Source organism: Neofelis nebulosa, chromosome 10 (assembly GCF_028018385.1).
Source record: "Neofelis nebulosa isolate mNeoNeb1 chromosome 10, mNeoNeb1.pri, whole genome shotgun sequence".
NCBI lineage: Eukaryota > Metazoa > Chordata > Mammalia > Carnivora > Felidae > Neofelis > Neofelis nebulosa.
Genome location: NC_080791.1, coordinates 104,994,306 through 105,061,492, shown reverse-complemented (window position 1 = coordinate 105,061,492; position 67,187 = coordinate 104,994,306). Strand labels below are relative to the sequence as shown.

The window sequence follows — 67,187 nt, the reverse complement described above, 5'->3', positions numbered from 1 at the left end:
CTCCAAGCTTGACAGGGTGGGAGGTGGCGCCGGCCCCCAGAGAGGGAGATAGTGCTCTGTTCACGCAGGCTGAAGGGGAAGGGGGGGGACGGGGAGAGGGAGAGTCCCCGCCTTACGGTTCTTCGCATCCGCTCTCCCTCTCTTGGCAGTTGCTCACCCCATCCGGCCCAAGCCTCCCTCTGCCACCAGCATCCCAGCCATCCTGAAAGCCTTGCAGGATGAGTGGGTGAGTCCCTGGAAGGGAACCGGCAGCTCCCTACTTGAGGAGGGTGGACCACGGCACTAGGACTCGGGTGGGAAGGACGGAGCCTCGTGTTCTGTTTGGAGGAGCAGGACGATCATGGAGGGGGCGGCGGCCGGTTGTCGAAGTCGCACAGGTCCGGGGTCCAGGTTTAGCTCCCTTGCTCACTTGCCACGTGTCCTTGGGCACCTCGCTCAGATGTGAGTGCTGGGTTTCCTGACCGTGACAAGAACTTGGGCCGATCTCTCCGGGTTCGGGAAGAATTAGAATAAGTTTAGAGTGTCACCCTCGTGACGTCACAGACTTGTCTCATTTGTGGGTGTATCTGCAGCACCAGGAGCAGCACCTGGTACGTAGTAGGTGCTCTGCAAGATGAAGGAATGAATACGTCTTGAGTGACCGTCTCGCACGGCACCCGACACAATGAGGGCAGTCCTAAATGTCGGCAGTGGCATTATTACCCCGACACGGGGTGGGGGGCGGCCGCGTGGCACTGAGATTTGCCAGTAAATCAGTGGAGACGGGGGTGGGAGAGAGCCGGCTGCCACTCCTCTCGGCGCCCCGTGTTGGCATGGGGCAGGAGCTCCGGAGCGGCTGCCAGCGCGTGCACGGTCCCGGCCGTGGAAGGAGGAGGCCGTGTCCTCCTAACCTGGCCTCTCCTGCTGGGTGCTCCCTGACCCTCCCCACCCCTCACGGTGGCGTGTCCCTCCCCCCAGGATGCAGTCATGCTGCACAGCTTCACTCTGCGCCAGCAGCTGCAGACGACCCGCCAGGAGCTGTCCCACGCGCTCTACCAGCACGACGCCGCCTGCCGTGTCATTGCCCGTCTCACCAAGGAAGTTACTGCTGCCCGAGAAGGTGCAGCCTCCGCCCCGCCACTCCCCCCTCTGGGCCGGTCCTGCTTTGTAATCCCCCGTTTCTAACGTGTTCTTCTCTCCCAGCTCTGGCTACCCTGAAACCCCAGGCCGGTCTCATCGTGCCCCAGGCCGTGCCGAGCTCGCAGCCGAGTGTCGCGGTGAGTGTCCACCCCTCCCCGCCCGTCAGCAGCCCCTGGTGTGTGGGGTCTCACGTGGCTCTCCTGCAGGAGTCTTTGGCGTTCTGTGCCCTCCTCACCTCTACCTCTCGTCTTCAGGGTGCAGGCGAGCCGATGGATTTGGGTGAGCTGGTGGGAATGACCCCCGAGATTATCCAGAAGGTGAGTTGCTGGAGGTCACTTGGTGGGGATGCTGGTCAGCCCTCGGTCCCCTCCCGCCGTCCGCCTTGAGTGCGGTGTGACTAGAAACACCGCTCCGTGTGCGGTCACTCAGCAGAGTGGTGCTGAGCGCGGCCTCGGCCCGCACTGCCTGCGTTCGTGCTCTGAGGTCACCGCTGACAAGCCCAGGACCTTGGGCCGACTCAACCGACTCCATGTCCCGTTTCCCTTCCAGACCGAGAGTAAACGGTGTCTATTTTGTAGGCTTGTGGAATTTACAAGATTGTAGTTACTGGTAGTGCAGTTTGGAGCTCTTACTGTTATCGGGGTTCTTTGCAGGTCGTAGAATGCTTTGTTACACATTTTCGAGGGAGACAGGACAGATGGAGAACCTGAGGCTCGGATTCAAAGGCAGGCTCCCAAGAGGCCGAGCGGGCCCGATTCCAGGGCCAGCGCCTCTGTCGTACTCACGGCCTCTCCTTTTGTCGGAGCTGCTCGTTTGTGTCTTGTCCGAGCACTTTCCCTGCTCAGCTTGCAACCTCCTGGTGCACACGTGTGAACTCGGTCTGGGAGCCCTGCACTGCTGGCTCAGGTGCCCACTCAGCCATTTGTCCCCTCTGAGGCCTTGGGCAAGTGACCTCACTCCCCCGAGGCTCAGTGTCCTCCTGTGTGAAGTAAGGTCATTGCACCTCCTCATCAGGTTGGGGAAAGTAAGTGGAGGTAATGCACGTGAGCCTTTAGCACAGAACTCGGCAGATCGCAGGTGTGGGTGCCACTTGTGAAGGCCTAGATGTGACCAGCGTCTGGCGTGCCGCTGGCCTGGCAGAGTGCTTGGTCTCACGTTGCGCCTGTTCCCCTCTCTTCCCTAGCTCCAAGACAAGGCCACCGTGCTGACCACGGAGCGTAAGAAGGTGAGTCCTCCAGAGCCAGGAGAGGGCTGGCCGGTGGAGGCGGCTGACGCCTTAGGGGAAAGGGGGCTCGCCGAATCCTGCACTCACTACTGCTTTTGTGGGGGGCGCTTTTCCTTTTTCTCAGAGAGGGAAGACTGTGCCTGAGGAGCTGGTGAAGCCGGAGGAGCTGAGCAAATACCGGCAGGTGGCATCCCACGTGGTGAGTGGCCAGGTCCCCGCTAACTGGGAGGCGGGGTGTTGCAGCTGTTGCTGGGGTGGGCGGGCCAGCGTGGGGGGGCCGGGGGGCTGTAGAGCTGCCTGGGGGCCCCGGCCACTGCGTCCCAGGGCTTGTCTTCTTGCCCGGGGCTGGCTTTCCCAGTAGTGCGGCGAGGGACGTGCCGCCTCCAGGCAGAAGGCCAAGCACAGCGGATAAGGAACAGAAGTCACTCTTGTTCCCCTGGGCCCGGGGTGGAAGTGGGGGCGTTGCGTGGCTTCGTGGCTGGCCTCGGTTCGGCCGTGACTGGGTTTGGTGTCGCGCCCTCCGCTCAGGGCTTGCACAGTGCCAGCATTCCTGGGATCCTCGCCCTGGACCTCTGCCCTGCCGACACCAACAAGATCCTCACTGGTGAGAGCTGGTCTGGCCCCGCGGGCCGAGGCGGGGAGGGCGGCAGGGTAGGGGCACGCTCCTGTCCTCTGCATGGGCCTGGGGGCAAAAGTACCGTCTTCAGCCGAGGGGTGCGGGTGGGCATGACTCACTGTTGGATCTCGTTTGGGTCCTTTCCAGGAGGGGCGGATAAAAATGTTGTCGTCTTCGACAAGAGTTCTGAGCAAATCCTGGCCACCCTCAAAGGCCATACCAAGAAAGTCACCAGTGTGGTGTTCCACCCTTCCCAGGTAAAGGGTCCTGCCAGTCACCCTGGGTCCCTCATTCCTGTGCTCTGGTTTCGGTGGTTTAGGGTTGCAGACCCAGTCACCCAGCGCCGTGCCGTGTCCTTGTGAAGTGAAGTGGGCCCGAGGAGGAGCACTGAGCCTCCAGAGTGGGCCCTTCAAGGCCTTTGTTTACAGCCGTGGGTCGCCCTGTCCTCCGTGCAGAAGCCCCTAAAGCAGTGGCCTTCAGCCCAGGGAAAGGGAGGAAATGAGAGCTGGAATAAGCAGACTCATAGGCACGTGGCGTGTTAGGAAAAGGAAGAAAGTCCTGTAGTGTTTATAGTACAGACTATGGAAAACAAAGCTGAGCAAAATCTTAACATATCTGGGAAGGACAGGTGCGTCCACATTCCCATGGTCCTGCGGGGTCGGGGGGAACTTGACATCAACCGTTGAACATGGTGCGGGCTAAAATTGATGGAGTTGCTGGCTTAGATGGTACAGGCAGCCTTCAGACCAGATTAGTGACATTGTGGGATTTGAGTCTTTAGGTCTGGGACGGTTTGGGTCTAAGACTGTAGGATTGTGGCTGGGTCTGTGCTTCCCAATTAGCCTCTTCCCTGTCCCTTAAGGAAATTAGAAATAGGTGAATACTGTGGATTTTTCATAAAACTAAATGTTTTTAAAATGGGAGGCACTCCTTTCCTGCGGCCAGGTGTGGAGAAGTTGTTTCTCTTATGAAATCGTGTCAATGAAAGATAGTAGTTGTTTTTACCTTATGGTGTTTAATGTCCTAACCCAAATAATTGGTGCGTGTACACGGTAGAAGTTCTCTCTCTGCCCCAAATCTTTCTGAGGATTAACTTGCTCCTGAAATCCTGGAGTCTGTGATGCAGCAAAATAGGCCCTTGCAGACCCTCACAGACCCTCTGCTGTTCTGTTCAGAAGTACGCTGTTCCTGACAGTAGCCATTAGCTAGCTACATGTGTCTATTTGAACAGAGTGAAATAAACTAAAATTAAAAAAACTCAGTTCCTCAGTTGTACCGGTCAGCTTTCCCTCTTTGGTACTAGAAACAGGGCATGGGAGATTGCTCTCTGCTACAGTTAACCCTTCTTACCACTAGACAGTGAAGCCTTCTCTTCTAGGCCAATGCTGTTTGAGTTACCATTTTAAATGGCGTTTACCATTGGCTCTCACACATCACCAGTTGGATGGATGGTTCTGGGCAGGACAGGTCTGAAAGAGAAGCAGTTGTTGGGCTCATGGCCATCCCCACCCCCCTTTTGTAAGACTGTTGGGGTCGATCTCTTCTGCCTCTGATATTTTGCCTCTTGTTTTTCCTTTTAGGAGCTGGTGTTTTCTGCCTCCCCAGATGCTACTATCAGGATTTGGTCGGTCCCGAATGCCTCTTGTGTGCAGGTTGTTCGGGCCCATGAGAGCGCAGTGACGGGCCTCAGCCTCCATGCCACTGGGGACTATCTCCTGAGCTCCTCCGATGACCAGGTGCGGTCCCAGCCCAGACCCTGCAGAGCCCTGCTGGTCTCCAAGCTTGAAGATCCGGGGAGGAGGGAACACCTTCCTGTTGGGCACCCACTTTCTTACTGGCTCGCTGTCTCTATTTTTTCAGTACTGGGCCTTCTCTGACATCCAGACAGGGCGTGTGCTCACCAAGGTGACAGATGAGACCTCTGGCTGCTGTAAGTTGTCATAGAGGCACTGGGCTCTGTCTGTTCTTTTGCTGCTTATCATTTATTTATATGTTTTACTTAATCATTTGCTCCTTTGTTCTTAAGATTTATTTACCACCAGTGCCGGCCGGGTGCCAGGCGTTTTACCGGGCACGGTGAACAATGTGAAGAGAGGCCCCTTTTGCTGTGCTGGCCTCTCCCGTGGGCTCTGACCACAGCTTCCTGTCCCTCCTCCACAGCTCTCACCTGTGCACAGTTCCACCCTGATGGACTCATCTTCGGAACAGGCACCATGGACTCGCAGATTAAGATCTGGGACTTGAAGGTGGGACATGGCAGCCTCCATCTGAGGCCCAGGGTGTGAGCTCGTGACCTATGCGGTGTGATAAGTGCCAGTGGCACCCTGCCCTTGGGTGTCCCAAGGGCAGAGACACGGTGGCTGTGCGTGCATGTGTGTGTGTGTGTGTGTGTGTGCGTGCGCATGTGCACGCCTGTGTGTGATGTGATGGATGTGGCCCGGGGTCTTGGGCTGGGCCATCTACCTCTGCGATTCCTGTTAGTTGTCCTTCCCTAAAGGATGGTGGAGGATGGCTCAGAGGTAGGCATCTGGCGAACTCCCCATTTTCTCTGGGTCGTGACCAGTGGGTGACGTTGTACCACTCGTCCTCCGCCTGTAGGAGCGCACCAACGTGGCCAACTTCCCTGGCCACTCGGGCCCCATCACCAGCATTGCCTTCTCAGAGAATGGCTATTATCTGGCTACGGCGGCCGATGACTCCTCTGTCAAGCTCTGGGATCTGCGCAAACTTAAGAACTTTAAGACACTGCAGCTGGATAACAATTTTGAGGTGCGCCCCCTCCCTTCCCCAGCTCTGTCGGTTGCCTCTCCTCACTTGTTGATTCTTCAGTGAATCAGTCTAAACTGCTTCTGTGCATCCCTAATTGTCCCATAATTTCTGTTCTCGTGTGACGTCTCTCCTGGTTCTGGCAGGTGAAGTCACTGATCTTCGATCAGAGTGGTACCTACCTGGCCCTTGGGGGCACAGACGTCCAGATCTACATCTGCAAGCAGTGGACAGAGATCCTTCATTTCACAGGTAGGGTCTGACTCTGGGATCCTGAGGTCTCCGAGTGTCCTGGCCCAGAAGGAAGAGGGTAAATACCACGAGGTTAGGAATTTCCAGGGAGTAGGCCTGAGTTTGCCTAGGCAGCTTTTAATCCCTTCCTGAGGCGATAGAGTTTAGTGGCTAAGAAACTGCACTCAGGAGTCAGGATGCTGGGCTTTAAAGGCTAGCTCTACCCCTGCAAGCTGTGTGTCGTTGGACAAGTTACTTAGTCTCTCTGGGGAACGATAATAGGGCATACTCAGTGCGGTGTGTGAGGTTTAGCTGACACACATAGATATATATGTATGAAGTCATGTTTATGCACATAAACGTATAAACAGATGAAATAGCTGTGTACTTACACACGTATACATGTGCATAAATAATTAGAACCGTGTTTGGCACGGTTGTTTTGGATTTGCCATTGTTCAGCATTGTGTCTTTGTCTTCTGTGCGATTGGAGCAGTGACTAAGATCCAGGCTTTGCACTAATGGAATTTCCAGTCAGTCGAGGAGGGTAGATGTGGGATGAGTTCACAAATAATTACTTGATTGCAATTTGTTTCTGAAGTTCATTTATTTTGGAGGAGAGAGCGCTTGTGCGGGTGCGAGCGGGGGAGGGGCAGAGCGCGAGGAGAGGGGATCCTTAGCAGGCTCCACGCTTAGCACGGAGTCCGACACGGGGCTCGATCCCACCACTGTGAGATCATGACCTGATCCGAAGTCAGGAGTGGACACTTCAACCAACTGAGGCCACCCAGGCGCCCCTACTTACTTGCGATTGTAAATGTCAGAGAAGAAAAGCATAAAATGCTGAGACTGCGGATAGTAGGGCTACTAACCTCCTGATAGTTGCGTGGCCCTGGGTACGTGACGTCCTCTTTGAGAGCCGTAGCTTTTTCATTTTTTAAACTGGTCACGTTGGCACTGCTTTGCAGATGGTGCCAGCTGGTGACACAGAAATGGCTTGCGTGGTGACAGAGTGCCTGCTGCACACTTGGGTGCTGAGTGAATGGCAGCTGTTAGCTGTCTTTGTTGATGAAATTCTCATCCTCGTTAGCACGTTGTGGGCAAGACCCAAGATGCTTCTCCCACCCCTGTGTTCTCCTGAGCCCGGCTCGGTGTGTGTTCCAGGGGTCCAGGCCTAACTGGAACCCTTCGTTGGGCTCCGGTGTTTCGGAGTTGAGCGGGGTGCAGCAGTGGGCCAGAACCACAGCCTGAGCTGTAGTGGGGGCTCCAGGCGTTGTCCTAAGCCTTCAAGGAATTTGCTCTGATGCTCCTGAGCTACCCCAATCCAGCAAGGCACGTCACCCAGCCCATCCTGCCCTTGCTACAGCCCTGCCCTGTGCCGGGGGCCCAGGTTCCCTAAGTCGGAACCCCCTGAGCTAGAACAAGCCAACGGACGGTTCCGATTATAATATAAGCAAGGAGTTGGAACTAAATATATACTATAAATATATACGAGTCAGCTGAGCACTGAGGTTTTAAACCGAACTGAAAACTCAGCCCAATTTTTAAAAATAAGGTGGTGAGAAGTGGGAGAACAAGACCATGTCTGCTTGGTCTGTCCCGCCCTCTGCCGGCTCCCAGTCAGTTCTAGGACTTGAACTGCGCAGAATTGCAGTTGCCCCAAAAGCTCAGGCAAGGAGGAGTGACGTTCCTCTGTTCACTCACCCCACAACAAAAACCTGAGTTGTCGCTGTGTGCCAGGCGCCGAGTAAGGCCCTGGGGATGGATGTTATGCAGGCTGGACTAGCGCCCTGCTCTCGGCAGCGTGAGTCCACTGGGAAGTAGTGAGCACTGACCCAGGGAGGGCTGGACAGACTGGGAGTAGATCATCAGGATCCGCACTCAGACCCGAGGGGGAGAAGCCTTCTCACCTTTGCCTCTCGTCTCTCTCCTCAGAGCATAGCGGCCTGACCACAGGGGTGGCCTTTGGGCACCACGCCAAGTTCATCGCTTCAACGGGCATGGACAGGAGCCTCAAGTTCTACAGCCTGTAGGCCCTGGCCCTTCTGATCTGGGAGCTGGGCCTCATCTCAGTAGAGGGGTAGAATTAGGGTGGGGGGGTGGGGGGAGGCAGGGGAGAGACTAGCGGGGGAGGGGGGGGGTCTCTGGGGCGGGACATTCACATCATTTCACTCTGGTCCGGGTGGTGACCTGAGAGTCACGGCGGCGGGGACCACCCTCATCCATGCAACCTCCAGGCCTGACAGGAAGGATCATGGGAGGTAGAACTGTCACTCTCTGAAGGCTCGGGTCGGAGCCCAGGGCCTCTCCCCTCGTGGCGTTCATGGAGTGTTCCAGTTCCTGGGAGATGGGGAGAGGCTGAGCCAAGGGACGTGTGAAGGGATGGGCATGAGGGCTCTTGAAGGTTTTTGTAAGCAGTGATTTAGTTTCATTAAAAAAAGAAAACAATAAACCTAGCACCTTCCTGTGTGTGTGTCTGTAAAAGGAGCCTTAAGCAGGGACAGTCAGGGGGAGGAAGCACGTTTGCCAGAAGGATTCTTTCATGCCCCTGCAGGCCTTGACCTTGGGTTTCAGAGGATCTCCTGTCACTGGCACCGCCACATCTTTTCTTTGTGGGACTGGCTTCCACAGCAGCCCAGAAGGGAGGGAGAAACAGCCTTTTCTTGCTGGTGAGGAACTGTGAGCATCCAGGAAGGACTCCCTCCGCTGTGGGGGCTGCGAAACCTGTCCCAGGCTGGCTTAAATCAGACATTCCAAGCTCTGGCTTTTGAATGTTTGAAGTAGAGCTGATTCCAGGGGAGATCTCCAGAGCATAAATAAACATGGAAGATCAGATAGTGAAGGTTAAGGCTGCTGTAGGGGGTGAGAGTAGGATTCTTGCTACTGAAGGTTGGGTGGCCTCTCTCGCATGATAAAGAAGCTTACAGTCTTCTTGCTTAGGACCTAAAAGCGGGGGAAGGGTGCTGCTGGGAGGCCAGGTTTCCCAGGGGGAGTGAACAAGGCCCGGGGAGGGGCAGGAGGGAGGCCAGGGTGTGTGACCTGGGGTGGCCCAGAGAGGTCTTCTGGACCCTGGATGAGAGCCGTCCCGTGACCTGATGGGAGCCAGTAAGGGAATAGGAGGTGAGAAAGAGGGGGTCCGTGGCTGTAGATGAGGGTATGTTCTGGGGCCGGGGGCCTGGGTCGAAACACGGGGTCCATGTCGATGCCACCCAAGAACTCCATGTGTGTTTTGCCGGGCCCCTGTTCCCTGTTCGAGAAAGTTGGGGCATGCTGTTTTCTCCTTTGGAGGGTCCCGATGCTTCTTGGCCAGTAAAACCTTTGAAAACTGCAAGAAAAGAAACCCTTTAACTTTTTAACCCACCTTGCTCATCTGACTTGGACAGCGTGTGTGTGTGTGTGTGTGTGTGTGTGTGTGTGTGTGTGTGTGTGAGAGAGAGAGAGATTGTCCACGGAACCCCCCCCCCCCCTTTGGAGAATGCACCACAGCTGTAGTTTGCACATAGTGCAGCTGTGGGAATCTTCGAGCGCACAGCCTCTTGGGTTAGTTCTTACAGGAGACTCCCAGGAGGGGAGAGAGGAGGCGGCGCTCAGAACACCTAGAGGTTTTGCAATGTTAGCCAAAGTAACTCCAATCTTGGGTTTGAAGAGGGTGGGATTCTATCCCTTGTTAAGAAGCATCGAGCCCTTCTCCTGAGGCGGGACAGACCTCGAAAGGAGGAAGTGTAGAGCTGTGGTTTGCAGGTGTTAGAGCAGCGGTGTTGAAGGCGGGGACGGGTGGAAGGCAGGGGGCATCCTGGGCCTGAGCTTGACCATGGTGCTAGCCCAGCACTGCGCCATCTGTTGGTTTCTAGTCAGATATTAATATGTGGGGTTAGGTCGGCTTTGTTTCCAGGAAAACTTTCAGAGATGAAGACACAGCTTCTTGGAGGATCCCTGGGTTAGGAGGGGACACTGGCCGTGCTCCGATGGTATGAAGCATGTGTTATGTCCGTGCTCGGGGGGCAGTTCTCAGCAGGGTGGGGCTGGGAATACATCTCGAAGGATCTCTGAGGGACTGCAGTCCCCGCCCCCCCAGTCAGTTCCAGACCACTGCCCTAAAACCCGGCCTTAACCCCTGCTGTCCTGGCCTCGGGGAGCCTCGCGTTTGGGTTTTAAGTCCTGGGATGTTATTTCCTTCCTGCCAGCTTGTCTACTCGTATCAAGTGAGTGCTGGACGCCGTACTTACTTTGTCTCATTTTATTCTTTGAAGCAGCCTTGCCCTTAGCCGCCCGCCATCTGAGTAGCTGCCCTGCATCCCCCTGCGGCTTCAGGCCTCTTCCTTTGGGGTCCAGGGGACGAGGTGAGAGCGCCGAATCCCAGCCCTGCCCTCACTAGGGTGCGACCCTTGGGCATATTGCTAACTTCTCTCTGATCCGGTTTCTTCATAAGCTGGGGATATTGTACTTATTAGGATGTTGTAAGGCTTAAGTGAGTTAGGACGGATGAAAGATCGTCAGATGGGGGTGCACGGGATACATACTGCGTATGTGGTGTCTGGTGCTGCCGCTTCAACTGTGACCACTCCTGCTGCTGTCCCTCCTCCTGCTGCTGTCCCACCTCCTGCTGCTGTCCCTCCTCCTGCTGCTGTCCCTCCTGCTGCTCTCCCTCCTCCTGCTGCTCTCCCTCCTCCTGCTGCTGTCCCTCCTCCTGCTGCTCTCCCTCCTCCTGCTGCTGTCCCTCCTCCTGCTGCTCTCCCTCCTCCTGCTGCTCTCCCTCCTGCTGCTGTCCCTCCTCCTGCTGCTGTCCCTCCTCCTGCTGCTCTCCCTCCTCCTGCTGCTCTCCCTCCTCCTGCTGCTGTCCCTCCTCCTGCTGCTCTCCCTCCTGCTGCTCTCCCTCCTCCTGCTGCTCTCCCTCCTCCTGCTGCTCTCCCTCCTCCTGCTGCTGTCCCTCCTCCTGCTGCTCTCCCTCCTGCTCCTCTCCCTCCTCCTGCTGCTGTCCCTCCTGCTGCTGCTCTCCCTCCTCCTGCTGCTCTCCCTCCTCCTGCTGCTCTCCCTCCTCCTGCTCCTCTCCCTCCTCCTGCTGCTGTCCCTCCTGCTGCTGCTCTCCCTCCTCCTGCTGCTCTCCCTCCTCCTGCTGCTGTCCCTCCTCCTGCTGCTCTCCCTCCTGCTGCTGTCCCTCCTCCTGCTGCTGTCCCTCCTCCTGCTGCTCTCCCTCCTCCTGCTCCTCTCCCTCCTCCTGCTCCTCTCCCTCCTCCTGCTGCTGTCCCTCCTCCTGCTGCTGTCCCTCCTGCTGCTCTCCCTCCTCCTGCTGCTGTCCCTCCTCCTGCTGCTCTCCGTCCTGCTGCTGTCCCTCCTCTGGCTCTCTCCTCCTCCTGCTCCCCTCCTCCTCCTGCTCCCCTCCTCCTACAGCTTCTCCCCTCCTCCTCCTGCTCCCCTCCTCCTCCTACTCCCCTCCTCCTACAGCTTCTCCCCTCCCCCTCCTCCTGCTCCCCTCCCCCTCCTCCCCTCTCCCTCCTGCTCCGCTCCTCCTCCTCCCCTCCTCCTCCTCCGGCTACCTGTAGTGCTCCTACCCTCCTAGCCCTTCTACCACCCCCACTGCTCCTACCACCTGCGGCTACCATTTCTGCCTCCGCCGCCACTTTTGCTCCTGTCAGCACTCCTACCATTCCAGCTCCTGCCGCTGATACTCGTCCCACTTCTGCCGCCGCCAGTTCTATTGCCGTTGCTTCTCCTGCCTTTGCCTCTGCCACCCCTGCCCCCGCTCGTCGTCGTCCTCCTCCTAGTTTACTACTAGCTTCACGACCTCAGTGGTGCAGGTGCATTCACACGCAGACTTCTTTTCGGTAAACACAGTGCGGTGCCCTACGCGTATTTTCCCTTACAATCTTCCGAGTACCGTTTTCCATGGCTGACTTCATTGTCAGAGGAAGGTATTCAATACGTGGACGTGTGCATTTGCGATACGCTATGATGAAGACGCGTCTGCGTCAGCTTCGGTGTCACCATGAGGCTTCCGCTCGATAGGCTGTGAGTAGTTAAATCCCGGAAGTCAGACTTACACACGGATGTACAACTCTCCGGGGGCTGGTACCCTAACCTCTGCGTTGCTCAAGGGTCCCCCGTAACGCTTGTATTCCCATGTGGGGGCGCTGTCCCCACTGCCTGACCGCTTGCCCGGCACTGCGACTCCCACGCCACGGCTGGTACTGCCCCCGTTACTCCTCCGCCCTCCCGCCCTGCGTGCTCTTCTCCGGGGTCCCTCCCCAAAGATGGGCTCGCTCCAGGAAGCCCCGCAGGGGAGCGACCTCACCGGGCCACGGTGCCCGGCTCTAGCACAGCTCTGTGATCTCGCGGGTGTCCGTGCGTTTGTCTTTCTCAGCTAGATTTTCATTCCGAGGGCGGGGCCGTGTGCTCACCGCTGTCACGCCCCCTTTCCTGTATGTCACGTTGCTGCTCTGACAGGCGGACTCAACTCGGGGGGCTCAGTCCAGAGCCCAGGCTCTGACACTCCCAGGACACAGAAGCAGGGGGATGACAGACTTGGTTATTTCGGCCAAAATGGAATGGAGAGTTGTCCCCCACCCCCACCCCCCGCCCTCCTGCCGTTCTCTCTCCATTGTGGGCTCAGCCGCCTTGTAGGTGAACCTTCTGGCAATAGTTCTCAGCCGGGTGGGTTGGGTTCTGATGGATTCTAAGAGGGCTCACCTCTTCTGGACTCGTGTTGTCAGGCTCCTGAGTTTTGTGTTCAGGATCGAGTTGTTAGTCCAGGTGTCTGAAGGGAAATGGTTTGTGGTGTAATCGGCGCTCACTGCAGCCAGCATGAACTGGCCCCTCGGCAATCCACGCCTGGGCTCCTGCCTGGGGACCAAGTGTGTCCAAACCCCATGTTCCTCCGCCCTTGGAGGTTGCTTGGCCTTGGGGCGCTGGCCAGGGCGGCCACCTGGGGGCGCTGTGGTTACGTTAGTCTCTCCGGCAACACGGGCACCGGGACGGCTAGGCACCAGAGGACAACTGTGCCAGGCAGGTGCCATTACCCCCATTGTACAGACGGAAACAAGCTCTCGGGGTGCCTGGGCCTCAGGCCGCCCAGCGAGTCATGGAGCTGGGACTTGAAGCCATCCGGCTGCAGAGACCGAGCTGACTACCCCGTCATCTGTGAAGACAGGCACGGGGAGCTGACAGCCCGCTCCGGTTTTCTAGGAGTGCAGAGTCGTGGTTAAGTGTGGGCTCTGGGGTCCAGCCCGGTTTGGATCCCGGCTCATCAGGTTTCTGTGCCCGCGTCCGTGTCTCAGTTTCCGCATCTGAAAACCTGGCCAACGGGTGCCCGCTTCAGAGGGTGGCCGAGGGTTAATGGTGCGAACGCACGTGGAGAGCACACGTTGTTGGCTGCTGTTTTCCCTGCTTCTGTCTGCACTGGCATCCAGTGACACTCTCGGGGTCGCGGTGGCCCCTGACGTTTGACGGCTGTGTCACAAAGATTAAGGCTCTGGAGACACAGAGTGACTGGGGACATAGGCCAGTCGGGGAGGTGGTAGTGTGCGGATGACCACGGCCACGGGACAAGTTCTGAGAGGTGCAGACGTGGAGGAGGGGTTGTGGCCGTTCTGCAAGTCAGGTAGGTCTGAAGAGAGGTGACAGGCAGGTTTGGGACACAAAGCAGAGGAGCAGAGTGGGGGTGGCCGACAAAGGAGAGGACGCGGCTGCCCACCGCCTGGCTGAAGCGAGGAGGGGCGGGGGAGCGGGCCCACAGACGAGCCGGGAGGGGAGAGCAGTGTGGACAGCCAGGCGATGAGAATCCTGGAGAAATGCCCAGCAGACTGGAGTCTCAACCAGCAGCCTGAAGTCGAAGATCTCACCGGGAGGTTTGCAGCCGTGGGAACAGGCCTTTGACATTTTTGAAATTGCTTATGGTGAAACATTGGCTCAAAAGGGCCTCAAACATACCTTTTCAGTTTAAAGAATACTAAACACCCTTGTATCCAGAGCCCAGCTTAAGGACAGTAGTAGGGGCCCTCTGTTCTTCTGTGACTGCAGAAGAAACCACTCCCCTGAAACGGGTGGATCCTTCTTCCACTTTTCCCTTTAATTTTACCACGATATTGTGAGTATGGGGGGGGGGGGGGGGATGCTTAATTTTGAACTTCTTGGACCTGAAATCGTTCAGCTTGCTCTGACTTCATTTGCTTCACGTTGTTCTCGAGATTTACCCGCGTTGACGCGTGTGGTTATGGTTCATTCACTGTTGTGCAAACAAAGGCAGTGGCCAGACAGAACTCCCACCAGGCTTCTGGAACCACGCTCCTTGGAGAGGGGAGCAGCCCCGCAGGGCGGGTCCCACGTGGCCCGTCCCTCGCAGGGCAGTGCGCTGTGCGCGGGAGGTGCCCACGTGGGGCTGTGGTGCATTTGTGCTGCATGGTCACGAGGCTCAGCTCTGTCATGGTCACCAGGGGAGGGGACACGGGAGCCGTGATGCAGCAGAACCTTTGTTCCAGCCCTAACCTGCCAGCTCACCGTCTGGGGGGCTGCACCGACCCTGCCCCGATACAGTCGCGGATCTAGGGTCCACACTGTTCTTGCAGCTGCCCGTGGTGGCCAGCCCGCGTGGCGGGAGTTACCTGATGAGTGCCGCCTCCATCCTCAGGAAAGTGTCTCATCAGGGGGCTGGGGTCCAAGCTTTGTAATTGATCGGTGCCTTAGGCACTTGGCAATGGCCGGACTCCACGGAGCCTTGTAAGAGGACAGTTCCCTTTTCGGGGAGGCCAGCCTGTGAGTGATAAACCCGAACAGATAAACCCTCTCGTTCGCTGTGGGACTCAGTCATAGGTTCACACCCACAATGCATTGCTACGGCCTCCCGTTGACACCTGACATGTGTTGTTTCCAATTTGCCTATCACAAACAATGTTTCTGTGAACATTCTGTCGCAAGGGTCTTTCCTAGGCTATTAGTTAACCTAGGAGGGGACATGTATAGATGGCACCATAGGTAACGACGAGCCCTTTAGCCACACAGCGTTATCAGTCTGCACTCTCGTTAACCATGTGGAGGAGTGTTCGAGCCTTCATACCCTTCACCACCCCTTCGTGTTTTCCGATTTTAAAATTTTGCTAGTCTCGTGGGTATGTGATAGTACCTTGAAGTTTAATTTTCACATCCGTGATTACTGATGGGGTGGAGCCTCTTTTCATCCACGTCCAGGCCCACACACACACACACATACATTTCTGTGTTTGATCATTTTGTCAAGGTGTTACCTATCTTCCCAGTGTGTGCCTTATCTTTTCACTCTATAGTATCTCATGAGTTTGGAAGTTATTATGAGAATTCTTTGAGACTGGCTGAAACCACATTCTGCGCCCCCCCCCCCCCTGACAGGATTCGCATTTATTTGCTCTTGCCTGAAGCCCGGGGATCACTTCAAATTAAATTTAGCCATTGAGCTTTTTTTCAACTGAAACTTTGAGCATTCCCTAGACCCCTACCCTCGTCTAAGAACTTGGCCTGCACACCCTAGAGAAGACGGAATTGTCACTCTCGGGGGAGTGCTTTTTGTTGTCTGTGTCTGTCTATCCAGCACGGAGTTGAAAATAGGCAAGGCCCCTTGCTGCCCCTGTCTGTGCAAGGGGTTCATTTCTCCTTCAGTCTTGCATCGAGGATGAAGCCCTCTCCAGTCCCAGCTTCCATAGGAGGCCCAGCTCGAGATGCCCCACATTTGGCAGGCTCTGGGCTTGACCTGTGCTCCCCTGGACTTGTTAAAACAGAACATCAAGGTCTCCAGGGTTCTGCAGAAACCCCAGAATAGAAATTGGTTTTACTTCTTAGAGTTTTTGCTTTTATTTTTGGCCTATCTGCATGTTTTCCCCCGTCTCCTGTTTGCGATGATGTAAACAGGTTTTTAACAGATGTGCATATCATCTGACAGTTTAGTGGTTTCCTTCTGAAGGTTGATCGGGCATCTAGTCTTCCTGCTGCTGGGACAGAATGGCACTCTTCTAGGAAAAGCTCTTACAGAAATGCCTGGGCACGTGGCCACTCTTCAGGGAGTCAGAGGTTGAAGTCGAGGCGACAGGCTGTGAGGTGTCGTCCCCCTTTAAGGCAGAGCACGTGGCTTTGCTCTCTGCCAACGTGGAAGCATGAGGGAGCCCGGGGGCAGGCGAAGTAGGGGAGTCCGTGGGATCTTCACCCAGCTCCAACCTTAGCCCTTACCCCCTCCCTAAAAGGGCAGGAAGAGAGAACCCGAGAGGCCCCTGAGCCACTCTGCTTCCTGCCACAGGTCAGCACAAGTGGTTTGTTATCAACCCCATCAGGTCTGACCCAACTGTTGTCAAGGCTCGAGTTCCGGCTCCGGCTCAGAGGTGGTTTAGGGGAGGGAAGAAGTTCTACGTTGGGCAGAATTTGGACGGGGTTTTGAGATCCGGGAAAGCCAAAGCCGAGATTGCCCCTCTCCGGGGAAAGCAAGGGAACCTCGTGCCGCAGTGACCCTCACTGCTCACGTACATCCGCTCCTGTCAACGGAGCCCTTGGACACAGGAGTGTTGACAAACTCCGCGGACAAGTACTGATTGCCAAAGTTGTCAAAATCCCCACACCTGCATACACTTGACAGTGGGCGAGAAACACCTCAAGCGCCACGTTGGGACATCCAGAGAGCAAATGGATCCTTTCGTGATTACATAGGGTAATAAGGTTCTGGCCACATTCGAAGATACAAATAGGAGGGAAAAACGACAGCTGCATAATCCTCTCGAACAGCAAGATAGAAGGACTGCACCGAGGAAGGGAGCAGGGGCGGACTTGGTGGGAAAGAAGATGGAGACCCTGCCTGCCCCCTAACTTGGGGAAGCTCTCTGCAGACAGGGAGAGAAGTTCAGGAGGGCAGAGACACAAAGAGAAAGTTCATAAGACCCCGAGGCTATAAAGATGCTTGTCCTCTAATCAAAGAGGTACATTTTATTTAAAAAATTTAATATGTATTTGAGAGAGAGAGAGAGAGAGAGAGAGAGAGAGAGAGAGAGAGAGAGAGAAGGGGCAGAAGAGGAAGAGAATCTCAAGCAGGCTCCACGCCTAGTATGGACTTGATCTCATGCCCAGGAGATCATGACCCGAGCTGAAATCGAGAGTGGAACTCTTAACCGACTGAGCCACCCGGGTGCCCCCAAAGAGTTACATTTTAGGCCAGCAACGCTATCTGCCTTAGGCAGCGCGGGTGGCAAAGCTTTAGAACGATACTGATCTGGGGTAGCAAGGTGGAGTGGGGTGCGGGTGGGGGGGCAGACTACTGGCACCCCGTGTTCCCCCAGAGCCTGACAGAAGGCGCACAGCTTTTGATCCAGCGGTTCTGAGAACTTCTGAGAGAACTGTATACAAAGAATCACATGCTTAGATAACAAGGGTTCACATTCATAGATTTGAATTCTACCCAAAGGAGATCAAATGTATCAGTTTAACGGGGATATGGAAGAGACGGCGGCTATTAAAATAGGGAATAATTCAAGAGGTCTACCTTTGTGGTAAGAAAACACACACAACACCCTTAAAGTTACATAATGTGATTCCATGTGGTATCTACAGAATCGTGTTTAAGCACAGCATCGATGCAATTCATAGAACCCTTCTGTGCCATTTGAAATGCCTACATGAGCCTGGATGATGAAGGCCGTGGTAAGAAAGAAGAGTCAGTCCTGGATGGAAGAACCAGAACCTTGACCCCTTCAGACCAAGTCAGTCTGGCTCCTTCACCCAACACCAAAGCTACGAATCCTCATAATTTCACCCTGGCCCCCGAGTACAGGCCAGGAGGTTGGACAGCACTGGCCATCCCTGGTCACAGCGGGAACGCAGCCCCAGACAAGGGAAGTTCCGTGGCTAACTCCCACGGCAAGTGTCTAGAACACTCGGGCCTGAAGATCCATGCTGCCACCCCCAGCTAACCTTTTCCCCAGCCCCTCCTCCTCTGGGCTATGAACTGGTCTTCAGAGTTTAAGCAAAGCATGAAGCTTGGGGCAGAGAAGAAAAATTCTAGTAGTTTACGGCGTTCAGTAAATGTTGTCATGTGCTCCTTGAGGGATTCTTCTGTTAATTTACCTAACACCCCTGTGGGGATGGGGACCACCCCCATTTTCCAGAGGAGGAAACAGGCTCCCAAAAGTTCAGTAACTCAGTATTACAGCTAGTAAGAGACAGAACTGGGGTTGTAACAAAGCAGCTTGATTTTGGAGCCCCTCTATTTGACCAGTATCCCCAGACCGAGAAGGTGGAGTGGGCCAGAAAGGAGGAGCCCCTGCCTAGTGTCAAGGCCCCCGGCCTGACTTGTGTGGTTCCCTGTCACAGCTCATGCCCCACCAAGGCCTTTAGAAAAAAGATCGAAAGTCAAGTTTGGACCCACCTACCAGCTATTCTCTCCTGGCACCAGAGGCTGAACCCTACCCCACCCCCCCAACCCCTCCCAACTGCTACCCCTTCCCAGCCTAGATCTACAGGTCAGTCTGGAAAGGTGTTTGTGGCCAAGTCAGAAATGAAGGCCTAGGTCCTACAGGGGCACACGAAAGTCAGCAACACAACCAGCGCTCGTACGGAGCTGTGGGGGGGCCAGGCTCGCTGTGGCAGCCAGCATCAGGGCCAAGAGGCTGCTGTGGCAGCCCGGGAGTGGACTAGTCTGGCGGGGAAGGGCGGGGGGGCATGTGCTGAAGGAAGGGAGAGGGAGGCTGGCGGGCCCCAGCATCCTTTAGCGGGAAGCTGAGGCTCAGAGCAAGACTGAAGAGTTCCTTCAAGGCCCCAGGAGCTCTGGGTGCCCCTTCCCCACAGGGAGCTGAGCAGCGTGCTGTGAGAAAGAACTCCCACGTCTGGGCGACGGGGTCAGGCTTTCATGGGCCATTTCACCCTGGGGGCTCCCCATTCCTACCTACTGGGGCTCGGACTCTACTGTGATTGTACCCTCCTCTACCCTCGCTTATCTGGTTCTCTCTGGAATGCCGGCTCTCCTTGCTGAAAGACAAAGTCTCCCGAGTCAGCCTTGGGAGACGCCAGACTCTGCCCAGGGTGCGGCCCGTATTAAGTATTTGTCGAAGAGGCCATGGTTCTGACAGGACAGAACTGACACGAAGGAACAACGCTTCTGAGACCAAATCTTTCTAGTCGCCACGAATAGCTTTCCACACCCGCTGGGCAGGCTGGACACTGCTTTATTGAGCCCAGTCACCCTGTGTCACCCTCCTGGAGCTTCTAGGCTTGGCTTGGCTCAGGCCCGCGAAAACCCCGACCCCAAGGACCAGGGCCACAGCCACCAGCAGAAGGACCACCCAGAGGAGAGGCCTCTGGTTAGCATTCCTGGGGGAGCCTGCGTGAGAGAAGGGGTTTGAAGGCTTGCAGGGCTGAGCAAGGCGCCTCCGACCGTCTCCACCCACCAGACCTTTGTGATGACGCCCGGCAGAGCTGAGGCTGCCCTCCCCCCACCCCGGGTCAGGTGGACTGTCTTTGCGCAGTTCCCTGCCCCCAGTGCTGTCACACCCTTTCCCACCTGCACTGTGGCCGAGCATCCCCCGGCAGCAACATGCCTGCCGGTACCTGTGGGCCCCAGTGGAGGCTCCTGCCCGGAGGAATCCTCAAAGTCCACCGGCCCTGGAGAGCTCACGAGGTTCTGCGGCCTGGTGGCCTCGCCGTGCGGAGTGTAGGATCGCCGCTGTCCTGAGTGGGGGAGGGGTGGCATCACGGGCTGGTCTCTGGCCCAGAGGCCAGGAACAGGCCTGTGGCCAGAAGAACGAAGACCGCCCTTCCGCCCCACCCCGGACTCACTAGGGGGCCTAGAGCTGCACTCGGCCGAGCACGTCTCCAGCCCCGAGGGGGAGCAGGCAGAGGAGTGGCAGAAGAAGTAAACCTGGTGGGAAGAGAATACGGTCAAGAGCACGGGGCCAGCTTGGAGCCACGGGCAGGAAGCACCAGACCTAGGAAGCACCCAGAATCCAGGACCTAGGCGGAGTCCACACTGCCGCCAGCTGTCCGGCCGCCAGGCGGGCTGAGGTCTGGCTATGTAGACCAAAACCACAGCCTCGCCTGCTGAGGGTCAGCGCCAGAACCGTTGTTTCCTAATTTGGAAGCTGTGCCTCCCCTCCTTCCCGGTGGCCCAAGTCTGCAGCCGGGTTCCTTGCGGGCAGGGAGCTCGGCCTGGGAGTTGGCCCCAGCCCTCAGCTTCTCCAGTGTGGCCCCGACTGCTGAGTCCCCCGGCAGTGCTGGCCTCCGAGGAGGTGGGGCTCCGCCAGGCAGCCGGGGGACGGGCTATCCCCGCTTCCAGAAACAAAGCCAGGGGCAGCTCCCAGGAGGAGGAGAAGAAGCCGGAGGAGCAGAGCGGAGCTGAGCCAGCCCCCGGGGGCCCAGCCAGCAGATACGCCTTCATCCAGCAGGCGAGAGGCTCTTGGCTCCCGAGAGGCAGGTGGTAAAGAGGAGAATGAAGCCACCCTCACAGTGCTAACCGGCGACGTCTGTCTGCACCTGGGCTAATAACGTGCGGCTACTTCGAGATACAGAGTTGGCTGTATGTAGTCTTGCGAGGGCATCTTTCAGTAGAACAAGTTCCATGGAAGCCTAGGGCCTACGGGGTCACTTGTGCATTCTGCAGAAAACTTAAGTATGCCCTAAGTGGACCCATTTACCTCCCGGAGAAGTTGAGAGATTATAAACATTCCAAGCAGAATTGAAACGCATGCTTTCTAGAGTCAGAAGCAAAGTCACTCTAGAACACTGTGAACAGGGTGCAGATTTAGGGTTGGTGGCATCCATACTCCGGGTTTCCCTTCCTCCCTTTTGAGTGGTCTGGAGGTGGCCAGGACCTGGCTCACCACCCTCCACGAAGCCCCGTCTGGGGACCTCCGGGGACCCATAGCTTGCAGGGTGGAGGACTTCGGGGACCAGCTTATCCCACGGAACATTCGGGGAGCAGGAATTCCAAGGCACTTCTCACCTGTCCCCTGAGGGCCCTCTGGGAGCCAGGGTCCAGGAGGGCGAAGGTGGTGACAGTGAAGCGCTGATGGTGTGATGGGAAGGACAGCCCCGCCCCATCTGAGGCTACCATTCGGGTCCTGTAGCTGTCACCGTCGAAAGGACACCTGAGAAGGAAAGAGGCCAAGGAAGCCGCAGAGGGACCAGGGAGGGGGATGGAGGGAGCCCCCAGGGCAGCCCCAGCCCCCACTGCCGCTCACCCCTCTGACAGGATGGGCCACTGAGGCTGCTGGAAGGGGCTGGCACTGGGAGTGGCCCAGCACCGGTGCAGCAGCAGGACCAGACCGGGGTCTGTCCTGTCCAGGAGCCGGACCTCCACGGACACAGGCTCGCGGAGCAGCCTCACGATGGGGTAGTCCCCCTCCTCGTAGAAGGAGCGGAAAGTCTCATCTGCAGGGCGAGGGACTCGTGAGCCTTGGAGGGCTGTGCGTGGGGACGCGGGGCAGGAAGAGGAGGGCTCTGGGGACTGTACCCGTGGCGATCCGCAGCTGGAACCGCAGGGGGCCGGACTGGATCACGGGGGCCGGCGAGGGGGGTGGGAAGATAGATGCCCGGAGCGGCAGGAAGTCACTGGCGTTGACCGTACAGCGCACGTGAAGCCTGAAGTCCAAGTGCAAGAGCACGGGGTGGAGAGAAGACCCAGCGTCAGCATGGCCTGCTACTTAGTAAACCAGCCTCCAGCCACGTGGATGCAACAACCAGGGCGCGCGGCCCAGCAGGGTGGCCGGACCCCACCGAGCAAGCCGCTAGGGGGCCCTGCGCCCCCCGCCCCACTCACCTGCCCAGGACAGCACAAGCTGGTCACAGGTAGCGCCCCAGTGTCACCACTGTGCTTGCAGTGGTAGATGGTGGGCCCTGGGGACTCCCTCTGGCCTAAGTGACACCACACGCTCCCAGTGGGGGGCCCACGTCCGGCCCCCTGGTGTTCCGCTAGGGAAGCGGACCCCACCCCACCCCACCCCACCCTGCTTCACCTCCAGCTCCTAGGCTCTCTCCCTTTACTTCTGAGAGGGAGGCCCGCGCCCCGAGCTGCAGACCCTGTCTGACCACCTGCCTGTTCCCACCGGCTACAGCTGTTCCCCCTTACAGCCCCCTTCCTCTGGGAATCCCTGGAGCCCTGCTGGGTTCCGACTAGCTCCCACCACTTGTGAACCCAAGGGTCTACAGCACAGCCGATCTATCCCCACCCCCAACTACCCCCTGGCCTGTAGAGGCACTTAGAGTTTTAAAGCAAAAGACACTTGGACCCTCACACCAGCACCCTTCCCTGGCCCTCAGGGCGGGTGGGGTGGGGAGAAAGACACCTGGGCTTCCGCTCTGTGCCAAGCACAGGATTTTATGCACAGATGTATTGGCCCCATAAGTTCAAGGGCAGGTGTGACAAGCCCAGCTCCCTCGGGGTGCCCACCCTGGCCTCCCGGGCTCGTTCTGCCACGGGAGCCTGCAGGTCCCAGGGGCCCATTTCAACAAGAGGTAACCCTCGGCTCCTCCCTCCACCCCAGCACACCCTCCAAGAGGTCCCCCCCCCCACCCTGCCGCCCAGGTATCTTCTGCCTCATCTGTGGCTTTGTGACCTCGGAAATGGGGAGGTAGCAACAGCCACACTCATGGCCTCCCTTTTTTCCAGGGGCCTCGATGAGGATGCTTGCAGCTTAGCTCCTGAGCTTAGTTCTTGGAGGAAAAAAGGCAAGTGCTGCTGAGGACCCTGGGGCTGGTGGGGGAGGCTGGGATGAGCCCAGGGGCTCTCCTGAGATCACACAGCAGGGAACAGCATGGACAGGAGCCCAGGTGGCTCCGCAGCTCGTCCTAAGCTCACCCGTGCTCCCCTCACACCCAAGCCCACAGCCCAGCCTGTGCAAGAAAGGCTGCCCTCACCGGAAGGCGCCATCCCGTGTGATGGAGCCCTGTGGCCCCATTTGGACGTCGATGTCTGACACCAGCTGGTTCTCATAGAGGAGCTGGTTGCCAACCACCTGTGGGAGAGGAAGGACAGCTGGGTGAGGCCCTCCCAGGGGGGCGGTCCTGGGCACCAGGCCATGGCCCCACTCCTACCTGGACGGTGGTCCCACAGTGGGTCAGAGGGAATTGGAAGACCACGAAGGACCCCGTGTCCTGAGTCGGGGAGCACCTGGTGGGGGCATAGGCCACGTGGATATTGGCCAGCGTGATCCCATGTGCCAAGGCTGTTTCTTGGGACACCACCAGGACGAAATGGCCATTTCTGAAGCACTGGACAGTTGCTAGGACGAAGGCAGATCAAAGAGGCCAACCAGGACCTTGGAGTTAGTGTCTGTGCCGCAGACATGGGGGGTGGACTGGGAGACAGTACTTAGGTGTTGCCCTGAGAGTCGGGAGACCTGGCTTCTCTTACTCTCTGTACCTGTGTTGGCTTGAGCAAACCCTTTACAGACCCAGATTTTCTCGTGCATGGAAATAAACTACGAAAGTAGGGGCACTGTTGAATTTGTCATCTAAACTGGGATGCCCTAGGGGTGTCTGGCTCAGCTGGACGAACACGGGACTCTATCTTGGAGTCATGAGTTCGAGGCCCACGTTGGGTTGTGGCGATTACTTAAATAAACTTAAAAAAATAAATTGGAATGTTCTAGATCTAAGAGGTAGGGGTACATGAAAAGACAGATCTATTAGGGGGGCGCCTGGGTGGCTCAGTCGGTTAAGTGTGACTTTGGCTCAGGTCGTGATCTCATGGTTCGTGGGTTCGAGGCCCGCGTTGGGCTCTGTGCTGACAGCTCCGAGCCTGGAGCCTGCTTTGGATTCTGTGTCTCCCTCTCGCTCTGCCCCTCCCCTCCTTGCACTGTCTCTCAATAAATAAATGTTTAAAAAAAAAAAAAAAAAAAAAAAAAAAAAAAAAAAAGATCTGCTACTAGTTCCTTGGGACAACGGTTATCAGGCAAGCTGGGACCTGTGGTCCCCCCATCTAAAGGTCCCTTCTGTGGCCCATTCTCCATTCGGGAGCTCGGGCTCGGGCTCTCCTAGGGACTAGGTGTGAAGCAGTTGCAGTGTTGGGGGAGGGGCAGGGGAGGAAGCCCTCCCGTCCTCATGGCTTCTGGTTTCAGGTGTAGAAAGGCCTACCTGTGTTGCCATAGTAACAGGGAACCGCTCTGCTGTTGTCATAGCAGCAGCCAGCCTTCTGACAGGCTTCCTTCGAACCTCTTCTCACCACACAGGGGATGTGCCCAGAGGGCACCTGGCACTGCTCCCAGGTCAGAGGTGCACCTGGGGAGGGGACAGAGCGGTGAGGACACAAGAAAGGGCCACACTGGGCAGGAGACTTCCAAGGGAAACAGAGGCAGCTGGCTTCCTGGGCCCAGTCAAGGGCGATCAGGCAGTTCGCTGCTCCAGAAGGCCCAGACACAGTACACGCATGGAGAAGTCCTACGTACCTGGGTGAAGGGGCTCGTCAACCCCCCAGTGTTCCAAGATGTCCCACGGGGGCGGAGTCAGGGTGGGACGGGTGGCTCCAGGTCTAAGGGGCAGCAGGGCAGGGGTCGGATGGGTGAAGCTGTGCTCCCGGGTGGGGCGGAGGGGCCGGGTATGAGGGGTAGGCAGGGAGAAGCCTGTGCGTGAGGCCAGGTGGGACTCCGGAGTCCAGGTGTGGCCAGGTTTAGGACAGATCAGGGTGACCTCTCCTGCTGCGTCAACTCGACCGTCGTGCAGCACGGCTTCTACGAACACCCTCAGGTGGAAGCGCCCGTCCTGCCAGTGAGAAGGTGACCAGAGAGCAGCTAGGTGAGGCCACCGGGCCTCCCAGGCAGAGGAGGGCGTCAGCAGGGAGCTGGATTTGTGGGCTAGCTCCGGTCACCAGACCACAGGCAGGCGTGACCAGCACAGTGATCCCGAGCTCCCTCTCGGGCTTGTGTGAGGTCAAGCTGGCTCCCAGCCGTGGGGCCTGCCCCGGGCTCAGCAGCGATCCCTACCTTCTCCAGCACGTGGCAACCTCTGTAGTCAGCAGAGAAGACGGCGGGTCCCAGGGGCCTGGCGGTGACCCAGTGGTAGCAGACAGAGCAGTTGTGGACCTCAAATTGGTTCCCAAATTCATCTGAGGCAAGGGAGACAGGGATGGAAGTTTGGGAGGGCCAGCAGTGCTGAAGGGTGAAGCCAGGGGCTGCTGGTGACCGCTGAGAAAACCCCACTCGGGAGCGGGAGACCCCAGCTTTCAGCCTTAGCTTGGCGACTCGCTGCCGGTGTGTTCTTGGCCAGGCCCCTCCCCTCTGGTCTCAGTTTGCCCATCTGTAAGGGAATAGCTTCAGCTGGTCTTAGGATCCTTCCCGCTGTGGTTCCCCGTTAACAGTACTGGACGGCAAGCAGGAATGAAAACTTGGAGGAGAAAAGGTTAGTACAGTCCCAGGCAGCAGGCTGGGTATTTGTTTTATTTAAAAAAGTTTTTTTTAATGTTTCTTTATTCTTGAGAGAGATAGAATGTGAGTGGGGGCACAGAGAGAGAGAGAGAGAGAGGGAGACACAGAATCGGAAGCAGGCTCCAGGCTCTGAGCTGTCAGCACAGAGCCCGATGCCGGGCTCAAACCCACGAACCGTGAGATCATGACCTGAGCCGAAGTCAGTCGCTTTACCGACTGAGCCACCGGGGTGGCCCTGGGCTGGAGATTTTAGACCTGTTCTTGTAAAGTCGGGGATCCCTGTTCTGTGGCTGAGGCGCTGAGTGTGAGTCTTCTCAGCTGCACACAATGAGGGACAAAAGGATTTGGAACTGGGATCTTGTGACCCGTCTGCCAGGTTCACTGGCCGTTGCAGTCATGGTGGGGGGGGGGGGAAACACCTGCTGGGTGTCCACCCACCTTGCCCGCCCAGAGCACCAGGGCACCCCTCGGGGGCAGGCATGACCCCTGAACTCCTGTTCAGGGCACATGGCAAGGCTGGGGTCACCGTTCCCATCTTACAGTTAAGGAAACAGGGGTTCAGAGAGGTCAGGTCACTTGTTCAAGAACACAAAGTTGAGAAGCTGCGGATTCAAATCCCACCTCAAAACCCACTCCCGTTTTCTCCGTACCAGGCCACAACCACCGGGGCCCTGCCTCTCGGAGGGGCTTGGGGGCCAGCAGCCTGGGCATCAGCTGCCCGTGGTCACCGACGCAGAGCCTGGGCCCTAGTGAAACCAACACCCGCCTCTCAGCAAGATGGTCGTGAACACTCGCTGTGGGAAAAGAGGCCCTGGGTGACCAGGGAAACTGAGGCTGGCAACTCACCTTCCTCCCTCCTCCTCCCCCTCCCCAGTGTGGTGACAGAGTCGGGGCCGAGGGGCCTCTCCTCGTCCTGCTGCACGGGAGGTGGGGACCCGCGTTCAGCCACGCTCACCTACGACCTTGAAGCGGACAGTCTGGCCCGGCCGGGGGAACACCAGCAGCTGCATGCCCTTGATCCCACAGTCAGAGCTGTGCCGCAGGCCCCGGAGACCAGGCTCAGGGTGCGGCCGCTGCCCCAGCCCCAGAGCGGCCACCAGCAGCAGCAGCAGCAACGCCACGCAGCCATCCCAGACCATGGCCGAGGCTCTTGTCGTCAAATACACCACGACCACCATAACACTCCCCACTCACTCATGGCCCGGTGACGCCCAGGCCTTATATGGGGGAGGTGGTGACTGGAAACTTCTAGGGGCAAAGGGGGCCCACCTGGAGGAGCCTGGCCACCAGGGGCTCTGGTGAAATTCCCTCCCTGAAGGCCAAAGAAGGCACCCTCCCAGGCCTGGGCCCTGAAGGTGCTCTGAAAATTGCCCCTCACCCTGACTTCCGGCCTTCCACCTGGGGGTTGATGCTGTCTCCGCTGAGTGATCCTGGCTGGGAGGTGGGGAGGAGGGAATCTTCTGGTACGGTTGAGGCTGCAGGCAGGCGGAGGGGGTGGTTCCAAGTCCCTCATCATCCCTTCCCTGCCCAGTCTGGCTCTCCAGGGCCTCCTGTCTGCACTGGGGCCTCCGGGCCACCGAGAGCTGCGGGGGCCGTGGGGGCGGGCAGCAGGCTGGGTTAATTTACTAACCGGGCCCTCGGACGGCTGTGCAGGCCCCAGAGGCCGAGACACTGCCCCTGCCCTAAGAGTGCGCAGATGGATGGTGGGCGGACAGGTTGGCAAACAGACTAGCGGCCCCTCACGGGGCTGTCCTGAGGGTCAGGACATCAATGGGACCGTGGCTGTTACTAATGGAAAATAACAAGGACGGACAATAAATGTAACGGGGCCTCCTGGATGGGATCCTGGCGCAGAACAAGGACATTAGGTAGAGGCCAAGGAAACGGACTCAGGTTCGTATCAGTGGATCAACAGTGGTTCATCAACCAATAAACGTACTGCCCCAGTGTGAGACGGTAACTGTACGGGGCCCTGGGTGCTGGGAACCTGGGACCTCTGTGCTAAATCCTGGGCAGTTCAGAGAAGTCTGCTAACCACAAGCAGACTGGCTCACAGGTGGCAGGGCTCCCCACGTGCCAGGCTGTCCCAAAGCCTCATCACCAGCATCCTCATGTCGGGGGCGCGCCTCGCCCCGGCCCCACCAGCCTTAGCCAATGCCGCTGAGCGTGGGCCACGGCAGCTGGCCTGTGGTGGCTCGGTCCTTAAGAGTCAGGCTCCAACCCAGCCCCTGCTTCTTTCTAGCCGGGCCACGTCACTTTTCTCTGCTTCCTTTTCCGGCTTGTGAATTGGGGATGATAATCCAACCTCGCAGCGTGGACAGAAAGACGGACAGCGACGAAGAACGGGCGGGACAAGTTCTCTGTGCTTGGCGGTGACGAGAGCTTACGTGGGGGAAGCTTGGTGGGTCACCCGGGGTACAGAGCGGGTTAAGGGATGGGCCAGGCCGGGGTGGGGGTGGTCAGAAGTGTGGGGGGGGCACAGGGGATGGTGGCGGGGGTACTGTGTTGAGGCAGAGGGAATTGGGGGAGATAAAGGCATAGGGCTGCAAACGTGGACTTCAGGCTGGTCTGGGCCCCTGGAGGGGGCGGGGCTGGTGAGGGGGGTTTTTCCTGAAGGACCAGGGAAGGCTTTAAAGTTAGTTTGAAAGAATTTCAGACTTACTGAAAAGAATCTCCCTATACCCTTCACACAGATTCCTTGAATGTTAGCTGTTGTTAAAAACAAGACAAAAGGGGGTGCCTGGGTGGCTCAGTCAGTTAAGCATCTGACTTCGGTATAGGGCATGATCTCATGGTTTGTGAGTTCGAGTCCCACATCAGGTGAGCTCAAGCCCCGCTTCCGGTGAACACGAGCCCTCGCTCCCTTCTGCCTAGAAAAGTCTTTTTGGAGGGCTCCTCAGGGCGCCTTCCTGTTAGACTGGATTTGCCTGATTCATCAACGGTCGCAGAAAGCCAAGGGGACGTTTAAAACGTACTCAGTTGCACTTTATTTTTTAACGCTGTGTCTCTTCACGTTTGTTTTAGCTCTTCCTTTTAGCTCTTTCTGTTATGTACACAGACACCCACATCCACACTTTCTCCCTTCTCATCTGAGAGCTAGTTGCAGATGGTCCTCCTTTACCCCCAAACACTGCAGACGGTACTTCCTGAAACACAAGGAAAATGATCCAAACCAGATCAACACTGGCATAACACCAGTGTCTCACGTACAAACCTTATGCAGCTCCCCAACTGTCCTAATCGTGACTTTTATAGCAAAGGGCAAAGTTTGTTTTTCCTCGACTAGGATCCAATACAAGGCCAAGATGGTGCTTCTTTAGGCTTTTCCAACCTGGCACAGTCCGTGATTCTTTGTTCTTCATACCCTTGATGTTTTGAGGAGTACAGGCCAATTTCTTTACAGAATGGCCCTCCCTCGGCTTTGTCTGGCGTTTCCTCCTGCTTAGATTCAGGCTACGCATTTTTGGCGGTGTATTAGTTTGCTGGGTCTGCTGTAACAAAATACAGCCACGTAGGCGGCTTCAACAATAGAAATTTATTCTCTCACAGTTCTGGAGGTTGCAAGTCCAAGGCCAAGGTGTTGGCAGGTCTGGTTTCTCCTGCAGCCGTTCTCCTTGGCTTGCCGATGGCTGCCTCCTCGCCGTGTCCTCATGTGGTCTTCTCTTGGCTCTCTGTGGGTCCAGATTTCCTCTTCTTATAAGGACACCAGTCAGACTGGATTAGAGCCCACCCTCACAGGCTTATTTTAACCTAATCACCCCCTAAAGGCCCTGTCTCCAAATACAGCCACATTCCAAGGTGCTGGGGGGTTGGGCTTCCACATACGAACGGGGGGGGGGGGGGGAACAATTCAGCCCGTAACGGGCAGGAATAGCCTAGAAGTGACATTGTGTCCTTCTCAGGGCATTCTGTTAGGAGGCTCATCATGCTGGTTTGTCCTATTGCTGCTGATATAAATCCGAACACTTGGGTGGGATGTGGTCTGCCAGGTGCCTCTGTGGTCAAGTTACTATTTCTCTTTGAACATAGGAGACACCTTGAGACTGGGTATGTGATCACCTTGCTCCTTAGCCAACAGTCACCCACGGGTGCAGTGGTTTCCTGCCTCCATCATTCCTTCCACGTGTATCTGCTTTTCTGCCATAACAGAGCGGTATCCCTGCGAGGAAACAGGGCTCAAGTGGTGGAGAAACCCCACCCCCCCCAACCCCCGCCAGAGGAGCGGAGAACCTGGATTCTGTCCTGTGCTCACTGCTCAGGGGCAAAGGGACCTGCTCCCACCAGTAAAGTAGAAATGGGAATGATTGGGGCGCCTGGGTGGCTCAGTCGGTTGAGTGCCGACTTTGGCTCAGGTCACGATCTCGCGGTCCGTGAGTTCGAGCCCCGCATCGGGCCCCTGTGCTGACAGCTCAGAGCCCGGAGCCTGTTTTGGATTCTGTGTCTCCCTCTCTCTGACCCTCCCCCATTCATGCTCTGTCTCTCTCTGTCTCAAAAATGAATAAAAACGTTAAAAAAAAAATTAAAAAAAAAAAAAAAAAGAAATGGGAATGATTACGGTAGGGATGGAATCTGATATACAGAAAGGTCCCTGCACACGAAGGCAATGTGTCTCCCGAGGCCCTGGAAAGGCAGGAAAAGAGCAAGGGAACTTCCTCACGGCAAGGGCGGAAGGATGCCTTTGAGAAAAGTTGTGCCAAGCTGTCCTGGAGAGGGGGAGCCCTGAACCCTTGGTTAGGATTCCAATTCTTTTTTTTTTTTTTTTTTTTTTTTTTTTTTAATTTTTTTTTTTTCAACGTTTTTTTTATTTATTTTTGGGACAGAGAGAGACAGAGCATGAACGGGGGAGGGGCAGAGAGAGAGGGAGACACAGACTCGGAAACAGGCTCCAGGCTCCGAGCCATCAGCCCAGAGCCTGACGCGGGGCTCGAACTCACGGACCGCGAGATCGTGACCTGGCTGAAGTCGGACGCTTAACCGACTGCACCACCCAGGCGCCCCAAGCCACCACTGTTCTTACTGAGGAGGAAAGAGGGTCAGATCAGAGTGACCAGACTTGAGATTTTGGCTTCCCACTTGGCCTCTTTCTAAACCTCAGTTTGCTAATCTCTTCTTACCATTCTATTTTCTTCTTACCGTTTTACATTTCATTTTTTAAAACGGGGCTTCACTTACTTAATCTGTAAAATGGAATTAAGAATAAGATCCACCTAGGGGCGCCTGGGTGGCCCAGTCGGCTAAGCGTCCAACTCTCGGTTTCGGCTCAGGTCATGGTCTCACGGTTTGTGAGATCGAGCCCCGCGTTGGGTTCTGCACTGACCACTCAGAGCCTGGAGCCGGCTTGGGATTCTTTCTCCTTCTCTCTCTGCCCCTTCCCTGCTTGTGCTCTCTTTCTCTCTCTCAAAATAAAGAAATAAAAAAAAAGAAAAAGATAAAGATCAACCTCGCTGGGGTGCCGTGAGCCAGACGGGCTCACTGAGTTCTCCGTCCTGTCTCTCCTGCTCATGAAAGCCAGGGACAGAAGGAGGGTGCCACGGGAGGACGGGGCCTCTCCAGGCTGGCGGGACGATACATGTGAAGTGCCGAGCGGGGTGCCTGACACGTAGTGGGTACCCCATAAATGTTAGCTAGTGCTATCGGTAGTGGGTTGGGTGGTGACCCCTCAAAAAATAGGTCTGCGACGAAAGCCCTGGAAATGGGGAACACAGCCACAGCAGGTAATAACAATACCGACTTTGACGGTCTCTGGAGCACAGGGCTTGACTTTTCTTTCACAGAGACCTTGTGGTTCACCGCTTACGGTGCGGCCTTCAATTGCTTCCAGAATGAGGTTCTCAGCCACTATGTGAGTGGGAAAGGCAAATGCAATCTGCCTGGAGTCAGGAAGAGACTGAGATCAAAGCACACGGCACTGAAAATAACTAAATGGCAGCTGGTTTGTGCATCCCCGCCCCGTGGGGGCCGTGAGCTGAGCAGTTGGCTCGTTATTTCCTCTGATCCTCGAAGCAGGAGGGAGGGAGGTCACGGAAGGCCCTCGGCTAATACCAGACCCCAAGGGCCGTGATTCTCCTTTCCAGTGGGTCAGCAATCTCTGTGGTCCCCCTGAACCAGCAGCCCCGGCATCTCTTGGGGCACCTGATGGAAATGCAACCTGCTGGACCGGACGCTCTGGGGTAAGGCCCAGCGTCCTGGGTTCAACAAGCCCTCTGGGAGATGTACACTCAGCTGCACATTACTGGTCTCTGCTATTTATTTCAGGCCCTCGCCAAAGGCCTGGGTCACCCTCCTCCAGACCCTGCTCTCCGTGAGGGCCCTTGGCACTCTTTCTTTTTTAAAATTTTTTCTTTAATGTTTATTTTTGAGAGAGACAGAGAGAGAAAGAGAGAGAGAATGGGGGAGAGGCAGAGACAGAATCTGAAGCAGGTTCCGGGCTCTGAGCCATCAGCACAGAGCTGGACTCGGGGCTCGAACTTATGAATCGCAAGATCATGACCTGAGCTGAAGTTGGACGCTTAACTGACTGAGGCCCCCAGCCTGTGCTCTTGACACTTGGTCGCTGGAGGCTCCTGTCCTCTGCTTCCAGCCAGCGAGGCCCCGCCCCAGGCCCCCTCTGCTCCCGAGGCTTTCTCTCAGAGGGGCAGACACAGGCTGTTGGTTCCTGCAACCAGCCGGGAGGAGGCTCGTCGCACCCTAGCATCGTACACGTAGAGACTGCGGGTGGCACACGGGCTCTGGGAATATGTTCCCAGAGGTCTGTCTCCACCGTGGGAGTGCAGCCAAGGGGCCCCACGGGGACAAACGTCACTGCCTCCTTCTTTAGAAAATGCCTTAGGGCCCTGTTCATCTGGAGTACTTTTTTGTTTGTTTTAGCAGCTTTTAAGTTGTCCTCAGGGAGGAGGGTTGGGAGATGAGCCACTTGGAAACAAGGGTTGGGGGAAAGGTCTGAGGAATGCAGATTTCAGGTACGAAGCCCCTTAGCGGGGCTGCCCTGAGAGATTGTGCAAGATGTTCACTGCACAAGGGGGCAAGGGAGGGCAGAGATCCAGTGGGGAGGGAGGGGGATGAGGGGGGGGATTCTTTTTTAGCCCCCAAAGCAATTTGTGCACCGACTTTTGCACTTTGGGGAAGGGGCTGGGCAGGAGTCCTTTGTAAAAATTCTACTGCCGTGAAGTTACTTGCCCAAGTCACACAGCCAGGGAGTGGCAGTGTCGGATCCAAACACAAGCGGTCGGGCCCCAGAGTCCCTGAGCTTACCCACCACCCTCCACTGCATGACCTTAGAGGATGTTCATGGGTCAGCAGGGCAGGGGTGGGGTGGGTGCTCCTTTCCCCAAAGCAGAATGGAGGCACCTGCCTATTTTCTTGGGAGGGCTGTAGGCACTTGCCTCCATGACCAAGCCCCCTGTGACCTACAGGAAGGGACGCCTCCCAGCGCTCATATTTTGGATAATCAAGGCTCTTACCGATCTGCCACCTTGGGCTGCAGCGAGAAATATTATCCCCATCACACGGTCCTGGTATTTTATACATTCTTCACTCAGGATCACAGGCTCTCAGCAAGCTCGTGAAGCTCCGGGCCCTGAAATTAAGCCTGTGTCTAAGTAGAAGATTCCTGTACACTCAACCCCGTGGGAGGGGGTGCCTTGCCCTGATACGGGGGACACTGGGGTTTTAAACATGTTTTACTGAGTCCCTCCGACGTGCTGGGACGCTGGGTTTGAAGGAACGGTTCCTGACCCCGGGAAGCTTGGTCAGCAAGGACCTGGAGAGCAATTAAATGCAAATTTATAAAGCTCTGTCAGCTCACAGCCCACTTTAAATAAAAGCTGTATTGCCCTCGCCCTATAGCCTCTACCCATTTCCTCCCCGGAGGGGACAAGGACTGACTTCTAAGAGCACCTCCCGTGTGCGGGGCGCTCTGTGAACGGAGGCACCTCGCTGCCAAGCCTTCGAGGTAGACGCTGTCGCTCTGCTCACGGATGGCAAAACCCGGCCTGGCAAGCGGAAGTGGCTCACCTCCCAGCTGCGGCTGCAGGGCTGGCCCGGCCCCGCTCTGCCCACTGCCGCGCCCTGCCTTCCTGAGAATTCTGGGGTGAGGAGAGGGCAGCCAGGACGGTGGACATGTGCCCAAGATGTCCTCTTCCTCATGCCTCTCTCCCACACAGCGGTCGCTCGAAAATGCAGCCCCTGATGCACACTCCCATTCCCCCACGGGCACACGTACCGACCTGGGGTTTCTGCCAAATCTCCTGTGTAAAGGGAGGGGGTTGAGCACGGGCTGCCGGCAGTTACGTCCCTTTCCCATTGATGGAGATAAATGTTATTGGAATACCAGTGTGACAAGTCAGCCTCCGCTGTCCCCGCCTCCCCAGACCCCACCCCTAAACACACACACACACACACACACACACGCACACGCACACGCACACACATGCACGCACGCACACACACACTCCGGAGCTGATAGCTATTTCCTCCCTCAGCCCCACTCCCCTGCCTCTGCCTGCCGGTGACTCGGTGACTCGGTGACTCGTCTGGCTGCCACCAGAAGCTGTCTCTGGGGCTGGAATCCTGTGCTCCTTCTGTGCCCAGGTAAGGAAGCAATAATAGCCCAGGGGCTCGGCAGCCTTAGTGCCCTCTCTGGATCCACAAAGGCACAGTTTTAACAGTCAGGATGGCAGAGGGCTGGATTTCCCGAAGACTGGAGGGGACACACTGCTCAGAGAAGCAAAGGGCACAGGGGTAAGCACAAAAGCCTCTTTTTCCAGACTCACAGCAGTCTGGGTGGGAGGATGACAGGGGCAGTTTTAGGGTAACTGACTCTAAAAGCTCGCATTCCCTGCCCCTAACCCCCGCCCAAAGCAGGACCCTGGCTGCTGGGCTCCACAAGACTCCCGGGAGGCTGGGGGCCGACTCCATGCAGCCAGAAAGACTGATCCCGATGGGTCCCCAGGGTGTAGCAGGACTGTGCTCTCTGAGCATCCCCATGAGACCTGGCAAGAGGCTGCTGTGCTGAAGGGAATGTTCCAGTGCGGAGAGGGGATGGCATTCATCTGTCTGCAGGGTGGAGTCCCAGCTGTACCACTGCAGCTGAGGAATGGTGGGCAAGTTGCTATGCTTCTCTGGACCTCAGTGTTCTCTTCTGAAAAATGGGGTCTCACAGGGTCACCGCGAGTGTAATTGTTCTGCAAACTGTAAAGCTGGAGAAGCGTAAGCATTCTTGGGGAGCACGGGCCCAACTGCTGCCCCCCACCCCGACCTGCCTGTGATCCTGGGGCTCATCTGCTTGGAAAAGTCTAGTCTGATCTCTTGGGGCCTCGCCTTCCAGAGGCCCGTGCTACCTGGAGAAGACTGTGGGTTTTCTCATCCCGGCCAACAGTGTTACCCCTGGAAATGTGAGTAGTGAAGACCACCCCCCGCTTCCTTCTCTTCTTGCTTACGGCAGAGGTAGAGGAAAGGGAACACACTGAGCCTTAAACTGTTGCTTCCCCGCTTGTCTGTTATTTGGGTGGCTTGAGCCTCGGCTTCCACGCCTGTAAAATGGGATGGAGTGAAGGTCTAGTGCCTTTTTTCTAGCGTCCTGAGCAAGACAGTGCTTATGTAAAGGACCTACTGGAATCTCTGGCGCATAGTGGGGCCTCAGGACAATCTGAATTCCCAATCCCTGCCAGCCATCCTATGCCTCCTGCCGGCAGCCTCCCCCACGCCCCCCCCCACCCCCCTGCCCTCGTGGATCTCAACCAGCCTCACATCAGGAAGTCTTGGGGTTTTGATGAAGCTGTGGGTGTGCACATCTGGGGTGTCCGCACATCTGCCAGAGGCTGGCTTCCCCAGCGCTTACCTGAGTAGCTTCTCAATCACTACCTGCTGAATGAATGCGTGAGTCAGTAAAGGAATGGGTTTCCTGGGGCAGGAGGGTGGCCCGGCGCCCTTGGGCAGATGGCAGTCTTTCAGCCCCATTGGGCCTCCAGAGCCCCAGTCTGGTAGTTCTCATGCCTAGCTCTCTCCCTCCTCTTATCTTATTTCCTCTCCAACTATGAGAGGAGGGGCTGGCTCCACCGGTCAAAGTCAACATACCCCACACGCCACGGTTGTGGGAGCAAAGGGCTGCACAGAGGAGCTGCAGAGAGGCAAGATCTGGGGGTGCTGTGGATAGGGAGGGCGCATGTCTTAAAGGCACAGCCTCTTCCTTCCACTCCCATCCCCCAGGCCAGCTGACCCACCCCTGTCCTTCAGGTGGGGCCTTGTTTGTGCCCCAGTGGCCCCCGGGGGATTGGGAGTCCTGCATGGCCTGGCCTCGCGTGTGACCTTAGGGGACCTGCTAACAACAGTCACAATACTGACGCAGTGCTTCCTGTGTGCCAGGCTCCGCTCTAAACGTTTATGTATATTAGCTCATTGAACACTCCCAACAGCCCTATGAGCTAGGTCTTGTTATGACAGATGCCCGTGTCCCAGAGGAGAAAGCAGGCCCAGGAATGTTAAATGGCTCGCCCAAGGGCGTGCAGCTGGGATGTTATTCCCCCACCTGACTGCCTTGGCTCAATGTCACTGGTCCCCGGTGGCCTCATCTATACCATTCACGGGTCAGGTTCCAATCCCCTGGGGAGGGGGGTCCCCTGCTGCCCTCGCACTGCCTACCTCAGCACCCCCTCCTCTCCACCGCAGAGCCGGCCATGTCTGCCAACGTCACGCTGAAGCCGCTCTGCCCCATCCTGGAGCAGATGAGCCGCATCCAAAGCCACAGCAACTCCAGCATCCGCTACATGGACCACGTGTCGGTGCTGCTGCACGGGCTGGCCTCGCTGCTGGGCCTGGCGGAGAACGGACTCATCCTCTTCGTGGTGGGCTGCCGCATGCGCCAGACCGTGGTCACCACCTGGGTGCTGCACCTGGCGCTGTCCGACCTGCTGGCCACCGCCTCCCTGCCCTTCTTCACTTACTTCCTGGCCGTGGGCCACTCGTGGGAGCTGGGCACCACCTTCTGCAAGCTGCACTCCTCCGTCTTCTTCCTCAACATGTTCGCCAGCGGCTTCCTGCTCAGCGCCATCAGCCTGGACCGCTGCCTGCAGGTGGTGCGGCCCGTGTGGGCGCAGAACCACCGCACGGTGGCCGCGGCCCACAGGGTCTGCCTGGTGCTCTGGGCCCTGGCCGTCCTCAACACGGTGCCCTACTTCGTGTTCCGGGACACCATCCCGCGGCTGGACGGCCGTATCATGTGCTACTACAACGTGCTGCTCCTGAACCCGGGGCCCGACCGCGACGCCACGTGCAACTCGCGCCAGGCGGCCCTGGCCGTCAGCAAGTTCCTGCTGGCCTTCGTCGTGCCGCTGGCCATCATCACCTCCAGCCACGCGGTCGTGAGCGTGCAGCTGCGCCACCGCGGCCGCCGGCGGCCCAGCCGCTTCGTGCGCCTGGTGGCGGCCGTGGTGGCGGCCTTCGCGCTCTGCTGGGGGCCCTACCACGTGTTCAGCCTGCTGGAGGCGCGCGCGCACGCCGACGCGGAGCTGCGGCCGCTCGTGTGGCGCGGCCTGCCCTTCGTCACCAGCCTGGCCTTCATCAACAGCGTGGTCAACCCGCTGCTCTACGTGCTCACGTGCCCCGACGTGCTGCGCAAGCTGCGGCGCTCGCTGCGGAGCGTGCTGGAGAGCGTGCTGCTGGACGACAGCGAGCTGGGCGGCTTGGGGAGCAGCCGCCGCCGCCGCCGCGCCTCCGGCCCCCGCCCCGCCCCCGGGCCCCCGCGCCGGCTCGCCTGGCTGTGCGGCGGCCGCCTGGCGTCCGCGCAGAGGGCCCGGGCCCAGGACGAGAGCGGCCCCCTGAACCGGGCGCTGAGCACCACCTCGGGGTAGGAGGGCGGCCGGGGCTCGCCGGCCCGGGAGGCAAAGGAGGGCGGCGATGCCGAGCGAGAGCGTCCCGAGGGCGACGTCAGGCAGCGACCCAGGGATCTGCATTTTGCAGCGCCCGGCCTCCTCGGCCTTTCTCAGAATCCTAGGCAGGCGGCAGGCCGGGCGGGACGCCCAGGTTCTGCATTTCTAGCAAGCTCCCTGGAGACGAGGTCGGCGCAGGGGCAACACACAGCGAAAACCACAAGATTTCTCAGACTGGGCAGTGGACTCCCGAGGCACGCAGGACACACTCCCCCTGAAGCTCAACTTTGTCAGATGGTGGGAGGGGGAGGGAGGGGAGTGTTTTCACATGAAACCAGTGATGGGTTTTGGGGTAGAAAACAGAGGGGAAAGGTTTGGGAAGCACTGGCCTGGTCTAACCTCTTCATTTAGTCCCTCAGCCACCGTGTACTGAGCTAGACGCTTTATCTCACAATCCGGAGGGTAGGTTCCATGGTCAGACTGAGGCACGTGGAGGTTCATCCACGTGCCCCAAGTACAGGGTCTGCACACTGACCATGAACCATTACATGTTCCACTGCCCCAGGTAGAAAAGCAAGGCCTTTTCTATAAGGCTTTTCTTATGAAGTAGCAAAAGCGAGGGCTGTCGTGGTCAACCGGGGCTAACCCAAATGCAACGGGCATCTTTGCTGAAGGTCTTCTCATTGTTTAGTATTTCAACGTGTACGGCAGCCTCGGAGACCCCAGCACGGGGCATTTCCTTGCGAATCTGACACCTGTATAGGCCTGGTAGTCCATGGGATGCCCTGTGGGCAATGCTGGTAATCCCCAAATCTTTGCAACCCACCTCCCGACTAGCAGCCACTGGGCAGCTGTGCCTTCCAATTTGCAGATGTAAGGGGTAGCTCGTCCCTCCCTTGCAGCACACCCACTGTGCCATGTGCTTCCTCTGCCACCATGGACTGGAGGACAACGATCGCTGCGCTTAGGTCTGTCCCGAGGCCAGGCACAGAGTTGCTGCCAGTAACTGGTGGATGAAACGTCTGTGGGAGAGCAGAGAGAGAAACCCTCTTGGGCTCTCGGTCCAGTGCTGCCTGTGCCGCTCCTGGCTGGGGTCCTGGAGACTGGGCTGGCCAGCTTACCGTTTGCCACGGTGCTGGGCCTTGCCCGCAGTAAGTGCTCAGCAAACGGATAGTAGATGCACAGCTGGCTGAACAGACACCCCTCTTAACACCTCGCCACGCGCCCTGCCAGCCTCCCCTCACTTGTCGCCGCCTGACGCACAATGCCGTTTTCTTGTTTATTAGATTTTCTCCGTCAGAATGAAAGCTCCTTGTGAGCAGGGGCCTTTATATTCCCCGATACCTAGAATTGAGCCTGTATACAGCAGTGTTTCAATAAATATCTTTGATGCAGACTGCGTGGCGTGAATCCAATCTCTGGGGCTTCTGCAGCGTCCGGTACAGGCGAGAGGGAGCTGGGGGAACCTGGCTCCCTGCAACCTCCCTTAATCTTTCAGTGTGGAAAAGGAAGGGGAGCTGGGTTCAGGCTGCCGGGCGACAGGGTCAGTGGGCTGCAGAGGGACCCAGAGCAGCCACTGGGATGGTGTGAGAGGAACCGGTTCCCGACTGCAGCCTCCTGGCCTGGGTTGGACCCATGACCTTAAGACAGAAACACACATTTGGGGAATCGCCCTCCAGATGTTAGCTCCCCGAGGAACCAGAGAATTTACTCTTCTTGGTGGCAAGGCACTTGAAGGAGGGGGAAGGAGGCGGGGGGTGCTGAACCTCTTCCCTCCTCTAGTCTCTGCCGGGCCCCAGAGTCCTCAAAGGCTCAGAGCCTCTCTGGGGTGGGGTGGGGTGGAGTGGGGCTAGAGTTGCAGGGCCGAGACCCTGCAGAGGCACGTGACCAGCGGCCGGAGAAGTGCGGTGTCTGACACAGTGGTGGGCCACAGACGGCCTCTAAGTGTCCCGGACTCAGACCTTGGCTGCTGTCCGCTGGGGGGGCTGCTTCTGCAGCAGCGCCAGCGTGTCCCGCTTCTCGATGGAGCGAAGCTGCTTCTTCTTTGCCCGCTTGAGTTTGGCAGGGTTTCGGATCTGGGGGTGGGGTGAGGAGAAGGCGTCAGTGCGGTTGTAGTCTCTGCCCTGCGCCCCGGGAAGAGAGGCCTCCCCACAGGGGCCTGGGTCATACGCAGCAGGAGTGGAGGCTGCGAGGCAGGGCTGCCGAGGTCTCTCGAACACAGTGCCCAGCCTGGCCGTGGTTCAGGTCCCCCGAGCCAGACAACACTCACCACTTGGACGACCTCTGCCCTCCGCTCATTCTCTAGGCGGCGTTTCAGGTTCTCGGCCCGGCGCTGTTTCTTCTCCTGGAACACACAGAGGACGGGGATTTGGGTCTAGGAGCTGAGGCAGCCCCGGTCTCTTAGGCCCCAGAGTGAGAGCTGGCTGAGTTCCCAGGGAGGAGGAAAGGCCCTCTCACCCCGGCCCGACTGTCGCTGGTGGTGTGGCGGGGGGAGGGCCAGCGAAGAGGTATGCCCGTGGGACGAGAGGCCCACGACGGCGGGAAGTTCCTGACTGCAGCGGACAAGACAGGTGCCTGGTTATGCGGCTTAGATAGGAGGATGGTCGGGGGAGGGAAGACACCGGTGGTTCCCTACCTGGAAACTCGGGCATGTGCACCACGGCCCCTGGCACCAGCCCCTCATCAAATGCCAGGGAAGAGGGGTGGCCTGGCCCTCTCCCTCACTCCCACCTCCTCAGGGTCTCCCCTAAGGTTCGTCCAGGCGTGGGGCTGGGAAGGGTGGAGGCTATGGAGAAGAGGCTCCTGAGCTATCTGGCCCCGGCTCAAATCTCGACTCTGCTACTTCCAGATGGGTGACCTTGGCCAACTTGTTTAACCTCTCTGTGCCTCAACGCACCATCTTCAAAGTGAGGAGGGTTACATAGGATTGTCCTGAGGAATAAATGAATGAGTACATGCACCGGCCCTGGAATGGTACCCGGCCTCCTGGGAGCACTTCAAAGATGAAGCTAGTTGGAGTCTGTCTTGGGAATGGGGAGTCCAGTGCCTTCTGGCTGTGGTGACTGCTGTCCCTGGTGGGGCCCGAGGGGATGTCGGCCCCGAGGCCACTGTATGGTCAGGAGCCTCGCCTGGCCTCTCAGCAGAACAGGGGTGGCCTGGGCCCCCGGGGAGAAAGGAGAAGTGAGACTTGGGCTCCCATCAGGGGACCGGCTGGGCTGAGGGCTGGGCAGGGGCGTTCCTGAGGGGCGGTGACAAGAAGGCCTGTGTTGCTCAAGAGGGAGTCAGGGCCACACAGGAAGTGAGACAAGGACTTGGCACACGGCAGCCGCTTCAGTATCTGCAGGGCCTCGGCCACGGGATTAGCTGGGGCAGCTCGAAGCAGGCGACGGATGACGGAATGACTGGCTCAGCCCTTTCCCTCAGTGAGCAGACTTGGGGTGAGGTGCTTCACTCCTCCCGTGACCCTGGGATCACTAGGCAAGTGACATTCCTCCAGTAATGCCAGTCCTGGTGTGATGGTCCCTGACCCATATTCTCTGTGTGCCACCCTGGGGCTTCCCAGAGATCGGGAACCTCTGAGAGGGCATTTCTGGCCTGGGGAAGAACGTCCAGGAGACAGCCGGAGGAACGTGTGGGGTATCCACTTTGCTGACGCATGGTGGCTGCTTCTTGGAGAACGATGGGAACGATTCCGGGGATGAAGCTTTTCCACCTGAGCAAGGAACCTAAGCCCATCTCACCAAATGCTTCTCTCATCAGTGAGGGCCACTGGGGGGGCCTTGTCCCGGGCTCCTCCCCATCATCGAGTGTCGTATGGAGCGCTGGGCAAAGCTGGACGTTCCACTGGGCTTCCCCACCTGGGGTCCCAGACCCCACTTCTGCTTCTAAACTCGTGGCCTGCCTCCCTCTGGGCACAGGTGGGAGTCCCCCTCTCCCCCACCCAGGCCTATCACAGCAGTCACCGGACCAGGCCCCTGAGCTCCAGCCTCAGCCCGGCTGGCTGGCCCCTCACCTGCCGGCGTCTCTCCTTCTCCTCCTCCAGGTGCCGAGCAAAGTCCTTGGCCAGCTTCCTCTCTTGCCGGTCCTTCATCTTCCGCTGCCAGGATGTGCGCAGGGGCTTGTCCTGAACCATCTGAGAGAACCTGTGTGGGAGATGACGGGCACTCTTGTAGTCCGTGGGGGGCACCGATGCCCACTCTCTTCTCGGCTCTGGACCTTCTACCCCAGAACCCAGGGAGAATGACATCCCTACCTGCCTGCTTGCCAGGCAGTCACAGAAGCTTGGGGCAGGAATGGGCCCCACTCATGCCGGCTGCCATTTCTTAAGCCCTAGTTATGGGTCTCTGGGACAGGCACTTTGTCCTCTCCATTCAACAGAGGAGCAAACCAAGGCTCAAAGAGGTTGAATCATCGCCCAAGGTCACCTTGTACCTGAACGGCAGTCAAGACTGAAGGCTATCTGTGACCATAGTCCAGGCCACACAGCCTTTCTGCAAAGTTCTGCTGCTTCCACCAAGCAAAGTCAGCTTGGGTGCCAATGCTTCTGGAGATAGGGCTCCCTCCCTCCGGGGCCGGCCTGTTCTGTTTCAGAACAGCGCGGGTGGTGAGGGGCCTCTGTAACGAACTCTTCAGAATCTCTCTCCCCAGTAGGGGGAATGTAAAAGGGGCAGTAGCATTAGAAGGTATCGGGGACGTCCTGGTGTTCCTGAGTGTGAGAGTGACATTACAGTCACAGGACAAACGGGATGGTCTCTGTTAGACTGCATACTGCAAGGATGTACACATGGAATGATCCATCTAGGATGTGCTGGAAAATACTGCAGGAAGAAAAAGAAAGTTGAGCAGGTGATGAGACCATGGGGGTTCACTTAGCTATGCTCTCCCCTTTTCCATAGGTCTTTCTCCTAGAACTATCTAAAGTTTTCCTGGGTGTCCCGTGGGCCTTTTCTCCTTAGCAGATCCTCTCCTAGTGGCCTTTTTGCCTCCCCTACCCCTTTCTTGACTTCTGAAAGAGCTCTTTTTCATCCACTTCCATTATATGGGACCCCAAGTGGTCACAGGAGGTCGGCGGGCCCGCCCCAGCCTCTGAAGGCTGTGGTGCACACAGGGCAGAGCCCACTCCCCACCGTGGGGAAGGGTCAATCAATTCTGCTCTCCTGGGTCATCTCCCCGCCTTCTTGCTCCACAGGAGTCTGGTACGCACAGCCTGGACCTTGACCCCAGGCCTGTCCGCCTTCGGCCGAGTTCTGACTCGAGAACACCCCCCGCCCCTCCACACAGATACACACACACACAGACTGCTCCTTCGCCCTCTCCCCAAGGACCCGGTGCTGAAGACCTGGCTTCCTAAGCCCAAAAGGACGGGGCTGAGCACAAACTTCCTCCCTACCCCAGTTGCGAGAAACCCAAAGGGACAAGGAAGTGGGGACTTGGACGCACACAGAGCCCCGGGACACAATGCTGCATGTTTCTAGAGCAGCACAGCCCGGCAGAACTGTCTGTAATGCTGCAAATGCTCTGTATTGACGTTGTCCTGTAAGGTGGCCTCCAGTTACTCTGTCAGCTGAGCACGTGAAATGTGGTTGGTGTGACGGAGGAATCGGAATTTGGGGGTTCTTAAATTTTAATCCACTTAAATTTAAATCGCCACATGTGCCCGGCGGCGTAGCTACTGGGGCGGTGTGGTTCCAGAGCACTGGCTTTACCTGGAGGTTGAAGGCAGGCAGGCAGGCCGGCCTGGGTTTCAGGGCCTGAATCCACTGCCTACTACTTGAGTGACCTTGGGCGAGGTAGCCTGGGTTTCGGCGACTTCCCACGTTATACGGAGACGAGAATGGCTCCTGTTCCGAAGGGTGTGGGATGATCAATGGAGACAAGGCTGGAGAAGCATTGAGCGCATGGTATGTACCCAATAAACGCCACCCTTCAGAGAAGGAAGACGGCACACCCAAGGAGCCCTGTGCAGGTGCCATTTGACATCAGCCTGGAAGGTGGGGCTGCCGCCAGGCCTTCCCAGCTGACTGCCTCCCTCCGCAGGCCTCATTTCGGATACCTCCTGCTGCAGATACTACCTCGCCGGTCTCTGGGCCCACTCACCACCCGCCGAAGCTGCTTCCTCAAAAGACCCCAGACATCTATTCAACGGCCCTCTGGCTCTTATCCACAAGCCCGGCCTGCAGCTTCTGAACCTGTTTTATTTCTGCTACAACCGCCTCCTTACTGGTCTCTCGGCTTTCACTCCTAACCCATCGTCTGATATCCCCTCCCCCCCCCCCCCCCATTTCTCCCCACAGCCTTGATTTCCTCATATGTAAAACGAGCAGAATCTTAACACCAGCTGCTTCACGGTACTGATGTGCAGACTAAATGGCACGACGCGTGCCGGTCCCTCTCTTTGCAAGGACTTTGCCCTGGCCAACCCTCACCAAGATGCTTAGCAGTATTCTATACGCTCAGGACTTGGTAATACTTCTTATCACAGAGACAAATAACTGCTAACAGATACAAGGGGGTGAAGGCCTCCCGGCTTTTTATCAAGTTATGGCTGCTTTACTCGCTTCTGCTTCCCTCGCTAGGCAGAGGGCAAAGATAATGCTTGCTGAAGGAAAACACAAATAAGGTGTTACAGGAGAGGTCCACAGGTACTCTGAGGAGGAAAGCCTCACATAACCTTCCAGGGCACGGTCTCACCCTCCCTGGGTTTTACCACATTCTGATTATAATTAGCTGTTTGTGTGAGACCCCCAAACTGTGAGCTCTCTCCAACCCAGGGCCCGTCTCCAGGCGGCACTGGCACCCCAACACCACAGAGAACGACACCCCTGCCCCGCGGTCTCCAACTTCACCTTTTCTTGGAGCGGTCCTTCCACACCCGCCCCGATTTGGGCTTTCCCTTAGGTATTACGGGAACCTCCTCCACCTCCTTCAACTTCTTGGACGCTGGGGCCTGGGCTGAAGAGCTCGTCCGCTTCTTTGCCCCGAGGCCGCTTCTCACCGTCTCGCCAGCCGGAGGTGGCTTGCTCGGCTCAGGCTGACCCCGGGGGGAGCCGGGTGGCTGCGCTGTCAGCTCCTGTAGTGGCCGCGAGGGCTCCGGACCCGGCGCTTGCTGACCCTGGTAAGGCTCTGGTGATGCTGGGCCCGGCTGCAGCTGATGTCGGGGAGACCCGGGGGCCAGCTCCTTCTTATTCAGGGCCAACTCCGAGTCCAGTTCTTCTTGGGCCTGGGAGGACTCTGCGGACTCCCCACTTAGCTTTGGCTGAAATCCGGGGGATACTGGACCCGACTCCGGAAGTATTGGGGGCGTCTCCGGGCCTGGATCTTGCTGGCGCTGGAGGGACTCTGGGCCCGGCTCCGGGCCTGGATCTTGCTGGCGCTGGAGGGACTCTGGGCCCGGGTCTGGCTCCCTTCGGGGGGACCCCAAGCCTGCACCCTGCGGTAGAATAGGCGATCCCGGGCTTGTCTCCGGCTGACGTCGGGGGGACTCCAGGCCGGGTTGCCGCGCACTCCGAGGTGACCCGGGCTCCCTCGTTTCTTCTGGGCCCGACCTGAACTCCACAAGGGCCCGTCTCGCCTGTAAAACTGAGCTGGGGGTGTCGGGGGACTCAGGGTTTAGGCCTTCCAGCCGCCGGCTGCGCCTGAGCGGTGTATCCATGGTGGGGCCTGTAAGTTTCCAAATTTCACCCACGTGCAACCGCGACCGTCTCTGCGGCTACCGGCGCCGTCCTATGACGTCAGGGGCCGCCCTATCAGCGTGGGGCAGGAGGGGCTGTTGCCGGGGAGACCGGGTCGGTGTTGGGCGGAGAGGCGGGATCGACGGCCCGAGGGGGCTGGGCTTACAAGGCGCGTGCGCAAAGCGCTTTGGCGCATTTACCCCCGGGGGATGGCTCGTTCGTGGGCTGCGTTTGCCTTCCTTGCAATCTTACTCCCCCGGGGTGGAGGAAAAGAGTGTGCAGGCAGAGAAGGGAAGGGGGTGGGTGACCCATTCCCGGGGGAGACGAGGATTGGGAAGAGGTCCAGGGCGCCTGTAGGCAAGGCTAGGTGGAAACTTAGCGGCGAACTCACTCCTGTGCCATTAATTGGACAGGGGTCCCACTCCCGGGGCCTCAATTTTCTCGTTTGTAATATGGGTGATTTTGCACGAGCTTAGTGTATCGAGAATCATCCTGACGGAGTACTCATAACCACCAGAGTTAATGCTCTGTAATGAATCCCACAAGCGGGAAATGTAAGTCTTGAGTTGCACGTTAAACCCTTCCCTTCTCCCATCCCGTGCTTAAGTATCTATGGCTCTCCCTTTTCAACATTTTCAACATTCATGCGTGAAGTTGAGGTGCTGGTAAGATGCACCACCTTTTGTCCTGTGGCCCAATTGCACCTTCAGCCCCAGTTCTGGAAACCGTGCTCAGATCATCACTGAGCTGCTTTTTAGCCAAGGCAGAGGTCCTTGCTGCAGGGTGTGAGCCTGCCTTCTCCCTTCTGCTGCATGAGACCCAAGAGGAAGTTTTGATTCACTCACAGCGTGAGTCTGATGACGAACATCTTGGAAGCTGCCCAGCTGTATCCCAGATCTTCTTCAGTGTTTCCTTAGAACTGCCTGGGGATGGCCCGCAGGGATCCCAGGACCCCTGTCCGGCTGTCCCACTGGCTTCTTTTACAGACCACTCTTTCTCCAGCTGAGGGGTTATGAGAGGGCCTGAGAAGCTGTCCAAGGGTGCTCAGGGGACACAGAGAGAAGGCAGAGCAGAAGTCCAGGCCCTGAGCACTGCCCCCACCCGCTGAGTCACTCCGCTGACACTGGAGCGGGAGTGAGTGTCAGACTGGGCCCAGGGTGTCTTGAGTGCTGATGAAGGAGGAGGTGAGGAGGAGGAAAACCCAGACAAAGGTTTCTGGAGGATGGAAAAGTGGACTGAGAATCCCTTAATACCCGTTGCCCCTTGGCTGGTGCTCCACGGCATCCAAGATGCATCCTGGTGAGTTCGGCCTGTTGAAACCCCCTCCCTAAGGGTTAGGGAGGCTTCTCCACCATCCCTTCATGTCATCAGAAATAGTTGCACTCTTGTGCGGTAATCACGTGTCAGCCTCTTACCTTCCTGGCCCTTCCATCTGTAGGCTCAGCACCCTCCTGTTCCCGGGCCAGGAAGGCCCAGCTCAGCTCCTCACTGCAGAAGCAGCTAGGACCCCTCCTCACCCAGCTCTCCTAGCCCCCGGCTCTTGGTTCCTTAAATTCTTTGCTCCAGCCTGGAGGCCAGATGGCCCGCCATTCAGAATTGAGCCCAGTGTGCATGACCAGGGTGGCTGGTGGAGACTGGACCAGGCCTGCTCCAGGCCAGCTTCTGCTCCCTGCGTCCTGAACTCCTGTCCTCAGCTGGAGGGGTCACTCACAAATGCCATTTGGATTGTATCCCCATAGGCCCTGCTTGAAATACTTCAGAGGGTGGCGTCAGATCCCTACTAGGGTGGTGTGAGAAAGGGAGATGTTTTACAGACATGTTTTGAATCCGCGTGGAGACCCTTCATCAACGTAGGCATCGAGCGAATTCTGGCCCAGAACCCTCCACTCCCTCCTGAGCTCGGTTTGTCAGTGTCATTATAAATGGTGCTCAGGGGCCCAGGGGAGAGGCCTGAAGTTTTCAGAGAAGCCTGATGCGGTGGTCACCGCTGGGACTCCCTTGCTTCCTACTGCAACCATCCCAGCCTCCTTGCCCTTGGGGGTGGGGAAAGGATGCTGAGGGGTTCTCTCCCCTCCGCAGAGGCCCCCCGGCAGGACTGAGCCCCAGTGGTTTGCAGAGACACCCTCTTTTGGCTTTTTCCTGGTCCCTGCTTTCCCACTCCCTTATAGGTGTTGCTGGGGTCATTTTCTGTTCTTGTTTAAGGTTATTTATTTATTTGGGGGGGGGAGGGGCAGAGAGAGAGAGAGAGAGAGAGAGAGAGAGAGAGAGAGAGAGAGGGAATCCCAAGCAGGCTCTGCACTGTCAGCGCAGAGCCCGACGTGGGGCTCAAACCCACGAACCGTGAGACCATGCGTGAGCTGAAGCCCACAGTCAGCTGCTTAACCGACTGAGCCACCCAGGTGCCCCTGCTGGGCTCATTTTCTGAATAGACTATTTGCATGTAAGTCCTTGTCTCCAAGTCAGCTGTGGAGGAACGCAGCCTAAAACACTGGGGTGAGCGATTATTGGGCCCGGCGTTCTTTCAAGGGCTTGCTCTCTACAAACCTACTTAATCCTCACCCCTGCGAAGCAGGTGCTGTTGATATTACTCCATTTCCCAGAGATAAAGAAACTGAGGCACAGAGAGGGTGGGACACTTATAAAGGTCACACAGCAAATAAGTGGTGGAGGCAGGATCCACACCAGCTGTCTGACCACAGAGCCACAACTCTTAAGAGTAAATCTCCATGGGGGGTGGGGTGCCTGGGTGGCTCAGTTGGTTAAGTGTCTGACTTCAGCTCAGGTCATGATCTTGCGGTTTGTGGGTTCAAGCCCCGAGTTAGGCTGTGTGCCGACAGCTCAGAGCCTGGAACCTGCTTCGGATGCTGTGCCTCCCTCTCTCCCTCTGCCCTTCCCCTGCTCGTGCTCTCTCTCAAAGAATGAATAAACCATTAAAAATTTTTTTTTTTAAAAAGGAGTAAATCTCCCCATTATCTGGCTAAGGAAATCGAGGCACAGGAAGGCTAAGGTGCTTGCCTGAAGTCACACAGCTACACACTGAGGTGCTAGGATTACAGTTCCAGAGCTGGGATGCTTAGCTGCCTTGCTCGCCTCTTCTTCACGCTGATCCTGGTCCGTGCACCGTGGTGCTGGGTGCCTGGTTGCCCCGCGGGCCAGTTGTGGCTCTGTGCACCGCGCGCAGCGGGCAGAGCGTGCTGTATCGGCACTATTCGCCTTACTTATGTAACCCGAGATCTGCTGACTGCAGAAAACCGTGCGCCCACGGAGATATGGATCGGGTGTTCTCCTCTGAGCCATCGGTCCCCAGCCAGCCACAGGTGCTGCAGTGAGAGGGCTCGGCCGTCTCCAGATGTCAGGGGCCCGTATCTGTACGGTCCTCTGCTCGGCATCGAGATCAGAGGTGGCCAGGGAACGGGTCCTGTGGTCACCAGCAGCACTAACCGGGCAGTCCCCAAGTGCCAGGCCTCTCCTGGGTGCTTGCTCGGTCCCGTGGGATGTCGGTGCAAGCGGGTGACTGCTAGGACCAGACGAGCACTTGCCAAATGAGGGAACAAAGGGAGAAGCTCACTGCCGCCCTGTGGGGGGTGGGCTGGGACCGGACACCTGAGTCAGGTGGGAGGTGAACGCCCCGGGTTTCCTGACAGGGAAATCCAAGGCTGGAAGGGGTTGTGATTTGGCAGAGGGTGACACTTGGGGAGAGTGACACGGAGGGAAGGACAGGACTGGAGCTTGGGGCTTCCTGATGCCACACCCACACTCTTACTGTCCCATCGCTGAGCCAGGAGTGGAGGCAGGGGGAGCTGAGGACGTGGAAGGGGTTCCTTAGTCGGGGGAGGTGGGTGGGCGGCTGGCCGTGGGACGTGGCCCACTGTGGCTGGAGTGAGGACAGGTGGCGGTGTTGTGGGGCTGGGCCGCCCTTCCACTCAGAGGTCTGTCATGCATTTGAAGGCAGCTTTCCTGTAGTTTCCCCGGGGTTGTCTTCTTCCAGGCCAAATGTCTCCCTCTCCTCCAGCTGTCCTTCTCAGACAACACAGTAAACCTCCGGGAAAGACAGCAGTGCTCTACAACCTTCCAGAATGTGGTGTCCAGTGCTCCCACAGGCCCCCGGGGTTGACTGCCCCATGGAGAGCTGAGTGCATTTGTCACCTCCCTGCTCCACGACTCCCATCAGGGTGGCCGGGTCCCCATCCTCTTCCTGATGGCCAGCCATCAACGGAGACCCTCAGTCTGGTTCCAGCTGCCGTCCCCTGGATCCTGGACGTGAGCCGTTGGCTCTCCTGGACAGGTGCGGGCTTTGTCACTTGGCCTGGCTGCATTTGGCTTTGACCTGCTGGAGATCCAGCTCTCCCCCTCCTTCAGTGTCTGCTCCCCTCCCCCTTTGCGTGTGTGAACTGCTGCTTCTAGAAACCTTGAATCAGACCCTACTGAGAACGTGCAACAGGACAAAGGTTATGGTGTCAGTTCTTATCAGGGGTGCTTATCTCATGCTTATCTCCTGTGTGTTCCCAGAAGCTTGCACTGACTCTCAGGGCCTCAGGAGGAGCGGGGCAGAGACCTCAGCAGAGGGGCTGGGGAAGAGGGTGTTGGTGGGGGTTGGGGGGAGTAGCACCTGGGACCCTTGGTGTGAGGCCTCCCAGCTGTCCCACGGGGCATTGCCGGGGGACAGAGAAGCTGACTGGATGGGGAGGGGGCCGCTCTGCAAAGTTCTTGGGTACCTTCAAAGCTTATCTCCTCATCCCCCACGGCAGCTTAGGTTCTGCTAAAACAGGAAGGGGCAGACCTACCTCCCCCCGCCCCCCCAGAAGACAAGACCTCCTCCCTGCGCCAGCCGCCACAGCGTGTCCCCCTGTCTCCAGGCAGGTCCAGGAAGGGGTGGGGGTGGGCTGGGGGAATGAACACCTGTGCCAGGTGGGAGGGAGAGTCCCCAGGGAGGGGGGCCACGGCAGCTCGTACCCCACCTTGAGCTCTCCCCGGCAAGCATTGCAAACAGCAATGTTTATCAAATGTCGGGGAGCATCGGAACCCTAGGGAGGTGTTGAAACCCAGTCTGGGCTCTGGTCCCAGAAATTGTTACTCGGTTGGTCTGGAGTAGGCCTGAGAGGCCGCGTTTCTCTAAGCTCAGTGGTGCAGGAAGAGCTTTCCTGCTTCACTTTCCCAGACGGGGTGGGGCCAGGCTCACCACCACCCTGTCATTTAGTGATCCACCAAATATTTACTGAGTGTTTGCTCTGTGGCCGGAGCTCTGCGTATAGCAGCGAGCAGGGCAGTTGTGGCCTCTCCCGGGAGGGCGCCTGCATTGTCTTGGGAGCGCAGATATTCAACCCTCGAATCTTGAAACTTTCCTCGGAGGAAGGCGGAGCGGGAATCATTTTCCCTAGTGTCCAGGTGAGGAAATAGCATCGCGGAGAGGCCACGTGACCTGCCGGCCCGCGCGCCATTGGAAGGTGGCAGAACCTGAACTCAGGACGCTAAGTCGAAATCTGGCTGCCCGGCCCTGGCCAGGAGCCATCTCTGCTCCAGAAGGTTGTGTCTAGGAGGCAGGGCTACAGGCCTTGGACACGCATCAGCGGGTGACAGCTGGGGGCTTCATCCTTGTGTGGGGATGGAGAACTTGGCGGAGAGATGTTCCCATGTCCCCACCCACTACTCTCAGTTCCGAGATCTGCCTGACTGCAGAGTTTCACAGTGAGTCACCTCCCCTCCCTTCCTCCCCGATGGCTAATTCTTCTCCTTTCATTTCCCCTAAAGTTTTATTTGTCTTTCTAGGCTCTGGCCTTTCCTTGGCGGGATATCTGCTCCAGGGAGGGATGCCTCCCCCAACCAAGATGGCAGCCCTCATCTCCATGGCAACCCCTGGACACCTGGCCTTGGTGACCAAGGAGCAAAGTATGAGGCTCCCTTCCTGAAGCACAGACCAGCGAGGTGGTCCCTGTTTGAAGATGGGGTCTGCAGGCCCCGTGGCCAGGAAATCTCAGTTCTCCCCACCTCTGCACCCTCCAGCTGTGCGCTGTGACCAGCCCCGAATCAGACTGAACTGACTCACTCAGTGTCAGATGAGTGAGATGAGGTGTCCCCCGAGCCAACGGTCTTGCTTCTTTGTTCTTCTCACGCGCCTTCCAGAACCTCAAACTCCCCAGGTGCAAGATGGAGTCGCTGCCCCTGACGCCCCCGCTGGATCCGCCAGCCTTGTTTTTCTGGATCTCCCACCCCAAGGCTTGTTCTGTGGAACAGCCGTTGTAGAAACAAACAAGTCTGTTTGTTTACAGACGTTTACAGCTTTTAAAAGCGTATTGTTTACGGTGAATTTTCAGGACATAAAGATTGTAGCAATTTACGAGAAGGTATTTTATTGCAGTGGATGGAAAATACACAAAACAAAATACACAATGTCCCTGGAAGTTTATTTTTTTTTTTTTAAACGTTTTATGTTTTTATTTGAGAGAGAGAGGAAGCATGGGTGGGGGAGGGGTAGAGAGAGAGGGAGAGAATTCCAAGCAGGCTCTGTGCCGACAGATGTAGGGCTCGACCCCACCGACTGAGACGGTGATGTGAGCCGAAATCAAGAGTTGGGTGCTTAACCGACTGAGCCACCCAGGCGCGCCTGGAAATTCAGATGACCGAGATTCTGCCAGAGTGGTTACCAAGCATGGAGGCTGTGGCAACAGCCCCCTCGGGAAGTTGCTCCCACCACCCGGGTTTTTAGAGAAGGAACTTGTCCAGGAACAGGCAGCTGGCAAAAGGCACAGAGAGGATTTGAACGCAGTGCTCCGCCCCCAAAGCATGTGCGCCTTCACCCGCACCTCCCTGCCCTTGTGTTTTAGCCATTGGACCTACATCAAGAATAAGCCCGGAGGCAGGCATTCTTGGTCATTAAGAAATTGCACACCTTGCATAGAGAGCAGGCTCTGTTACTTTCAGTTCAAAATAAAATATCACACAATGCTCAGATAGTATCACTCTCTGCCCGAGTGGTTTTAGGCCTCTACCTGCGAGATGGCTCTGGACAGATTCGGATACCCCGCTTTTTTTTTTTTTTTTCTTCCTTTTGAGATTAGAGACAGAAGGGGTGGGAGACCACATTCTCTAAAGTTGGCAGCAACGGTATCTGCCGTCCACGTCCTCTTCTTCCAGTGAGACCTCGACACCCCTTCCCTTGAGTAGCGGGGTCTTTGTCTCTCCTACATCCAAACCTAGAAGGACCTTTGCGATGGCTTTGGCCAAAAGAGTATGGTGTGTGACTTTTTTTTTTTTTTTTTTTTGAGACAGAGAGAGACAGAGCTTGAATGGGGGAGGGGCAGAGAGAGAGGGAGACACAGAATCGGAAGCAGGCTCCAGGCTCTGAGCCATCAGCACAGAGCCCGATGCGGGGCTCGAACTCACAGACTGTGAGATCATGAGCTGAGCCGAAGTCGGACGCTCAACCGACTGAGCCACCCAGGCGCCCCTGGTGTGTGACTTCTGAGGCCGGATCGTAAGAATGTCATGCACGTCTGCCTGGCTCTCGTGGCACGCTCACTCTGGGAACTCAGCTGCCATGTTGTGAGGAAGCCCCCATCGTCCTATGCACCAACCGCATGGAGAGGCCAGTGAAGGTGTTCCAGCTGACAACCGCATCGTCTGCCAGGCATGAGCCAAGATGTTTCCAGATCATCCTAGCCCCCACCTGTCAGGTGACTCCTGAGTTTGCATCTTTCCAGCAGAGGTCCCCGAAATCATGGAGCAGAGGCCACTCTCCCCGCTATGCCAGGTTCTGCACCACAGGACCTATGAGCGTAATAAAATGGATGTTTTACATCACTGGGTTTTGGGGTTGTTTGTTACGAAGCAATGGTAACTGCAACAGAAGGTATTTGCTTACAATCAGGTGTCTACCTCAAGGGGCAACGTCTTGCGCCCTCTCTTGGAGCAGATGTGATTGGCAGGGGTGGTGCCTAATCAGCCTCATGACTTTATTGGAAGCAGATTGGGTGGGCAAGCTTTCCTTGTTCTTTAGTTACAATAAATTAATATGTATTACATGCTTACTTGTTTATTATTTCCCACCAGCTAGCATGTTGGTGCCCTATGGATGGGATTTTTTTCCTATCATGTTTGTTACCATATTCCCAGAGTCCAGACTAATACCTGGTACTTAGTAGTTGCCCAATAAATAATTATTGAATGAATGAGTCAATAAAGATGACACATCAAGCCGGCACAATTTTGGATGATGGTTTCTCAAGAGAGATTTAACTTTACCTGGGATACTTGTTATGAAAATGCACCACTATTTTCTGGACAAAGGCCAGCTCACACCGCGGTGGGGATTTCTTGAGAATCATAGTGGAGAATAGAATAGAGAATGATGAGAATCGAGAACATTAAAAATAATTAAGGGTTGGAGCGCCCGGGTGGCTCAGTCAGTCTAGCGCCAGACTTTGGCTTAGGTCATGATCTCCCAGTTCGTGGGTTCGAGTCCCGTGTCGGGCTCTGTGCTGACAGCTCAGAGCCTGGAGCCTGCTGCAGATTCTGTCTTGCTCTCTCTCTGTCTTTCAAAAATAAATAAACGTTTAAAAAAACTAAAAATAAATAAATAAATAAATAAATAAATAAATAAAAGAATTAAGAATGAATAGTTAAGAGTCCCAACCTTTTCTCAAAATTAAAAAAAAAAAAATTGTTAAATGTATGATGAGTGGTAGGGAGTCTTTAGGTGCATACGAAAGGGGTTTGTTCAAGGACTTTGTTCCTGGACACTCTCTAGAGGGATTTAGAATCAGTCAACACATAAGAGATCGATTCCAGCAAACTGTCTTTGCTGCCTGGCATGTTCTGGATGTCACGGGTGCACAAACCAGCGTAAGACGGGGACGCTGTCCTCTAGCTGAGACCGGCTGAAGCCTGTGAGGTAGCCAACCCAAGTAGGCAAGTGAGGCCCAGGGGCAAAACCGATCAGATTTCACCAGCTGAGGTTCCTGAGGATGAGGGGCTATCAGGGAGGACTTCTTGGAGGAGGCAGGTCCAGGCGGGCAGCTTCCCCTGGATAATACCCTTAAATAGAAAGCTTTCTCCTCCCTAGCACTGGCACATGTCAGTGGGGGTAGGGGGATATTTTTTGATGTGCATCGCAAATTACTGTGTCCACTGGCCTGTCCAGCCATGAGACCAGCCCGCTGGCAGCCCCCGGGGGTTGGGGTGGGCATTGCACAGGCAGCCCAGATTCCGAAACCAATTAATACACAGCAAAGAGGCGTTTACCAAGATGGCATCCGCGAGACTTTAAATGTCTCCACAGAAGTTTTTGGTTGCAAAGAAACTACAGACAGAATAACTATAGAGAGTAAACCATGAACACTTGCAGACAAGTGGAGACTATTTTTGCATTTGAAAAACAATTCTTAATGTTTATTTATTTTTGAGAGAGAGATGGGGAGAGAGAGAGAGAGAGAGAGAGAGAGCGCACGCAGGCAGGGGAGGGGCAGAGAGGGAAGGAGACACAGAATCTGCAGCAGGCTCCAAGCTGTCAGCACAGAGCCCAACGCGGGGCTTGAACCCACAAACTGTGAGATCATGACCTGAGCCGAAGCTGGACGCTTAACCCACTGAACCACCCAGGCGCCCCCTGGAGACTCTATGTAGAAAGAGACGTGTTTGCTGCCCCGGAAAGTCACTCTGCCATTGGCAACCGAGTGAGTGATGCGCTTCATCCAGCTTTGTGTCACATGCGGGAGAGGAGAACCAGGAAAGACAATTCCAAATAAACCGGAGTTCTGGTCGGTGCATACAACTCCATTTCGACCATGAAGAAAGAGCGTTACAATTTTTATCTATGGGAAAATGATTTTTTCCCACCCCAAGTTAACGTCGCACAAATATTGGAAGAGTATTAATTTGAAGGGTACCAAGTATTTCTGATCTGCACGGCAGGCAGGACTATTGAGAGAGAGCAGGGGAGGGGCAGAGGGAGAGGGAGAGAGAGGGAGAGAGAGAATCCCAAGCAGGCTCTGCCCAGTGTGGAGCCTGATGTGGGGCTCGAACCCACAAACTGTGAGATCATGACCTGAGCCGAAATCAAGAGTTGGATGCTCGACCGACCGAGCCACCCAGGCACCGCAAATAAATATCTTTCTGGGTGCAGCCTTGAGCAGAGCTGATCCACTGGGACAGCAGCCTCAGTGGCTGCCCGCGTTCGGTACCCGATTCCACACCACCTCCTGGCGGCCTGTCATCATATGTCTCTGGGGCTGAGGGTTGAGAGCAACGTTCTCAGGGGCTCCTGTGCCCTGATTAATTTATCACCCAGATGGGAGCCTTGGTCTGGGTGGCACATCACGAAGACAGGTGTAACTAGACCTGAACTAAGGACACGTGGGCACCCTGCCTTGGCACGTCCCAGGTACCAGCATGTGCGTTCTGCAACCTGCTGTCACCTCTGACGGAGGCGGGCACCAGGAAGCGGCGCGCATCTGGATGTCTATCAGCAGGTCGTCAGTACCTTCTCTGCCAGGGTGAGGCCTCTGGTTCACGCCGGTTCACCACCGGTCTCGGGTCCTCTGGAATCAGCGACACACGGAGCGTTAGCGCAGCTGGCTGCTGAGTCCGACCGTCTCAGCCGTGGGCGACCAGGCTGTGTGAGGGGGGGGGAGCAGTTACTTGACCTTTCCCAGCCTCCGTGTCCTCTGGTGTGAAATGCGGTGCAGGTTGGCACCCACGTCCCATAGTGGGAGGAGGGACTGAGGTACGCGTGTAGAGACCGGGGGTAGGGCCCTGGCGCCCGGTCGTTGCTGGTGAGTGACGCCCGCTAACCTTACGGAAGACATCTTCGGCATCACTGGACCTGTCAGAGTCCCTGACATCAGACACACGCTCTTTCCCTCGCGCTGTTTTCAGACGTAAACCAGGTGAGCCGAACAAACCTGGGTCTGTTTTCTGGAAGGATCGGGGGTGTGAATATTTGGGGCAAGGGCTAGCCTCCACCTCTCCCACGTTACCCTCTGATTTGACTGTGCGATCTTCTGTGGGTCCTCAGCACGTGTTCCTCCCTTCTGAAGGACCCCCGTTTCGCTTTGCCCGGCCAGTTTCCCTTCCTTCCCCAGATGCCAGCTTTAGGATAGTTTCCTCTGCACTCCTGTTCCACTCTGGAGTCCCCCGAGGGCCGGGAATGGCTTTCCTGGCGGTCTCAGCTAGATGTCGAGATGTGTGGTGGGGAGACCACTCTGCCTGGCCCTTTCCTGCCTCCCTAGCACCTGCATTGGGGTCTGGCACAGAGCGGGTGCACATGCATTTTGTCCACGAGAATTTGCCCCACGAGGATTCTTCCCCAGCAAATCTGTCAGAGAGCACAGAGTATACCTCCTGAGACTTCTATCGGCTTCTTCTGTGGAGACTGGGGTTTCACCATAGAAGGTGGGTTGCCTTGGCCTGGGGTAAGTGGGGGTTGTGATGATTAATTTTGTGTGTCAGTTGGGCTGGGCCACAGTGCCCAGATATTTGGTCAAACACTTTTCTGGATGTTTCTTTGGAGGTGCTTTTTTTGGGAGGGGGAGAGATTAACATTTAATCAGTGGACTTTGAGTAAAGCAAATTGCCCTCCATGATGTGGTGGGCCTTGTCCAATCGGTTGCAGGCCTGAACAGAACAAAGACTGATTTGCCTCTGGCTAGAAGGCGCGGATGGGAGCTGCAACTCTTTCTGAATCTCCAGCCTGCTGGTCTACCCCATCAGAGTTTTAGACTCACCAAACTTCCATAATCAAATGAAATTGGTAAAGATGTTGAAGAAGAAATCTCGGGAGGGACTTTCTCCTCCTCCACCCGCCATCTATCTACGACGCTTTCCTTCCTTGCGGTGGGGGGTGGGGATAATGAAACAATTATACTTTTTTTTTTTTATAAGTGTGTTTACATTCAGGGCTTGCTACCTGTACGCTTGTCTTTACTGAGCATTTTTCTGAGAGTTGCCTGATTTCCTTGGGTGGGAATGGATGGAAGTATCGTAACTTCTCCACTCATGTTCACGAAAATATTTTCCTTTCATGGCTTCTCATTTAGCATCGGGGTCTTGGGAAACAAAATCGGGTCGCCACATGAGGAATGGACAGATAATCCTGCCTGCTTATCTATCTACCCGTGTGGACATGAGATGCCCGGGGTCCCCAGACTTGCACACCCAGGTAAGCTATGCAACTTTAGGCACTGCGTCCAGACAGACGTGATCCCAGCTGAGTGCCAACCTTTTATTGATGACAAAGAAGCCACATGGGGGAATGTTTCCAAGACACCACGAGCAAGTCTGTCTCCATGCCGGTGTGTGTGTGTGCAACTGGGGGACTGATCTATGAAGCTGGGAGTTCCAAACCCCCAGAGACAGGAATGGAGAGACCACAGAGCCTCGGAGAGGCCAGGTGCCAGAGAAGAGTCCTCACAGGCCATATTGAGCTCAGCCCCCGGGAACAGCAGGTGCTTTGTGCTCACGCAGTGGCTGGGGGCCCCTGCACCTGGTGAGGTGGGCTTTCAGGAGGCGCTGCTATAGCCATGGGCATGGCCTGGGTCCAGGTGCTAGAGTCGGGAGAGGAAGGAAGAGCCAAGCTAGTTGCCTTTAGCTCGCCCTGAAGCCCCCACAATCCCATGATCCCTTAAGACCCTTTTGTGTCTGCTCCCCTGCGACCCAGGCCTCCCCCCTTGCCGGCCAGGCAGCACTTGCCTGACCCCCAGACCACGGGCTCGGGGCCGAGTTCCTCTTATAGCCCTGGTATCCCCTGGAAAGAAGGTTGCCCACGAGTTATATCTGGGTTCCGGAGCTGGCTGTGACCTCAGCCAGCTTATGTCAACTCCCCGAGCCTCACTTTCTTCTGTGACATGGTACAGAATCCCTTTCCTGCGCCCTGGAAGGCCGGTCGTGAGGGGCCAGGGCAACGAGCTTATCACCAACCTCTACAGGGCAGGCTCAGCTTCAGGCACCAGCCAGGACCCGGAGGTGTCACCCCTCTGCCCTTTCTCCCCGTCGCATCTGCTGCCCCAATCTGTCTGGCCTTGCCACACGCTGTCGCCCCTCTACCTACCCCTGTCAGTTTTACAGTGGCCCTGGCCTTTAAGCTCCTGTAGACATCTTCTTCCCCAGCCCTCTTCTCCATTCTCAGGGGCTCCCCAGAGCAGCATCCCCGAGCATGGACCCAGAGGGGCTCACCCTGGCTGCTGCACAGGAGCCCCCCAGTGTAGACCAGTGGGGCTCACCCTGGCCACTGCACGTTGAGTGTAGGGAAGAGGCTTCTGTCCCCTCCCCCACCCCAATGTTCTTGTTGTCCCTCCTCCCTTCTGCACCCCTGCTCGGATCCTGGGAGTCAGTCCAGCAGATCTGACTGGGAGGGCACGCACTGGGTACTGGGCTGAAGATTGGTACAGGGACGGGGAAAGGAAGACAAGCTTCCAAGGAGGTGGCAGTCATCAGCCATCCATTGAGCACCTGCTAATCCCTTTATCAGGTCGGTAATATTATTAGCCCCATTTCACAGAGGATGAAACTGAGGTTCAGAAAAACATAGCCACACAGTGGGGGAGCTAAAGCCATCCAGTTCCAAATTCCACAAGATCAGCCACTCAGACAGACTTCCCACAGCAAAAAGTATAGAGAGGTCAAGTAAGAAAATACACAGGAGAGGGTCTAGGATTATTTGGCGTTGGAGCATAGGAGAGCTGGGGGGCAGGTGGGAGGTGAGGAGGTAGAGACGGGAAGAGATGCCTGGCCGTGAAAGGGGAGAGAGGGAGGACCATGGTCTCAGCACTCAGGAAGACGGAAGGCGGGAGCAGTGAACAAGGGTCGGGGTGGGAGGTAGGAGGAACAATTTGGGCTCTACTGGTAAGGACAGCTCGGAGGGGGGCCATGTGAAGATTCAGGTGCACGTGAGGTCACGGGCAGGAAGTGGAGTCTTGGGGGTTTGGGGGAAGGTCTGGAGTCATGGGCAGTAGGGCTGCTGAGGTGGTCAGGACAGAGCGGCAGTGGACGGGATGGGGTGTGTCCGCCCTCCCGTGCCCACGTGGGGTGTTGGACCCCATTGGGAAGAGTGGCACCGGCCCCTCCTGGCCTTCCCCTGGGACATAAGCAGAAAGGACTCCGACCAGTGTCCTCGCTCCCTATTCTTGTCACATCGGGGGCCACGGTAGTGACCGCACGATGTGTTTGTGCATCATCCTGCAGATCGGACCTGGACCCCAGTCAGGAGAGGGTGACGCTCACTGGTGAAGCCCAGTTACCTTCAGCCTCACCGTCTTCCCAGCTCTGTATGCTCTCTGGAGGGCGCCCTGTGTAGGAGGTGACGGGCTGGAGCCTCTCGCTCCGTGCAAGCATTCTTTATACCACTCGAAGCAAAAGAGCAGGTCTAGCGGTAAGTCTGGAGGAGGCAGATCTGGGGTCGGGTTCCGCCGCAGTCCCTCTGTAGGTACGTGACTTCGAGCTCATTGAGAAAGCAATTCAGTCGCATCCCCTGGCTCCCACTTCGGTAAGTGCGGAATAAGAAGACAGCTCCGGGGAGTCGTTTCCGGGGTTCGAAGGTGTGCCAAAGGGCAGGTGCTGGTTCCCTGGCCCCTCCACTTGCTCTACCTTTTGGGCGCGGGGCACTCACCCGGGGGAACCTGCTCCTGGCAGCCAGCTGCACCACCAAGGCGCACATCCCGAGGCTGGCGCACGGCAAGCTGACCAGGTTCAGCCCTGTGCTGACCTTCACCTGCCCAGGAGATCAGAGAGCATCTGTCACGGCCCAGCCAGCCAGGGAGTGTGCTGGCCTCACACACTTCGGGAGTCACAGGCTTCCTCCATGGGCTCTTGATCAGGGGAGAATTGTTGACCTTCCCCGGGGGACTAGGAGCTGATTACTGGAGGTAGGAAAGACATTTCTGCTTTGACCGTGGACCCCACGGGCCACAGACCCCAAGAGCTGCTGCTGGTCCTGACTGCTCTGGTGCCAATGGCACAGGTGACACACATATGGTCCCTCCTTCCTGTGCCACGGCAGACAGCACGCATCAATCCTGGTAATCCACCAGAGCAGGCATCAGTATAAGAGCCGCCCACCGTCTGCTGTGGGTTTGTGTCCTCCAAAAAGATAGGTTGAATTCCTATGGACGTGAATGGGACCTATTTGGAAATAGGGCCTTTGCAGCCATAATCAGGTTAAAATGAGGTCTTCCTAGATTAGGGTGGACCCTTAGTCCAATATGACTAATGTCCTTATCAGAAAGGAAGAGACGTATGTCATGTGATGAAGGGGGCAGGGGGCGAAGGGTTGCAGCCATAAGCGGGGGAAGGGCAGGGACTGCCAACAACCCCCAGAAGCTCAGGAGAAGCAAGGAAGGATTCTCCCCCAGAGCCTTCAGAGAGAACGTGATCCTGCCGCCATCTTGATTTGGGGGTTCTGGCCTCCAGAATTGTGAGGCTATGAATTTCTGTTGTTTGAAGCACCCCTGGTCTGTGCTAATACATTCTGGCAGCCTGAGATGAACATATCATCTCGCTTTCCTAGATTCGAAATCATCCGTTGTGGTGTCCTCTGAAGTTCTGGCCCAGCAGGGGCAACATGGCGGCCGCGGGAAGGGCTCTGCTGTACGGAAGGCGTGGAGGACTAGGGCATTTACTGACAGGCACAGATGCGGGAGGCCCCCACAGGGGAGGAGGGTAATCAGGTGTCCCACGGCAGGCAGGCAGCTTTGAGAACCAAGCCCCCTCTGCACCCTCCCCGCCATCCTGTGGAAAGGTTCCCACAAGGGTCCTGTGAGCTTTCCCAGGATGCCTTGTACCCGGAGGTAGAGACGGTGGCTGAGAAACTCACCCTAGGAGTCGTGCAATTTGCCGTGGCCATCAGGGTGGCCGCTCCTGTGATAAAGACCTGCAGAGAGGGGCGGGAAGATTCACGGTCCCAGGGAGTCCCGGTGGCTCTGCCTCCTGGTAAAACCCCTGCTCTGGAAAGTTCGCTGGAAACTTTGCCATCTGTGAAGGATTTAGCCTGGGGGTGGAGGTCTATGGCTCATCACAATGTGGCCAATTAAAAGGGAGGAACAGGGCTATGGCTACAGAGAAGGGCAGGAGGTCTCCCACCGGGCTCTGCAGAACTTGGTAGGACAGAATTCTAGAAGGTGACCACTAAAGACTCCTAGGTGCCTCGCCCACTACTTCTCCAACTATATGAGCATACAAGTAGCCTAGGCACTCGTTAAAATGCAGACTGATTCAGTTGGTCGTGGGTGGGGGTGGGGGTGGGGGCTGAAATTCTGCATCTCTAACACCCTCCCAAGGGGATGGCCAGCGCTGCTGGTCTGTAGATCACACTTTCAGGAAGGACCAGTCTCTTAATAGGAAGATGAAGAGACTAGGGCGGATTGTTCCCTTGTCTCCGCCTAAGTCACAGGGCTGGCAAGTGATAGATCTGGGTCTAGAAATCAGGTGTCTGACTCTACGTCCTGGGGAGGGGGAGGGTTTCCACCGCAGAGGCTGTTATTTCTTGACTTGTGTGCCAAATGTGGGACCCCCACCCCACCCCACCTCAGGAACCTCACCTTCCTTCTTCCTTGGGCCGAACCTACTGGGCCAGGAGACCCTTGTCCCCTGCTCCCTCCCCCGCCACCCCACGTGCAAGGGAACGGCAGCCTCTGGCTGACCACCCAGAAGCCCAGCTCCCAACCTGGGAGCACCCAGCCCTGCAGGGGGGGTGTGAGGTGGGGTGAATGAGATCTTCCTCTGGAGCTCAGGACAGCTCCGCATCCTGAATCCTTACCCCCATTTCAGACTCAAACTCTCTCCCCCGAGGGCCCAGGGAGGGAGGAGGATTCCCAGGTCCCTGTAACCCTCCCTGACTCTGCAGAAAGCCTGCCTCTGACCACCACCGGGCAGCATCTCCAGGGTATTTACCACCAGTCTGCCGGCCAGCAGGTACTAGTAAGTGGTGGGAGGCGCCACGAGGTTTGGGGCTGCAGCCAGGATAACCCGACTGCTGACATGAAGAAAGCCAATAAGGATCTGCAGGGCCTGTGGGGTGGGGGTGGGGGTGAGCTAAACCCCGGTGGTCTCTGGGGGGGGCTTCGTCTTTCAAGCACTTAAGTGGCTGGAGCTGAGCAGACGTCTGTCCGGATGTCACTTGCCAAAAGGGATCTTAGGCAAACCTCTTCATCCACCTCCTGACTTGGCATTGAGGGAAACAGAGGCCTGGAATGCCTGGCCAAGGGTCACACAGCCAGTTAGAGGCAGACCCAGGGCCCCCCACCCCCAGCTGGGCACCACTGGTCTGTAGAACTCTTGGAAGCCTTGGGGTAGGTCCATTTTGGGCATTCAGCCCGGTCCTCCTTCGCGGGAGATTAGCAGTTAGTAAGTGGGTTGCCTCCAAGGGACCAGGCTCTGAGCGTGCTAAGCACTTTGTGTGCGTCAACTTACTGAGCTGTCAGAACCCGGGGAGACAGGCACCCTTGTCTGTGCCCAAGCACAAAGCCCGTGTTCCTTGCGCGCTGTGTCCCGCATTCCGTGTAAGCATCCTGATGGTTTCGACCTTGCCTTCCAGAATGCTGGGTTGCCTCGGCTGATTGCCCCAAATTTGTGGTCATTTGTTCCAAGGTGTGACCTTGTTCTCGGCTTCTTTGACCCCGGGAGCAGCACCGTGACCTTGCCCTTGACATGCTGCATCCCTGAGTGTCACCCAAGAGACGTAGCTTCTCCTAGGCTCTCTCCGCTCTTTCTATCCTTCTCTGCCCACGGACAAGGTGAGGGAGCCTCCATTCTGGAAAGAGGCTCAGAGCTCCCGGCTGGTGACCGGATGATGTAGGATTCAAACGTGCGGTTCAACTGCTACTGTGACCTCAGTGCCGGACAAACATCCTCAGCCCTCACTTGCTGACCACGGGCCAAGACCCACTCAGGCCTGGTGGGGAGAACGGCCTGCAGGTGTGGGACATCAGCAAAGGACAGTCAAGGGGAACCAGAGGGAAGCTGACTGCTTACCCCAGAGTGGCCCCAGGAGCAGGTCACCCTGCTGGCTCTGGGTTCAAGCAGCCACCCTCCGGGATGCGGTGGCAGCCCCAGGCTTCCTGTTATTTTCCCAAGCTGGAGGCCACGCAGGGAAAGCCTTGCAGCTTTGGCTTGTTCTCCGGCTGCTCTAACTTTCCTGCTGAACATGCCCTTGGCCCTGCAACTCCTGCCCGCTCCGTAGCTGCTGGGACCGGCAGTGGCTGTTTCGTGTCTACTTTGGAGGGAGGAGGGTCTGTGGGGACTGAGTGGTCCACTTACCCCTGAGGTGGCTGGCCGTCCCCGGAAGAAGAGGTCCTTCCTGTCGGGGCGGTGGGTGGGGGGGGGTCTCCTGGGTCTGAGGCTGCAGGGGAGGCTCCTCCGGGCTCTGCCTTGACACCCTTGGGGTTTCGGGAGGAGGGGGCATCACTGGCTGTTGCCCCTGGCTTGTCACCCCTGATGCACTGACTTCCAAGGGCAGCTGGGCCGGGGGGGCCGGGCTGCCTCAAGCTCGTGGGAGGGAGCTAGAGCTGGGGTCTCGGAGCCTGCCGCCTCAGACATCCTCTCCGTGGAGCTCCTGGGCACACCCCTATGTCATCCAAGATGCGGCAAAACATTCCCAAGCGGATCCCCATGTCCCGGGTCCCAGTTTCCCCATCTGCATTGCCAGGAGAGGACATTGGTAAGACGTGGGTGTTTACGGGTGTGCGACTTGCAGCCGTTAAAAGCAGAGGTCTGGCTGTCTGCAGAGAGCGATACGTATGCATCTTAAACAGGGCTGAGTAGGAAATTAAAGCCAGAAACGGAGCGAGACGTCACAATGCCGTTTGTGTAAATTAAATCCTTGCACACCGGACGATTCCCCGAACAAACACACGCGCGCGCGTGCCAAAACATACCGAGGGCGCTGCCTGGGGCTGGAGGATGAGAGCCGGGAGGGCGGGTACAGGGACCAGTTGAAGCAGGTGGGGGCCGGGTTGGGACCACCTGCCTTAGGCTCAGGCTTACCGACAAGCATTTACAATTCCATAACCCCCATCTCCGTCGCACTCACGGGAAACAGTACTAGCTTGCCTGGGTCACACCGTTCATAGAGACCGGAGCTGGCCTCCGAGGCAGGACAGCTGGCCACGGAACCCGAGTTGTTCCTGCTTTGGGGCTTCCCTCCCACCCCCCCCTCCCTCTCCCCCTCGCCCTCCTGCTCTGCCAGGCTGGTTAATAACCCCACCGACTCCGCCGCTCACACCTGTCTCTGCGGCTCGTTAACCACGTCTCTAGTTCCCTCAGGTGGGTGCCCCTGCTTAATTACTACCCATCCCCCCCCCCCCCCCCCCCCGCCAAGTTGTGAAGGGCTGGGAGTATCACAGGTCAGACGGACAGAAATGGGTGGGCCCACGCTAGCACCCATGCCTTCTGACCCCCACATCCTGTGTTCAGTCCACTGGCTCACGCTGCCTCCCTTTGCAAAAATGGGGGACCTTAAAAATAAACAACAGAAACCCCAAACACCTCAAATTATGAGTGAGCTCAGGAACGGAGAGCTGGGAGGCCCCCAGAGTCGGAGGCCTGAGACTTTGAGCCTTCCTCTGACCGTGGGGGCCTCCGTCGGCAGCCTGGGTGCCTCCTCCCCTCCCGCCGCATGGCTCCTTCTCTTACCGAGCCTGCAGCCTCTCCCTGCTCCAAAAAGGGCCCCGCTCAGTCCCGCTGCCCGGCCCCTGCTCCAACCGCATCCACAACCTGCCACCTTCTCCCTTCTCCCATCCCCTGTGGCCCAGTCTTGCTTGATCGCCACCCTCGGCTGGGTGCCTGCTAAAAATAACGAACACTTGGGCCTCAGCATCTCCAGGTGAGGCGCCTGGGAATCCCGGCTTTGAGCACCCCCTCGGATGATCCTTCCACTCAGGCCAGCTTGCGGGTCGCATCCACGCATCCACCCCTCGGGCCCTCGGCCCCTGCCGTGTCTCTGCGGCACCAATGAGGTCTGGCTGCATACGTGTTAGCTGCTTTTTTTCTGCTAGACGCAAACCATGTGCAGGAAGCATGGACCAGGGGGGCCTTCCTGAGGCTTGAAAGTGTGGTCCCCACTTGGGTCCAGTAGACCTGCCTCAGGGGGCCTCCTTTTATAAATGGGTGCCTGCCGATCGCTCGCCAGTCTCACATCAGCTCAGGGCCATGTCTGGACCTAGGCAGGTGCTGGTCAGGCCGGCATCCCCATCCCTCCTTCTGCTGGAAGCATCCAGAGCCCCACGTTCACTGCCTCCCCAAGCTTACTGTGGGCGCTGCTGTTGCCCCTCAAAGGTCAGGCCTGGGTTCTCCTTCCTCCAAGCTCATGGCCACCTTCACTCTTTTATTTTCGCAAGGATTATTTTCCTAGGCTTCCTTCGCCACTTCTGGGGGCCATGACCGTGGAGGAGTTGTGGGCGGTGCCAGCGTGGGGTGGAAGGCAGGCGTTGGAGCTGGCGGAAGGGAATGTCTCCTGAGTTCAGTGGGAGTTGGCTGGTGACGGTAGAAGGAACAGTTTGGAGGGCGGGGGGTGGGGGGAAACGTAGCTTTTTCCTGTAAAGGTACTGACTTGCTGTGTGACTTTGGCAAGACCCTTCCCCTCATGGGCCTCAGTTTTCTCATCTGTAAAATGGAGATGTTGGACCAGCTCACGAGCCCCAAGGCCACTTCCAACTCTAACTGACATTCTTAGTCTCAGGTTGAGATCAAGTAGACATTCCTAGCATAATTGTTAGTGACGCAGGGAAAAAAAATGCATCCATCGTCCAGGTGGGTGTGACTTCCATGCCTGACATTTGTGGGGTCCTGCCTGGACTCTGCCTGTATTTCCGCAGAATTTACCTTCCATCGACTGTATCCCAAAATTCGTATGTTGAACCCTGACCCCCAACGTGATGGTATTTGGGAGTGGGGTCTTTGAGAGGTGGTCTGCCCTCACGAATGGGTTTAGTGTCCTTACGAAAGAGGCCCCAGAAAACTCCCTTACTCCTTCTGCCATTGGGAGGACACAGTGAGAAGACAGTCTGTGAACCTGGGAGGGGGCTCTCACAGGACACCAAATTTGCCAGCGCCTTGATCTCGGACTTCCAGCCTCCAGAACTGTGAGAAATGTCTGTAGTTTAAGCCACCCAGTCTACAGTGTTTTTGACGCAGCAGCTGAATTAAGACGGAAGCTTTTAGCCAGGCTCCGGGGCTCACCTGAGTTAAGCAGTGATTGTTGTAAGGGCTGCACTGGGGTTCCATTAAATATGCTGCTTTGTGACCGGGAATGTCACCCCTCTGATGCTCGGCCTCCTCATCCATGTACGGGGCAGTGGCGGGGGGGGGGGGGGGTGTATCCTCATGCCCGGGGCCCCGTGGGTGCCAAATCAATTCCTTCTGTCTCCCCTCTGCCCGTCCAAGCTGGGGAGGGGTCTGAGCCGAACCCCAGCCACGTAGTTCTGCCCTCCTTCAGCCTTCCCCAGACATATCCGGAGAGGAGGACAAAGTCAGCACATGCCCGGGGATACAAAGCCGGAAAAATCCCAGCAGCCTCCCCCATCTGGCCGGGCTAACACCTACAGAAGAGCAGCTGACCAGATTCAGTTTAAAAGGGAGAGATTGGCCAAGCACGGACATCTTAGGAAAGGATTAGCCCCCGAAGGTAGTTCATAAATGGGGTAGAGGATGTGGGAGGGTCGCAGGGCAGGAGAAGCCACCGTTTGAGGGCCACGCATCCCCCATGAGGAAATGGACAAAGACAGAGTGTTTGGAACCTGAGGGAGGGGGACAAAGGCTCACAAAGAATACGAATTTGTTGGGAATTCCTTCCTGGGTCATCTCAGGAAGAAACACGGACGCATAAGCCCCAGTGTCTGGGCCCCAAGAGCTTGTTGGAGGAACAATAATGGGTTCAAGTCTAATCACAAAGTTCAAGTCAGCTGTGCCACTAATGTTCTGTGGGGTGACGACGGGTCAGTTAATCCCTTCCCCGGGACTCAGTTTCCCCATTTGTAAGATAATGGGGATGAGCTGGAGTGATTAGTATCGTCAGAGTTCTGAGTGAGGCTGTCAACCCCATGCATGTTTCTTGCGGGGGTGGGGGGGGGGGAAGCGAGCACCTCTCTGGCTCCTGTTGCCATGGAAACAGAGGAGAATAAAGTCCTCCTGCCCGTGCGGTTTGAGATGTGGCTGGGGACACCCAGGGAGCAGGGAGCCCGGCCAGGTTGCTGCAGGGCACGGGACCCTGGTGCCCAGGAAGGCCGCGGAGCAGAGACTCCCGGGAGAGCTGAGACGCCAGTTTGGAAATTCAGTAACCCTGCCGACCATGCTCTGTCACCCTCCAGGGCTTCTAATTTGTACCCAGAGCACGGTGGAGACCCACTGTGGGTTGCCCACTGTTGTTAT

The 67,187-nt window shown here is 57.0% G+C and overlaps 4 protein-coding genes and 2 long non-coding RNA genes across 10 annotated transcripts in view; 4 read left to right on the top strand and 2 right to left on the bottom strand.

Moving 5' to 3' along the window:
- The window catches only part of PRPF19 (pre-mRNA processing factor 19), a 10,534-nt gene extending 2,121 nt beyond the window's left edge, over positions 1–8,413 (top strand). Inside the window, exons 3-16 of the mRNA XM_058689186.1 lie at positions 150–226; positions 958–1,099; positions 1,183–1,256; positions 1,374–1,436; positions 2,303–2,344; positions 2,469–2,543; positions 2,873–2,948; positions 3,108–3,217; positions 4,541–4,696; positions 4,821–4,890; positions 5,121–5,206; positions 5,559–5,729; positions 5,873–5,978; positions 7,893–8,413. Coding sequence (XP_058545169.1) covers positions 150–226; positions 958–1,099; positions 1,183–1,256; positions 1,374–1,436; positions 2,303–2,344; positions 2,469–2,543; positions 2,873–2,948; positions 3,108–3,217; positions 4,541–4,696; positions 4,821–4,890; positions 5,121–5,206; positions 5,559–5,729; positions 5,873–5,978; positions 7,893–7,990 — 1,346 coding nt within the window. The 3' untranslated portion in view covers positions 7,991–8,413. The remainder of the gene's footprint in view (positions 1–149; positions 227–957; positions 1,100–1,182; positions 1,257–1,373; positions 1,437–2,302; positions 2,345–2,468; positions 2,544–2,872; positions 2,949–3,107; positions 3,218–4,540; positions 4,697–4,820; positions 4,891–5,120; positions 5,207–5,558; positions 5,730–5,872; positions 5,979–7,892) is intronic.
- Positions 8,414–19,063: 10,650 nt separating this feature from the next.
- On the bottom strand, positions 19,064–36,021 carry ZP1 (zona pellucida glycoprotein 1). 4 transcript variants are annotated; one of them, XM_058689180.1, is made up of 13 exons: positions 35,945–36,021; positions 32,767–32,882; positions 24,866–24,987; positions 24,332–24,644; positions 24,021–24,164; positions 22,980–23,167; positions 22,803–22,900; positions 21,400–21,527; positions 21,128–21,317; positions 20,890–21,034; positions 19,728–19,809; positions 19,500–19,619; positions 19,064–19,272 (listed from the first exon to the last, which is right to left on the bottom strand). In XM_058689180.1, the coding sequence occupies exons 2-13, from the start codon at positions 32,831–32,833 to the stop codon at positions 19,118–19,120; spliced, it is 1,752 nt and encodes a 583-aa protein (XP_058545163.1). In that variant the 5' UTR covers positions 32,834–32,882; positions 35,945–36,021; the 3' UTR covers positions 19,064–19,117. The 4 variants fall into 4 exon arrangements, with proteins under 4 accessions (XP_058545163.1, XP_058545161.1, XP_058545162.1 ...); XM_058689178.1 differs by lacking the exon at positions 35,945–36,021 and adding an exon at positions 33,532–33,615; XM_058689179.1 differs by lacking the exon at positions 35,945–36,021 and adding an exon at positions 33,320–33,602.
- LOC131487955 (uncharacterized) lies at positions 27,673–29,805 on the top strand. The gene is made up of 3 exons (XR_009250031.1): positions 27,673–27,707; positions 29,209–29,353; positions 29,456–29,805. It is a non-coding gene; the product is annotated as an uncharacterized LOC131487955 (long non-coding RNA).
- Positions 33,744–38,566, top strand: PTGDR2 (prostaglandin D2 receptor 2). Of its 2 annotated transcripts, XM_058689182.1 has the most exons (3): positions 33,760–33,895; positions 34,632–34,698; positions 35,972–38,566. In XM_058689182.1, exon 3 carries the CDS (start codon positions 35,980–35,982, stop codon positions 37,150–37,152), a length of 1,173 nt encoding a protein of 390 aa, XP_058545165.1. In that variant the 5' UTR covers positions 33,760–33,895; positions 34,632–34,698; positions 35,972–35,979; the 3' UTR covers positions 37,153–38,566. The 2 variants fall into 2 exon arrangements, with proteins under 2 accessions (XP_058545166.1, XP_058545165.1); XM_058689183.1 differs by lacking the exon at positions 34,632–34,698 and having other exon boundaries at positions 33,744–33,895.
- Positions 38,436–44,934, bottom strand: CCDC86 (coiled-coil domain containing 86). Its single transcript, XM_058689185.1, has 4 exons — positions 44,016–44,934; positions 41,183–41,312; positions 39,440–39,514; positions 38,436–39,245 (listed from the first exon to the last, which is right to left on the bottom strand). The coding sequence occupies exons 1-4, from the start codon at positions 44,819–44,821 to the stop codon at positions 39,126–39,128; spliced, it is 1,131 nt and encodes a 376-aa protein (XP_058545168.1). The 5' UTR covers positions 44,822–44,934; the 3' UTR covers positions 38,436–39,125.
- Positions 44,935–46,147: 1,213 nt separating this feature from the next.
- Positions 46,148–52,858, top strand: LOC131487954 (uncharacterized). Its single transcript, XR_009250030.1, has 2 exons — positions 46,148–50,525; positions 50,607–52,858. It is a non-coding gene; the product is annotated as an uncharacterized LOC131487954 (long non-coding RNA).
- Positions 52,859–67,187: the final 14,329 nt, after the last annotated feature.

Excerpts from the sequence above, each read along its gene's own strand:
- ZP1 (XM_058689181.1), bottom strand. The coding sequence starts at position 26,484 with ATGGTGGTCGTGGTGTATTTGACGACAAGAGCCTCGGCCATGGTCTGG. Across the intron at positions 21,318-21,399 it reads CCAGCTGCGGATCGCCACGG|ATGAGACTTTCCGCTCCTTC; the intron begins GTACAGTCCCCA and ends CTCGCCCTGCAG. Across the intron at positions 19,273-19,499 it reads GCCTCCACTGGGGCCCACAG|GCTCCCCCAGGAATGCTAAC; the intron begins GTACCGGCAGGC and ends TCTCTCACGCAG.
- CCDC86 (XM_058689185.1), bottom strand. The coding sequence starts at position 44,821 with ATGGATACACCGCTCAGGCGCAGCCGGCGGCTGGAAGGCCTAAACCCT. Across the intron at positions 41,313-44,015 it reads AAGGACCGCTCCAAGAAAAG|GTTCTCTCAGATGGTTCAGG; the intron begins GTGAAGTTGGAG and ends TCTCCCACACAG. Across the intron at positions 39,246-39,439 it reads GGGCAGAGGTCGTCCAAGTG|ATCCGAAACCCTGCCAAACT; the intron begins GTGAGTGTTGTC and ends CCCCACCCCCAG.
- PTGDR2 (XM_058689183.1), top strand. The coding sequence starts at position 35,980 with ATGTCTGCCAACGTCACGCTGAAGCCGCTCTGCCCCATCCTGGAGCAG.